Source organism: Panicum hallii, chromosome 3, assembly GCF_002211085.1.
Source record: "Panicum hallii strain FIL2 chromosome 3, PHallii_v3.1, whole genome shotgun sequence".
In the NCBI taxonomy this organism is placed as follows: domain Eukaryota; kingdom Viridiplantae; phylum Streptophyta; class Magnoliopsida; order Poales; family Poaceae; genus Panicum; species Panicum hallii.
Window position 1 is genome coordinate 17,833,607 of NC_038044.1, and position 66,592 is coordinate 17,900,198.

Consider the following 66,592-nt stretch of genomic DNA (forward strand, 5'->3'; position numbering starts at 1 on the left):
ACTCGGAGCAGCTCGCGAGCCTAGAACGAGCCGAGCCGAGCCTCTTTTCTCGGCTCGCTAAAACGCCGAGCCGAGCCGAGCCGGCTCGCTCCGGCTTGCGAGCCGGCTCGCGAGCTGAGGCCAAACCAATGAAAGCCTGTGTGTAGCTGTTTATGATGCCCTTTATGCATTTTTTTTTCTTGCTGTTAAACACTTAAGAGTCAGAAGTAAGTTAAACTAAGAGAACCTTGCTGTGGTCCTGTTAAAACCTTGCTGAGTTGCTGTTATGAATGCTTCTTATTGAAACCTTGCTGTTTTCTCCAAAACTTGATCTGTGATGCAATAACTAGTTGTGGCTCGCGAGCTGGCTCGAGCCGGCTCACGAGCCAATAACGAGCCGAGCCGAGCCTCTTCCACCAGCTCGTGAAATTACCGAGCCGAGCCAGGCTCGGCTCGCTAGATGACCGAGCCAAGGCGAGCCGAGCCGAGCCTGGCTCGGCTCGGCTCGTTTCCAGCCCTAGCGGGCATGACCAAATAAAGAGGATCTTGTCGAGGGTGGGTCTTTACTTGCCCCGGGCATTCGGGATTACCCGAAACTTCGGGTCGGGTAATTCGGGATTTCCAAATTGCTACCCGAAAGTGTATCTAAAATTTTAATACCCGACATTTTGGGTACCCGAAAATTCGGGTTCGGGTTCGGGATTACCCATATTACCCGAAATCTGTACAAAGTACACATTCCAGCAGCAAAAAAACAACAAAAAGCAGCAGCATAAACAATATTCCAGATTTCCAGCAGCATAATCACACGTAACATGATAACAGTACCACACAATCACACAAGTTCTAGATTTCCAGCAGCATAAACATCAATACATTCTAGATTTCCAGCAACAACATTGGACTCACGAGTTGGTTCCACACAATCACACATAACATGATAACACATAACAGTACCACACAATGACACAAGTTAATGGAATAACAGCAAGTCAGCAAGATATATTGTTTCCCGTTGTGAACAAAATAACACACAATTTAAGATGTCCCACTCCCAGGAATGGAGTTGCTGCCCATCGTTGTTGCATGTGTCCTTGAAGTGGAAGCTTGTTGTTTGGGTTTTCCTTTTACACTAAATTCCTCAATTAATTCTCCAACAAACCAATGTCATGTCAATAGTGGAATAAAAAGGAGTGACCAATTTAATAATATTGCAGCAACTAATTGAAGGATTGTTGTTGTACCTTGTTCCATCATGGTTAATTCCTCGATATTTTCTTTAATGTCAACAGGTACTGACCTTCTCAGCCAATCTTGTGTACATACTAGTGCTTCAAGCATGAATGGAGTAAGGGAGCTTCGGAAGTCATCTAGAATGCGTCCACTTATGCTAAATGCCGATTCTGAAGCTACCGATGAGATAGGTATAGCAAGCACATCGCGGACCAAGCGAGATAAAATTGGAAACCTCTGCTCAGATGCTTTCCACCACACTAAAAGGTCAATTTTCATTTCAGTGTCTTCAGTTTCTTCAGCAAGATATTTGTCAAGTTCAGACTTGGTATTGTTGCCTGAAGCATTGTCTAGCTTCATCCTCTTAGCGATGACTTCTTTCAGCTTGCCACCTCTACCTCCCTTTGATGCTACCGTATCACTTAGATCAGATATGTCCTCAGCTGGACCATACATTTTCTTGTATTCTTCAAATAACTCATGAACACAAGTGTTAATTGCTTCCCAAACTAGCTGTCCCCTTTTCTCACCAAATATCTCTTCCACAGTTATCTTTGTGTATATAGATAACTTGTATCTTGAATCAAGACAACCACCAACAAAAATCATTAGATTTAGGTTCTCCTTTCCCTTTACCCTCCCCTTGTCATTCACAATCGTATTGCTGGTGTGCCAAAGTCCCCAATATTTGTCAAATTTATCTTTCATTCTCCTGCCTATTGCTGATTGCACAACATCTGTACTATTCAGCCAAGATTGAATCAATAAATGCACTTCTCCAATCTCATGAAAGAATGTATGTGAAGTGATATTGAGTGTAGCAGAGACACGAACAGTAAGATCATAGAAATGTTCTAGAAAATCAGCCATCTTCCTCACATTTTGCCAATCAATTTCATCTGGATGACCAATTCCATCCCTTGCTTCAGATAGGTCAATAATATAACTCACATCTTCATCAACTAACCTAGTGAACACTTTCTCATAAACAATTGCAGCTTTAAGCATGAGATAAGTGGAGTTCCATCTTGTTGGGACATCAAGCTTCAGAAATGGCTTATTGGTCAACTTCTCTTCCTCTATAAGTTCCTTAAATTTCACTATTCTTGAACCTCCATTTCTAATATATCTAACAGTAGCTCTAACACGCTTCACAGAGAGGTCCACTTCTTTTAGGCCATCTTGCATGATGAGGTTAATAATGTGTGCTGCACACCTCATGTGCAAGTACTTGCCATTAGCAATATTTGTTTTACATAGTTGCCTCCTCAAATAACCAATACCAGTGTCATTGGCACTTGCATTGTCAACTGTTATAGTCATTACTCTCTCTAAACCCCATTCAGTCATGCATCTGATCGCATTTTTACCAATGTCATCACCTTTGTGACCCTTCACCATGAAGAAACCAATCACTTTCTTATGCATTCTCCAATTATCATCAATAAAACTAGCAGTAACAGTCATGTAGCCATCTTGCTGCTGAGAAGTCCAGCAATCTGTTGTTAAGCAAACCCTTTGACAAGAATCTTTGAAGAATTTCTTCACCTTGGCTTTCTCTTGGAAGTAATATCGCACTGTATCTCTAGTACATGTTCTTCTAGATGGAAGCTGGAAACGTGGGCATGCTTTGGCCATAAACTTTCTCAATCCTGGTTTCTTACCAAAGCAAAATGGCTGCTCATCTTCTACGACCATCTCAGCAAATGCAGCCCTAAGTTCATCTTGATCAAATCTCCAAGTGCCAATAACTTCACCTTGAGTTGTTTGTAGAATAGCTTGCGCTGGATCTTTGTTAAACTTATGTGGATTGCGCTTGCAAACATTGAAATGTCTCTTCAAAGAAGATGTACCATTTGCCTTTGAGTCTGCCTTCATGGTACGACTGCAATATTTACACCTAGCACTTCTAACAATACCCTTATCATATGTAATCTTAACAAAGTGCTGCCACATCTCTGATCTTGATGCCATCGGCTTCCTTCCATCCCCATCTCTATCCTGTGACTGCGATGTGTGAGTTACTACTGCCATTGACTCAACTTGCGATGCCTGAGTACCTACTGCCACTGACTCAACCTCCATATCTCTATGCTGACCAGGTTCTAGGTCTGACATCTAGATGACAAAAATGAACAGGACAATCCATATCAAATTTACAGTAGCTAGCGGCTACAACTACAATGAGCAAGCATGAGAAAGAGAAGAGAATAGGGAAGAAGATGCTTGCCTGGTCCTGGACCCTGGTCGGCGGTCGTCCCTTGCCCGTTGACTGTGAATCTGTGCAGGGTGAGGCGGTGCCTCCGTAGTGCTTGCCACTAGGGTGGGATGGGGTGGCGGCGTAGGGTGGGGTGGCGCGGTGGCGCCTCCGTGGTGCTTGCCGCTGGGGTGGGATGGGGTGGCGGGTTGGCGCCTTGGCAGCGCAGGGTGGGGCGGCGGCGTGGCGGGTTGGGGCGGCGCCTCCGCTCCTGCGCCTGCGCGGGTTGGGGGCTTGGGGCAGCTGCGGCGTGGCGGGTTAGGGCGGCACCTCCGTGGCTGCGCGCTGCGCCTGCGCGGGTTGGGGGCTTGGGGCGGCGGCGGCGTGGCGGGTTGGGGCGGCGCAAGCGTAGGGTTGAGGTCGCAACTCGCGAGTCGCGAGTTAGGCTGAGGCAGAGGCCGGCGCTTGACCGTTGCTCCTCTACTGGGCCTTTCGGCAGGCCTGAGGCAGAGAGGCAGGCCTACGGTGTTCGGGTATTACGGGTACCGCGGGTTAGAACCCGAAATATCTGAAATTAATTCGGGATTTCGCATTTGGTACCCGAAAATGTTGTTCGGGATTCGGGATTTTCGGTTTCGATTTTGGGTTTTCTCGGGTTCGGTCTTCGGGTTCGGTTTTTATGCCCGGAGCGAGTCTTTACTCCACCAGCACCGCATCCGACCCATTATCATCCTTAGTGGCAATAGCATGAAAAATTTAGGTGATTTGCTCTTTGTTTAATTAATTTGCTTCCAAGTATCAAGGGAAACTAAAATGCCATTTTTCATTATTTTCTTTGTATTTATTTATTTATTTGTTACTTGCATGAACCTTTTTTATTTCATCCCAAATTCATCTAGAATAGTACAATTTTTTTATTGATTTAATTTCAAATTAAATACATATTAACTATATTTACCAAAAAATTTAATTAACCAAAACCATTAGATTATTATAAAAATCCAAAATTTTATTATTTTAGTTTCAAGATAAATTATATATCAATCGTATTCACGTGTCCATGTGCGTGTGTATAGCTCACTTATCATCAAGCTCATGGCCGAGCTAGTGGTAGACGGCACTTGAGAGGTTGCCTTGTCCCAAAGGTGGTAGACGGCACTTGAGAGGCTGACTTATCCTAAAAGTTCAGCGTATCCCTATCTCCTTCCTCAGGCTCGTGGTTGTTTCATGCTGTACATGTACATGAGTTTTGAACGAATGTGATTATACATTGTTGCATATTTATTTATGAAGGAGAATTTATTTGCAACCGATGGTAGCAGTAGTTGGAGATGGACTATTCTATATTTAGGTGGACTCCAAAGTTAGTAATGACTCATACTTGGTAGTCCGTAATTCATCTATCTATGGACAATTATGATAATAGATAGAGGCACACAATAATGCAAGTTTTTTTTGCTTTTGTTTAATTTAATTCTGAAATGTATATTTACTAATAGTATTCAACATGGACTTTCGAGTCTTTTTAATCGTTAGATCTTCATAAAATCTAACGGTGCAAATTCTTCTCTTTTTTAGATTAACGTGAGAATTTCTAGACCCTTTCGGTGAAAATTTAATTTTAAAATTGTATATCTATTAATCATATTCAACATTCACTCTTGAGTTTTTTAAGACGGTTAGATCTTTATAAAATTCAACGGTGCAAATCCTTCTCTCTTTTAGATTAATATGGAAATTTTAAAATTCTCTCAGCGAACTTGGTGACTTCTTTTAATAATATTGTATTAAGATAATAGATGCCCAATTTTCGGCATGATCAATGATGTTGGCTGGCCACGGGGTGCTGCAAGCTACATTATGCAACTTGAATTCTTCTTTGGAAAACATGAACCAAAAGCATTGGGTCACAAAACATTATCCAATAATATACTCCATATAAAGATACACAGGTAGATACATCATGTTACGAACACAACCAAAATACACAGCTTGACGTTACAAGGGCTTTGACTTCACGCCCAGCGATTACTTCGATTGAACACTGAAGGATGACCAGCCAATTCATGGACTATACCAACATAACATGGAAAATCATCAAGTTACATAGACAGCAGAATCCCCACAATCCTTAGCTCCAACATCAGCTCCGGTAGGATCCGTCACCATGGATAGAAGGATATCTCCAGCTGTTGTGGTCGGAGTAGCGGTTAATTGTTAGAAAAGAGGGCATGCTCCGCTGCCCTCCCAGCCAATCTAATCGTTGCCCTAGCTAATCGTTGCGAATAACCGTTGGCAGTCCGTTGCCACTGCTAGGAATCCTAGCACTAATACCGGGCGGGAACCCTCCACCCGATACAGGCTGGTCGGATCTAAATGAGTACCAGCTGGTAACACTACGAACCCCTAGGAGGACTGCACCACGCGCAACATCATAAGTCACGCGAATTTTTCACATATAAATACGCGTGCGCGAGGATTCAAACCCACGATCTCCGACCTCACACGTAGCTTCCTTACCATCCCACCTATGCATCACATGCGACTAGGTGGGAGATGCTTTTCTTATGAAGTAACACGTAGAGGACCATTTAGTACCAGACTAAGTACCGGGTGGTGTCATCAACCGGTACTAAATGCCCGCGCCATTTTAATACCGGGTCAAAACACCAGCCGGTACTAAAATGCGACATTTAGTACCAGCCGATGTCTTGGTCCGGTATTAAAATAGTTCCGGGACTTTCAAATTTGGATCCGGTAATAAAATAGCTCCGGAGCAGACCAAAGTTAACCGGTAACTGAATGGACGAAAGCTTATTTTTTAGCAGCGTGCCCTGTTAAGGCGCAGCAGGAGGGACTGTTGATAGTCCGTTCCCTAGCGGAGGACACGCAGGAAGAGGGACGACGGGAACGGGAATCCCCACACCTACTTCCTGAGGCGCCTTAACAGGGTACTGCAGCGTGTGATTCGGTGCCTGCGGTTGGACGTGTGCTTGTGCTGGCCGGAACTGCGGTTGCCCCATCGGAACCCCGGCGTCGCGGCGGCTCGGCCGTGCCCCCTTCAGGAGAGGACTGCTGGATCGGCGCGTGGGATCCATTGGCTTGAGCAGGAGGAGAGGGCATCAGTAGGAGGGGGCTGATCTTGCCTGTGGTTATCAGCAGGTTGCAGAGACTCGGCCGTGGAGTAGTACCGCGGGCAATTCGGCTGTGGGACTTGTGGATGGCCCAGTTGTACTGGGATCCCGTGGACCGGCTGCTGGAAACCAGAACCGGTTTGTCGGGCACATCTGGCGCCCGGCGCCGCGTCTGCTGGGTGACTACGAAGCATGGCAAAGGAGGTGATGCCGAGCGCCGCGGTGGCGAGGGCAAGCATGCCCGCGCCGGCGTAGACGCCGCCCTTGACATAGTAGCCCTGGCGTTCACCGCCGCGCCATCCACGAACAGCACGAACGCGACCACCGCCGCTATATATCCTGCATCCACCCACGCAAACGTACGTTTGGTCACGACTAAGTTAGCTACTTGACTACTTCATATATAGTTCGTGGCGATCAGCTGGGAATGGCCACTCACCACGAGCCTAGCTACGGCGCAGACGATGCCGACGACCCGCTTGGTCTCGGACGGAATGGCGCGGGACTTGCAGCAACCACAGCCGCTGACCGCCGAGACGGTGACCTGGGCTAGCTGCCAGCAGGAAGATGTCGGCGCAGATCCCCTAGCCCAGGCGAGGGGTACTGCATGCAGGTAGATGCACTCGTAATAACACACGTATATACACACGGACAGCACACCGAGATATATTTATCGCAGCTCAACAGAGGTCGATCATGCACACAAGAGGAAGCAAATGATTCTCTGCCTAGAATCATGCAATAATGCAATGAGTATGCATAATTACAAATTAATTAGCTAGGTGGATCAGTAATTCTTACAGTAGAGTTCGCCCCCTCTGCCGAGAATATATCCCAAGATGGCAGCCAACAAACCTAGAGACCCGACCACCGAAGAGACGATGGTCGTCGTCTTGTCATTTTTATTTTTATTTCCATTCTTCTCCCCCTCCCTTCTTGCGGCAGAAACACTGAAACAGAACTAGTCAGATCAATCTATGTGTGTTTTATATAGATGCTGCTGTAGACTTGCGACCCTGCACAGAGCTCAGCTCAGGAGCATTTCTTAACGTATAATGTAGGTCCATCGGCCCAATAATGTTAGGTCGCCACAAATGGTAATAATACTAAAGAAAACAGTCATTATGTTCTGGCCATGTTCTTGGTAGTTCTTTGAATGATTGGTTCTTTCGGGGAGCTGATGACATGATGAATGTAATCATGCGTATTTCTTTTACCAGCAAAATCAGTTTCCATGTGCTGCCAGCGCGTCAACGGCAACCATGAATCCGTCTAGTGTACTTGCATATGGATATGGTACTTTCTTGTTTTTCTCTGAGATGACAGTTGAGTAAGATCTTACGGAGATTGGCAGTGGATTGGTCTCGCATTTCTAGTCTCAACCTATAAACTTCTCAGTTGCAAAGTTATATATCTCGTTGAGAGTTACAACTTTTATATAAAAAGCTTTCTTCATTTTATTTTGTATGAATAATTTATATATTTTTAAAATCTCACGGCAGACTCGTAGGTAAACACTTCACTGCTCCAGCGTACCATCACCACCGGTTCAAAAAGGCTATCACCATCGGTTTGGAGGGTATTGGATTTAAGTAGACGGAGCAGGCCATCACCGCCGGTAGGATGGATATTGAGCTGGTTCGACTCGGCTCGGCTCAGCTCGTTATCTAAACAAGTAGCTCGGCTCGGCTCGTTAATGAAACGAGCATAAAAGCCAGCTCGGCTCGGGTCGGCTCAGCTCACGAGCTGGCTCGTTTAGCTCGTGAGCCAAGAGCAGTAAACATGTGCATAGATCAGAAAGGCAAAAGTAAAAATGCAAAAGAATCAGTATAGAGAAGAAAGCGTGGATCTTGTGTTGACATGTCCCTACATGTGCTTTCCTGCTAGTAATGCACGAGTTCGTTGTCTCTATCTTTCTTGCATGTCTACCTTGTGTTGTCATCAATCACTAAAAAGAAGGGGATTGAAGCGCATCTAGGCCAATAGATGCACATGGTTAGTTTCGGTGATCAATGACAACTGTATGTGACTAACATGTGTTTTGAAGGCAACATGAAATAGTTCTGTCACACATGGAATATGAAAGGAGACCCCTTAATTTGCATTGAAATACGTGTCAAGGACTCGGACATGAAGATTAAGGACCTTTCTAGTATCAAGTGTCACAAGGAGATGAAGGACACTTGATGTAGTTTGGGTTTTATAGTTTTTAGTCGTTGAGCGTACTATTAAGGGGGCTCTTAAGTTAGTAGCTTGACCTAGTGAAAGTTGGCCTAGAAATTATGCACACTTGCTCAAGATCAGTACTAGACAACTCAAAGAAGTCAGAGCAACAATTGAAAGAAGAAGAAACTTGAAGAAAAACTCAATTCCAAGCCCATTCCACAAATGGTAGAAAGTAACATTTGACGGGTTAAACCGACACCCCACAAACATAACGGGTCAGTGCATTGGTCTGTGCTTTGAAAGAACAAGTGAAGAAAACCCTATAGCACTGGTTAAACCGACGCTAGGATCAGAGGCGTCGGTGCATTGGTACTGCTATTACTCAGTAACTCTTTTTAAGGTGCAGTAGCCTAACCCAACAAACCCTTAAAGGACCGGTTAAACCCACACTCAATTTTAATGCGTCGATGCATTAGTGTTGGTGTTATGCGGTACCTATGATTGAGTGGCAAAAGCCTTGGGGTGGAAGTTCCTTCAGCACCGGTTAAACCGACGCCCTGTCAGTTCAACCGTTGGTGCAACTACGTCAGCTGCAGAAGGCTACCAGAAGTCCAACGGCTACTATGTGAGCTCAGCGTGACCAGTTAAACCGACACAGGCGACCGGTTTAACCGATGCTTTGTACTTTTCGGGGAAAGGACAGCTAACGGCTATGGCTTGATCTCTAGCCTATATATACCCCTTCCCCATGTCACTTGAGCTGCATTTGACACCCTGAATATCTGAAGCCACTCCAGAGCTGAAGAGAAACACTTGAAGCCATGAGGCCACTTCAGAGCTGAAGAGAAACACTCGAAGCCATGAGAAGAAGAGTTTGAGCTTGAGAGTTGATCCCAAATCAAAGAAAAACATTCCTTGTTGAGTAGCAAGTGTGCTTGAACTTAGAGCTAGCTTAGTGTAGGTCAAGTGGAGGCTTAGAAGCTTATTACTCTTGGTGTTCGACGGTATCTAGATGGTCTTGGTGATCCGGAGGCTCTTGGTGAGCTCTTAAGTTTGTGGGGAGCCCCCAAAAGAAGAAATTGTGCGCAGTTTGAAGCTCGCCGCTCCGGAGACGGAGAAGGAGCATTCTTAGTGAGCACTTACTTCTTGGTGATGCAAGAGAGGGTAACCCTTAGTGGGTGCTCCAACATGGATTATGGGGGAGCGTCAATTCCTCGATACCACGGGAAAAAATCCGGTTGTCTCGTGTCTCTCTCTTACATTTAAGCATTTACTTTGATTTACTTATTGCAAACGTTGCTTGCTTGCTTGTTTGTTTGAGTAGGTTTCTCACATTCTAGTTTGCTTTCTTGACTAGGATATATACTTGTTAGTGTGATCTTTTCTAGAAATTATGAGCATGTTAGAGTGTTTACCTACCTAGGTTGCTTATCTTAATATGCTCTAGTTGATAGGTTCAAAATTTATAGACTGGGCAACACTAGTTGTAGGTTAAGGACTTGATAGAATTTAAAAAAGACCCAATTCAACCCCCTTCTTGTGCCACAATTCTTTCAGAATGATGACAGATGGCGATGACCAGATCAAACTGAAAACTCTGCTCAGCTGGCAACGTTCGGACGACAACTAGGATAGATGAAAGTAGGCACAAGGTAAAGGGCACTCTATGTGGTCTGTATAAATATCTGGATCTCATTAGGGTGAACATAGTGCATAATAAGTTGATCAAGGAGTAAAATACACAAACGGTCCTCAAATTTATATTGTAGTATCATCTAGGTTTCTAAACTCCTAAAGTGCACATCTAGATCCCTAAACCTGCTAAGTGTGTTATATGAGATCCAAATCACATTATTCAGCAAGTAATTACGTACATGACTCTAGTCTGCAGCTTGAGATAGTCCATACTCAACTAAGTGTTTAATTTATTGTTAATATCATCTGCATTACGTGTTAATGTGCTTTGTTATTGTGTAACATAACCAAAAATTTATGCTAATTAGGGTGTTTTATATTTGAACCTTCAGTGGTATGCTTAACAAGTTTAGGGAGTTAAACTTATATTTTAAAATTTTAGGGATCTAGATAAGTTTAGGGAGTTAATTTATATTTTAAGAGTTTAGGGATCTAGATGACACCACGGATAAGTTGAAGGACCTCTAACATATTTTACTCATGATCAGGTCATCTTCTTTTAATTATGAAATAAAACAATCACATGACATATGTGACCGATACTTATCAAGAGTTTGTCCTTGTTTGATTAGCATCTTTTACAAATAGCCACTAAAGAAACTATTTCTAAATCTCTACCGGTCCACCCATATTAAGCGAATATACCCAATTTGCAGCTCATATGATCTTGTACTCATTGACCTGGCTTTATTGTTAAAAAATGATTTTTCCATGCACTTTCCTACCTTTTCCACAAGCAGCTCATATTGCCAGTCACCTAAGAAGTTGGTAGAAGCCTTCTGTAATGGAATGATTTTCAAAGTTAATTATCAGGGAACCACCGGTGGAAATAGCATTTTCACATGTGATTATTTAAATGGACCGCCTTTTGAAATTATTACAGTTCCTCTATTTTTTGTCCTTTTTTAACAACGAAATTTTATAAAATATGTACAAATTTTTTGGTGTATCGAGAATATTGTGTACATCATTATGGCATCTTCACTTATACTTCACTGACGAAGATGTCTTTTTCTTTGATATAGTCTCGTAAGCGAGTACAATTTGTAGTATCTGAACTTACACACACCGCACACACACCGAACACCACACTCATACACCTATGTGCAAGCTAAATCCTACCCCTACACTCACACTCACATGCCTGCCTTGAAGTGATGGTCTTGGACACCAGTTTCCAGCACATGTGGAGGCTACAGCGGTCTAGGAAAATTTCTAGAAAATCCCCCTGAAATCCGCTTACGAAGAGGTTCGAACCTGGAACTTTATACGGAGGTAGTAGCCTCCTAGTGCTACTGAGACTTCTGGTGACCAACTGGTCCTAGACCCATTCGCACTGGTGAAGATGTCTTGATCGTATAGATTCCATTTTTACTTATCTAAATAGTTTGCAAACATTTACTACTCTTATGTGCAAACTCTCGTATGAAGGAGATGCTCGAAATTAAGGAGAGTCTATTTGAGGTTAAACTATAAAACCCGACCGAGCAGACCACCTAATATTGCTCATGTGAGTGGATTGGTTGTCTCCTTCCTCTTCTACCCTTCTTTGTGGCTCTATCCATACACTTTCCTTGCTTTCTTTTCCGATGGGAGCGGTCCAACATAACACAAAAGAAAAGATAAAAAAAATATGTAACGCATTCATATTAGTTAACTATTTGAATAAAAATAACTTTCAACTCAAATTATGTAACATTTGATTTGGTAAAAAAAACATTCAGCTGAATTCCTGAAATTTTCACCCCGAATTGAAGAGAAATAAAAAATTCGTTGACTTACTATCAAATTACTGGTGAGTGTGGGTGCATGTACGTAAGCTTCTACATTTGTACTATGTTTCACAAGAAAAAGGAGAAAAAATAATCATTTTAATGTCAACAGTTCAACTTAATTCTAGTAAACTCCAACTCAGTTGAAAGAAAATCTAATTGAACGTGGTGAGTGGAGCACGTAGCTGCGGTTCTAGGAAGAGAGGCAAGAGTGGGAGGTGGTATGAAGAAGGGGTCAAACAAAATACTCAGGAGATGCTACTTCGAAGTACATTATTTGAGTCTTTGATGTAGGTCCCGTAGTGTCACGAGTTCATCGTACACATACCGCAGTTTGCAAACATGACTCAAATGAAAACTGAAGGTATGAAGCAGAACTTGACCAAAAAAAAAAAGCAGAAGAAAAATCAACTAATTCATTCTCCGAACAGTACAGAAGAATATTCTTTTGGAAAATAAAATAGTGGACAGAACCATCCGTGCGCGGATAGATACGTGTAAAAAACAACCAAATAGAGGGGTTATTAGTCCGTTTCAACTGAAAACCATGCATATGATTGTCTAGGCATCTCTCAGTATCAGTACTGTATATGACAACGTGAGATGCTGCGCGATCGGAGTCGGAGCTACACCTGCGCCCGGCCTTGAGGAGGGGGCTGCATGTTTTGCGCGCCTGCAGCCGCTGCCGGAGGGAACTGTGGCTGGCCCATTGCGATCCCGGGCGGCGCCGGCTGCTCCCCTGGCGTTTTGGGTGCGGCGCCGTCCGCCGGCTGAGCCCGCATCAGGATGAACGAGGCGATGGCGAGTGCCGTGGCGGCGAGGGCAAGCACGCCCCCGCCGGCGTAGATGCCGGCCATGTAGTAGCCCCTCAAGTTGAGCCCCGCGTTTTGCTCGAACATCACGCACGCGGCCACCGTCGCTATCCTGCATCAACGCAACACGCGCTTGCTCATCTTGTCAATCCGTTCATCACAATTCACAGGGTATATCTGAATCATCAGCAGCAGCAGCGGTAGATTATCGCTCGGTCCCTCACCACGAGGTCACTGCGCAAACAATGCCGACGACGCGCTTGGTCTCGGAAGGAATCTCACGGGACTTGCAGCTGCCGCAGCAGCCGCCGACCGCGGAGACGATGATCTGCCCCATCAGCAGGAAGACGAAGGCGCAGATCCCCAGCGCGGCCGAGGGGCTCTGCAGGTTGATGCAGCATGTTCGTGTATGCGCACACATGCAACATGTTCAGTCACGCCACGCATACAAGAAGCTAGATCACAGCTCGACAAGATCTATCATGAATGCATAGGCAGATCAGTAATGCTTGCCCCCTCTGCCGCGAATCCCATGATCGCACTCAACAGCCCCAGAGACCCGACAATGGCGGACACGATGATCGCCGTCTTATCCATTTTTATTTTTATTTCCATTTTCTCCGCTCCCTCTGCTTCACGAACAAGTAAGTGGTAGAAGCTGCTGGGGAAGCGTGGCTATTCCGTCCAAGACCAATCGGCGCGTGCTGTTTATATAGGCGCACCACACTTGCCGCCAATCGCCATACATATGCAGCAGCATATAGCTCAGCTGATCGGCCAAAAATGCTGACGTAGATGGCTAGGCTCAAGCAAAGGTTATGTCGTGACCGGCGACGAATAATGGAAAGACCAAGTAAACAAACACTACGTTTTGGCCATGTTCTTCCATGATATCACTCCATTACATATATAAGACAGAAATAATGCAACTTTCTTTACAAGTACAACCAACTGTTGGACACTGAAACAAATTAAGCTGCCGTTATTCTTTTGACGGTTCAATAAGGTGATTGATTAAATTAAAAATAGGATATTTGTTGCTAGCTAGGTTGGTGCCAGCCGCGTACCACACATCGGCTGGCTCTGCTGCATGCTTGACGTTGTTAAAGAAAATATTTGCTGCACGATTGTCCGAGCTGATGAGTTGACATTGGCACATTGATGATAGATGTTAATGACCAGATCAAACTGAAACAGTGCATGTGGGCAAGTAGCCTGCAGTTTATGTAGGCAGGGCTGCTGTGGCTTGCATGCTAGAACGACGTGCCCCGCAGTAACTGCAAACTAAAGCAAAACGTTCTTAACCATAAATTAGTATAAACAAGATGGTCGAAGAGTCTAAATGCATACCAGACGTAATTTACAGAACATACGCATTGCACTTTTATGTACTACTAGTTGACTTGACTTTTACTTCCCTATTGCACAACCGCTAAAACTTGCTTTACGTTCGACCGCAACTTCCCTCGCTCAAGGTCCATTCCACCGGCGTCCTTCCTTTTCTCCCAGCATATGGTGGGCCCCGCTGCAAGGAAAACAACCTTATCACTTTCACCCATTTTCTTTGCTCCTCTCTGCTTTCTCTCTCGGCGCGATGTCGGCTGCTTTCCGAACCCCGAGCAACAGCGCCACAACGGGCAACAGCGGCTCCACGTACACGAGAGCATGGAGAGAGGGGGAGCGCGGCAGGCGGCGGCGGAACGGGTCCCGGCGGAACAGCGGAAGATGGGGCCCGCGGGAGGCCCTCGCGGCGGGGCCGGCTGGAGCGCGGAGGGAGGGCCGTCAGGCACGGTGAGCTCCCTCGCGGGAGCGACGGTGGGGGTGGCCGCGGCGTGCTTCCCCGCGGGAGCGGCGGCAGGCTGCCCGGTGGCGGCGCCGCCCGCAGCGCCATATGTTTTCCTTTTCTTATTTTTTTTAGTTTTCACTGCTACAAAATGATACGCAGCAACGTGCTAGGGGCAGGTTTGACCCGCCTCTAGAGCAGGTTACCGATTGATCCCGTCTCTGAAAATGTACTTTTAATCCGTGTTTGGAAATGTATTTTTAAGTGCGGCTGGATGGCGCCACCCGCTGTTACAAATACTCTTACAAAAGTTTTATAACTTTTTAATATAATCTCGGATGAAGTCAAATTTTATACTGAAAATTATAGAGATTGATAAGACCTGCAATTTTGCAGTTGATAATTTTTTTATTTAAAGTTATTTGATAGTCCAAAAAATTATTATAAATTATCTAATAGCTATGAGTATACAGTATCTCATGCGACTTAAGTTTCCACAATCTTAACTTTATATACATTGAAATATATTTGAAATATTTTTTATATCTACAGTTCATAATAATCATAGTGTAGAAGTTTCACTTTTTTTATTTATTTTGCTATACGTAAAGATTTAAATAAACTTTCAGAATAAAGTAGAAAAATATTTTTAGGAATGAGCAGTGGCATCACCTGCCCCTACAAATATATTTCTATGGATGGGTGATGGCGTCACCCGCCCCTACAAATCAATTTTAGAGTTAATATAAAAAATAGCATACCCTATAGAGTCACAAATGACTGTGTAGCGTGGTGGAGAGGAAGGTATACGCGAGGCTTGAGTTATGCGGTTTGAACCCCAGATGATGCAAGTGTGTATATTTTATCAAAAAATTGTACCTCAATAGTACATGGGCTTGTGGTGGGCTGGTTGGGTGTAATATTTTTTTTCTTTTTTCTTTTGTTGTCTTTTAATTTTTTTAAATTTTTTTATTTTTTAAAAATTGATTTGTAGGGGCGGGTCATGGCATGACCGGCCCTTAGAAATCATTTTCAAGGACGGACGCATTACTCGTCCTTAAAAATAGCATTTCTATCTGCGAGAAGTAGGGGTAAATACCGCACCTCTCCTATAAATATATTTTTTACCCGGTCCTAAAAATCCTTTTTTTATAGTGTTTCTTCCAAAAAAAGTTTTGCGCCAACTTTTTTCCCAATTTTTTGTTCATCATTTTTCTTTCAAAACTTTGTTTCTGATCTTCCAAATTTTTTCATATAATTTTATTCTCATTTTTCTGGCAAACTTTTTTCCTACAACGTTTTATTTTAAAATTTTCGTCCATAATTTTTCTTGTAAATCTTTTGCTTAATTTTGTGTCCGGGAACATTTTTCCCAATCTTTGTTGCAGATTTTATCAGAAAGATTTGTTTCTAATTTTTCTTGAAATTTGGTGTACAATTTTTTTGGGTTTATTGTGTGGGAGATCGAGATGTTTCTACGAGCAAGTTAGAGGGCTATGTTGTGCAAGCGCATGGTATAAAAGGAACGGAATGGAGCACGCTTGTGGAGTTTCTTTCACGCATGTCTGAGATCGATCATACTCCTTATGATCGACCGTAAATTAGCGTCCCCCTTGCACAACCATGTTCCCACAAGTTCATTGCATCTAATGCTATCGGTTAGCACAACTAATGGGTCCTTTTGAGATTAGGTTGGAAATATCAGAGTTGAACGAAATATATCCCTGTATTATGGTAGCTAATAAGAATGAAGAAATTACATAAAGATAACACAGCCAACTTCGATTCTAAATTTGGTGATAGAGAACAAAAAGAAGAGTACATCCAATACAGGGGTTCTTGCTAGACTTCCCGATGAGGAAAACTAAGGCTAGTCCGATCCATACCATGATTATGCCCTAACAATGGATCAAACAAGGGAATCAAGGATTAACAACATTAACCTTTCTCTATCTTTTCTCACCGCAGCATCTTGTTTCACTCACCCCCCACCCCACCCAGTGGCGGAAGACGCGACAAAATCAAGGTATTGCCAAGACAACGAGCTAAGAAAATGCATGCCGCAATTTAAACGTTTTTTACAACAAGCAAATGTAAAATGAGACTAAAATGAGAGTGAAAAAATACCTTATCAAGAGGTCATCGTGATGACGTGATCATGATAAATTAATAGCCAAATATCAATTACAATATAGCAATTAAAAATCTGCAAAAAAGATAAAAATGAGTTAATAATGATATATTTAAGTGAAGAATGTTTAAAAAGAGGAATAAAGTATATCTCTAGTTGCGCCTAGGTCTAGGAGACCTAGGCAATTGCATTTGCCTATTTTTCTTATTTTGAAATGCCTTTTTTATTTGTTGAAGATCAAGTCCTTTGTATATTTCTCTTTCGATGTAGCACAACATCAAGTCATTTAGCCAACCATCGATCATCTTATTGCGCAATTCTGTCTTAATAATCTTCATAGCCGAGAAGGCTCTTTCAACTGTTGCGGTCGCCACTGGTAATAACAATGCCAACTCAATAAGCCGATACACCAATGGAAACACAATATGTCTCTCTAAATGAACCATTGTCTTTGATAGGCTCGTAAGATCATAACAAGCTTTGAACTCTTCAACTCTTCGCACATGAATAATGAAAGTTTTTAGTTGATCTTTTATAGTCTTACAGTCATCAAAAGAAAAGTCTTCATAATAGATATTCGTAATCTGAGTAAGCTTATCCACATCAAACTTAGAGAATGAATTTCTTGGGTCAAGACAAGAAAAACATACAAGCAACTCTGAGGATAGCTCATTAAAACGATGATCCAACTCAGTGGTAATAGAATCTATACCAGCATAGAAGGTATCAACACGATAATAATACTCTTGAGTGATATTGTTTCTCCCACCTTTCCTTGACCGACCATATCGTGGTAAAGCATCACTCATATTTGGTATTGGGATATCATTTGTAAGGCAAAATACTTTAGTTTCTTCAAACAATGGCTCCCAACCTTCACTTCTCAAATTAAGCAAACGTGTTCTCACATCAACAACCAAAGACATAGTTTGAACAACATTTTGATCCTTCCTTTACAAGAGAAGAGAGAGCTCATTTGTGATGCGGAAAATTTGCATCATCATCTTCATGTTAAATACAAAGCTGAAACACTCCATTTTTTCCACCAAACCTCCTGCACCCGATGGATTGTGCTCATCCTGATGCACAATTTCTAAAACTTCAATTACTGAATCCCACATAGACTCAATACGAAGTAAAGTCTTGTAATGAGATCCCCATCTTGTATCTCCGTGTCTTGCCAATGATGTTTCTTGTTGTTTACCTCTTCCTGATGAAATTTCTCCGCTCTCCAACTTAGACAAGAGAGTTAAGCGATGCTTATGAAGCAGTAAATCCTTCCTTTTGCAAGAAACACTAGTGCTACTCACAATCAATGTCACGTAGTTGAAGAAATCCTCAAGAGATGAGCAACATTTTTAGACAGCAATAACTACCAATTGCAACTGATGAGCAAAGCAATGTATATAGAAAGCAAATGGGTTCTCATCATGAATCAATTTCTGAAGACCATTAAACTCTCCTCTCATATTAGAAGCACCATCATACCCCTGCCCTCGAAGCCTTGCAACAACTAATCCATGATCACTTAACATCTCAACCAATGCTTTCTTCAATGATTCTGATGTTGTGTCCTTGACATGCTTGATACCCAAAAATCTTTCTATTACTTCTCCTTTTTTGTTGACAAATCTCACAACTATAGCCATTTGTTCCTTAACCGATATATCACGGGATTCATCAACAAGAATAGAGAATAGACAGTCCCCCATTTCTTCCTTTATTGCCTTTGTGACTGCTTCTGCATAACAGTTTGCAAGTTCTTTTTGAATTATTCCAGAAGTTATTTTAGTATTTTTCGGACACAACTCATCAAAAGCTCGTCTGACCCCCTCATTACTTTGTTTGTACCAATCAAGAAATTCTAAAAAAAAATTTCCTTATTCAAAGAAGTAGCAGACTCATCATATGTTCCCGAAATGGCTCACCTTACAATGCTAGATAACTTACAATAGTTAAGGAAGCTTCCAGTCGAGTCTCATGTTTAACCAATGCATCTCTACTATAACTTGAAACCTTATGTCTTAGACTTGACCTTTGGTTATCAAAATCATGAAATGCTATTGTTGCAACATTGTGTATGCTACTAGGCCCACAAACATGTTTGGAAAATGCCAAGGAAGCGTTCCTCCACTGTGAGAAGCCAAGTTTTGTGAATGCATCATAACAAAACTTATCATCCATTCGATCATGTTTAAAAAAGTAGCAATAGAAGCAATAAGCCCTATTCTTCTCCAAACTATATTCCAACCAACTATGTTGCCTAAACCAATATTTTTGAAAGCTCCTTTTATCATTTGATTTGGGAAAATTATGACCAATTGGTTGAGTCAGACCTTTAACTATGAAAGCCCTCCTAACTTCATCTCTAATATTAGAAACAAAGCGATCAATTGGAATACGAAAACCCGGATCAGAATTAATGTGGTCCGGGTTGAACTCAGTTATAACTTCCACTTCTTGACCATTAATTTCTTCACTATTGTTTTCTTGAACATGTGCATTTTCTTCCTCAATATCCTCTTGAACATGTGCATCTTCTTCCACTTCACCGTTGTCATCTTGAACATCCGGATGAGCAATGTTTTCTGCTTCCACTTCTACTTCAGGTTCATGATGAAGATGAACTCCACTAGCATGAGTGCTACTCTATCCACAAGTAAAATATCTATAGATTCCTGAAATTAAATATGGCCACTGGTCATCCGGATGTTCAAGACTTCAAGATATACCTATAAATTACTAGACATTGCTAGAGCCTAGACACCGGACAATGAGTAAAAATATACCGTTTTGGTTAATTTTTTTTCTTGCCCTTGCTATTTCCAACCATGGTCAGGGGCTCTGGGCGTCTCGGAAGAAGAAGAACGGAGGCAGGATGGCGGCGGGGTGCTGGCACTCGACAAGATGGCAAGGACGGCGGCCGGGGCACCGGGATGCGGGCGGACGGCGGCTGGGGCGCTGGGATGCGGCAGGAGGGCGGCTGGGCGTCGGGTCGGGATGCGGCAGGACGGCAGCCGGGCATCGGGCTGGAGCCGCTGGAGGCAGGCTGGCGTGGGGAGGCGGAGCAGCGCCAGCGTGCGAGGCGCCGAGGCGGGCTGGAGCCACTGGAGGCTGGAGCTGGAGGCGGGGGGATCCGGAGCAGCGCCGATGTGCGGAGGCGGTCTGGAGCCGGACTTGCAGGCGAAGGCGCGGACACTCCTGGCCTTGGGCAGCGGCACGCGCAGCCGCCGGTCGTGCGAGAGCCCCACCTCGCTCACCAGCTCCTCCAGCGACAGGTTCTGCCGGTGCGGCAGCGGGCCCTCCGCCGCCATAGTCCCGCAGACGAGGCCGCGTGGACCGGGGACCGCAGCTCCTGCTGCAGCCACCGCCGCCTCTGCTCCGGGTCCTTGAGGTCCACGGGCGCGGGCGTGCCACCGGGCACCGGCGGTGTCGTAGGCCCGGCCTCCGCCGGCGGCGTTGCTCCGCGCCTCCGCCGCTCCTTGATCTGTCGCCTTGTAGACAGCGCCGGCGGCGGCGTGCGAGCCTGCGAGGTCGGGACTCGGGAGCACTGGAGCAGGGAGTCACGGTGGGGACTGGGGAGTTGGATAGGGTTAGTTTTTTTTAAATTGGGCTGGGCCGAGGTATTGCCCGAGCAATACCCAGCAATACCGGGCCCTCCGCCACTGACCCCACCCCACCCCAACCATCACCACCCCCGTTATATTGCAAACCTCAAGTCATCTCTAGTGGATCTACGAAGAAAATCAAATTTGCACCCACATGATCTTGTCGCCCTGCTAACCACTCCGTTTCTGTTGCCCCGACAATGACTCCATCTACGCTGCTATCCTACCACTCTATTGCCCGTAGTGCTGATGCCACCGGTGCGTGGTTCCTCATTGCACCGCCATGACCATGCATCTTCCCAACCATGAAAATCCCCTCTCCAATAAAAGGTGGTAAGAGATGACAAATACTATTGACATTGAGCGACTTAGAAGAAGATAAGTTTCATATCATGGAAGCATCAATTGCTTCTCTCAAGAGATAATTTTGTTGGATAGACTATAACATTTCGTGCTTTTGTCTAAAATAATTAAAGGGTATACATAAAAAAATCTAATCAAATTTCATGTATAAAAGGAAGTTACTGTTCCTTAGTAATGTATATGAGGAAGGGTTCATCTTTTTTAGGGACTGGAAAATCACGGGTACTTGTGGCTCTAAATTATAGCTCACTGCTAGGTAATAATCATTTTCAAAATTTCCACAACAGTCCTATACTTCGCTGAGAAAATCTCGCAACAAAAAACAAAGCTGAGACTCTATAAACCACCATGACCAGAAAAACTGTAAATAAATCATAAGCAGAAAGACTGGAGGACGACCAATTCCTTTGAGGACCAGCATAACGAGAAGAGGGCGTCAGATCAGGCTGCAGCTCCTCAATTTATAGCTTGAACGACAGCGCCCACAGGAGGATCGGTCATCACGGAAAGAAGGGTATCCCCAGCCCCAGACAGTGTGGTAGAAGCTGTGGTACTGCCAGAAAAGAGGGAATTCCCCACCACCTGCGCGATCATTTTGGCTCCTGCTTTAGCTATTTCTTGGCCGATAACTTGCCCATAGCCGCCGGTCCCTTGCTGAGGAGCAGTAGAAGGGACTGGGACCGTGTTGGGGTCGCACTCTGGATGACGAACTGCACGGCGACGAGATGAACACACGATGAACACGAACACACGCGAGGTGGAGAGAGTAGTTTTGGTCCAGCTGCAGAATGTAGCAGCTTTCTCGGTTTTTCGTTATGCATTTATATGAAAGGGAACATGCATACATGGGCATTGGATGCCCGGACTCCACGCCACGATGCGCAAGGTGCGCGACGCGCCGTTTTTCCAGCGCGTGCGCTACGTGCCGCCCTGCACGCCGTGGCGCTCAAACAAGAACGCGAATGACTCGGGCCACGCTGTGAACAAGCACGCCTCTGGCCACCCATGACCCGATAACAACCTATGACTCAATCTACATGCAGTTTATGCAACGGTAAGTAGCTAGATTAACTAACATATCTCCCCCTAATCTAGTACTACCTGAGCCGTGCCCAGACGCTGGCGTAGCTCGACGAACTTGACCTTGCATAAAGCCTTTGTCGAATATCCGCCAGCTGACCTTTTGTTCCAACGTGATCTATTTCCAGACGATCTTCCTCAACGCACTCACGAACATAGTGGAAACGAGTGTCAGGGTATGTTTGGTTCTGCTTTTGCAGCCTGCTTCTGCTGTGAAAAAGTAGAAGCCGAACCAAACGACGTCCTTGCGTCGCTACTTTTGCCAACGCAACCTGCTTCCCCAAGTGCAAATCGCGAAGCAGACGGGGAGCTACTTCTGCTGCGTTGGGGGCGATCCAAAGTCGATAAAATTACCCACTGCCACTCGTTACACAGGTACCGATTCGTTTCTTTTTCGTTATCCCTTCGTTCTTCCCCTTCTCCACCCCGACGCCGCCACTGCCCTGGTGCTGCCCTTCCCCCCGCGCTGCCCCGCCCCCGCCGCCGCCCTCCCCCCCGCGCTGCCCCGCCCCCGGCGCCGCCCTCCCCACGGCTTGGCCCTGCCCCAGGCGCCGCCCTCTCCCCCACGCGGCCCCCCGGCGCGGCCCCCCCGCTCCCCCCGGCGCTGCCCCTCCGCCCCTCCCCCCCGGCGCCGCCCTCCCCCCTGCGCTGCCCCGCCCAGCGCCGCCCTCCCCACGGCGCGGCCCCGCCCCAGGCGCCGCCCTCTCCCCCGCGCGGCCCCCCGGCGCGGCCCCCCCGGCTTCCCCCCGGCGCCGCCCCTCCCCCCCCCCCCCGGCGCGTTCCCGGCCCCCGCGCTGCCCTGCCCCCGGTAAGCAACTTACTGAATGATTGAGTACATGATGCTATGGGAAAGCAGCACGTTTGCAATGATTAGCACTAGCTTTAGCACATTTGTAGTTAAGCTTGGGTAGAATATCCCCACAGGCACCAGTTTGTGAAAGTTTTTACTTCCAATTACATGTTAGTACCACACAAAAGACAAATAAATCTACCTAGTGATATATCTTTCAACTAATTTGCAACAGACTATTAAAGCAGTTTTACAAGAACTATTAAAATCGACACTTGTGGTAGCAATATAAACCATTCTATTTGTTAGTGGATACTAGCAGAGACATCTCCTACAGTTTAAAGTACCAAATTGAAATTACAGGCTGGTAAAGATTGAACCTTCGATCTAAATAAAAACTATAGAAACCAAAGGAAAATAAATTCTTAATCGGAAAAGATGTCCACACACTAGGCTGACTTGCGGTCATCAATGCTTATCCATCCCCACAACATTTTCTGCGCATTTGCTTAAAAAAAAGTAGGAGCGGTAAAAATTAGAGCCAGACCAGTCAGTAGACACATCTGAGGTTGCATACTTATATATAAAGTGAACTGAAGTAATTTTGATTTGACCGAGACCCTAGAGTATTTCTTCACATTGATTATTCATGCCTTTAGACTCATTTGGAAGGATCACGAAATGTACCAGAGTAACGATGTCTGACAACTGGATCAGTATAAACACATGAGACAGACCTTTCAAATTATCTATTACTCACATTGATTATTCATGCCTTTAGACTCATATGGAGGACAAGTTTTTGGCAAGGTGTGGGGTGAAATTAGTAAAGACACAATTGAAGAATAAATTGGACAATTTGAAAAAAGATTACACACAGTTAATGGAATTGAAGAATGCTGCGACTGGTCTTGGATGGAATGAGGCAAATCAAATGGTTGACTGCTCGGACATATGGTGGAATGAACACCTTGAGGTAAGATACGATGTTATTTCAATTTAATACAAAATGCACTCCTAATATAATATGTTTGACTGAATCTTGCATTTTTTTCAGAGATGCAACAACAGTGAGAGAGGTGTGAAGTACAATCATGTGAGATTCCGGAAACGTGGTCCAAAATACCTTGATGATTTGCATTTCTTGTTTGATAAGGTGCATGTCACTGGAGCTACTGCATTCTGTCCGGGAGATATTTCCTCTGGTGAATCCTCAAGTGACGATGTGTTAGAGGTTGCACAGAAAGGGGATGACAGTTCTGCAATCAAGCTTTCAGCTTTGAAGAAACCAAAAGCACCCGGGAAGAAGCGCAAACAAACATGCGGAGCAGCTGAAGACAAGGAGGAGAAAAGTCCTTTCTTCAGAATGTATAAGAACACGTGCCTGAAAATTGATAGTGTAGCTGACAAGATTGGATCAAGTGTTGAAGCATCATCAGTTCAGCCATCCAGCAATGTCCCTTCTCTTCCAGATGCTATGAAGTTGGTCAAGGAGTGTGGTGTGCAGGAAAAAACTGCTATGATGCACACAGCTGCGTTGTTGATCATGAAGCCGGAATTTAGGCACATCCTTTTCTTACTTGACACGAAAGAAGGCAGATATGACTTTATTGAGAGAGAGCATGAGAAGGAGATGAAGAAGGCTGCGTGAAGGCATCTGAACTATTATTTTCTTATAATAATTATGTTATCAGCTATTCTTTGCTTTGAACCATTAGTTGATTTGAACCATTATGTTTTGTACCACTATTTGCTTTGAACTACTGTTTTCTTTAAACCATCACTATCATGTGAAACAATATATGTCTCTTATGTGTTTTTCAATTTCTGTTTAGATGGATGAAAGCATGGAAGATTTAGCAAAAAAAGAGCAGCAGTCTCTACTACTTGTATCTCAACTATCTGAACTATCACATCATGCTGCAGTTCTTGGAAATTTGGGCAGTCTGTACCATGAGCGATATTTGCACAAAGGTGAATACAGAGATAAAGATGCTCCAGAAAGTGGATATCAATGGGTTATGAGGTGCTTCAACCGCCCAAGATATTTTTATAAGATGTTTCGGATGAGTCCTGATATTTTTATGGCACTTCATGATTTATTGGTCTCTGGGTATGATCTGAAATCCACTCATAATGTTACATCAGTAGAGTCATTGGCAATGTTTCTATGGATTGTTGGAGGTCCCCAATCATTTTCACAGGCTGAGAACAGGTTTGTACGATTAACATGGACCGTTCATATGAAGTTCAGTGAGGTTCTCAAATGTTTGTGTAAGTTGGGGAAAGAAAACATCAAACCTAGGGATCCAACATTTAGCACGGAACATGAAAAGCTCAGAGATGATCGTTTTTGGCCTCATTTCAAAGGTGCTATTGGTGCTATAGATGGTTCTCATGTCCAGGTCGTAGTTCCCAATGATGAGGTTGTTAACCACACATGTCGACATGGATATACATCACAGAATATACTTGCAATATGTGACTTTGATATGAGATTCACATTTGCGGTTGCCAGATGGCCGGGTTCAGCACATGACACAAGAATCCTTAATCATGCATTGTCAAATTTTGATTCCTTTCCAGTCCCACCAAAAGGTACAAATATGAGAAAATTTTCTTCTGTACATAACACTTTCTATATGCAACTAATTTTTTTTTTTACAGATAAGTATTATCTTGTGGACTCTGGCTATCCCAACAAAATTGGATATCTTGCTCCGTTCAAGGGGAGCACGTACCATCTACCGGAATTTCATCATCGTCGTGGTCGTCCACCGCAAGGAAAGTACGAGATTTTCAACTACTTGCACTCGTCCCTTCGTAATGTAATTGAGCGATCATTTGGAGTTCTAAAGCAAAAATGGCGTATATTAAAAGCTATGCCACGTTTCTCAACTCGAAAACAAGCAAAAATCATCATAGCTTGTATTGCATTGCACAATTTCATTCGTGATAGCCATTTGAGCGATAAAGAGTTTGATAGATGTGATGCAAATGAGGAGTACATGCCTCGAGCGGCACATGAAACAGCAGCAGCAGCAGCACAACAAGGTGACGAGGTAGAGGGGCATAACGAGGTTACCATGAACAGTATCCGTGAGATGATAGCTGATGGTTTGGTTAGTCAATAAGTAGCATAGAGGTATGTCTCATGTTTTAGTTATTTTATTTGAACTTTAAATTAGTCACTGACAAGTCATATAAACCGAACAATCTATGTACTGCGATTATTTTGATTATAAATATAGTATATCAGGGTTTCACAGCTATTACAGTAGCTTTCTCAAAGCAGGGTGAACCAAACGACTTTCAGCTTTTTCACAGCTATCAGCTCACAGCAGCTTTTATACAGCAAAAAGTTCACAGCAGCTTTGTCACAGCGAGCAGCTAAACCAAACACACCCTCAATGTGTTTGCTGCGGTCGTGATGCACCGGATTCTTACTAAGCTCGATTGCAGATTGGTTGTCAACGAATAGCTTGAACTTTTCTGCAGTGCCATCACCCACTAGTTCAGCCAAGAGTCTGCTCAACCACACACCTTGACAAGCTGCTGCTGCTGCTGCAATATACTCCGCCTCACATGAAGACAATGCCACCACCTTTTGCTTTTGAGAATCCCAAGTGATCAAGTTTCCTCCCAGGAAGAATACTATCCCCGTGGTGCTCTTGCGATCATTCCTATCACCAGCATGGTCACTGTCACTGAAACCAGTTTCAACCAGGCTCTGAAGCCGTCCTGCACCTGCTCCATACACACAGCCATGACCAGCCGTCCCTGCTAGGTACCTGAGAATTTGTTTCACTGCCTGCCAGTGCTCATCACGCGGTGCTTCCATGAATCGGCTCACCATCCCCACAGCAAAAGCAATATCAGGCCGAGTGTTTACAAGATACCTCAGACTGCCAATTATGCTTCTGTATCTGGATGGATCAACAGGTGCTCCTGCAGTTTCCTTGGTCAGCTGCAGACGTGGATCCATTGGTATAGTACAGGGGTTGCAGCCTGTCATGCGAGCCATCTCGAGGATCCTCCCAGTGTAGGCACTTTGGCTTATAGTAATCTCCCCATTCTTCTGCTTTACCTCAATGCCGAGATAGTAACTGAGTAGACCGAGATCACTCATTTTGAAGCTCTTCATCATCTGTTGCTTGAACTTGTTGATTTCACCAACATTTGGCCCACAGATAATAAGATCATCCACATACACGACTACTAGCAGAAAAGAATCCTTCTCACCTCGCCTGTACACTGCATGCTCCAATACACTGCACCTGAATCCCAGCTCCATCAGCTCCTGATCAAGGGGTGCATTCCACGCCGGTGGTGCCTGACGAAGCCCATACAGAGCCTCGTTCAGTTTGAGCACCTTGCCTGCCTCTCCGCTGTTGACGAACCCAGGTGGTTGATGGACATATACCTGCTCACGTAGATCACCATTCAGAAATGCGGATTTAACATCCATGTGATGTACCTCCCAGCCACTGTGCGCGGCAAGCGCTAGCAGCATCCGCACTGTCTCCATCCTGGCCACTGGTGCGAAAACTTCATCAAAATCCACCCCTTGGTGCTGGGCATACCCTTTTGCAACGAGACGCGCCTTGTACTTGACCATATTGCCATCTGGATCCTTCTTCACCTTAAACACCCATTTGAGCCTGATAGCTCACTGCCCACTTGGTAGTTCAGCTAGTGTCTAGGTCTTGTTCTCACGGATTGATTCCAACTCTGCCTCCATTGCTTCTCGCCAACAGGGCTCCTCCAATGCACGCTCCACACTAGTGGCTCATCTGCAGCTAGCAGGCACAACCCACTGTACTCGAAATCAAGTACCTCCTCACTAGCATTGTATATGTCAGTCAGTGCATGAAAACGGGGCTGCACATCTTCAGAGTCAGCAGCCGCAGCGGTGAGTGGTGTCGCCCATGGTATTGTTGCGGGTGTCGATGGAGAGGTTGGTGCAGGGTGGCTTGGAGTTGGCGTCGCCGGTGACACCGGGCTCGATGCAGCCGGCCTAGACGATGTTGCCGGCGATCCAGGTTCAGTTACCTCTACTATTGGATTTTCATCAGCACCGCCTGACATTGTACGTTCTTTAGAGATGATGAACTCCACACTGGTTCCGTCCGTCCCCGAACGCTCTGCACTGTTGCTGCTCCAATCCCACGCCCGCCCGCTGCTCCTCGAACACAACATCCCGACTGATATGTAGCTGGCCAGTTGTTGGATCAAATGCATGGTAACCTTTCGTTCCCGGCTCATAGCCAAGAAACACCATTGGTTTAGACCTGTCAGAGAGCTTGCTCACTCCAGGCCCTATGTTCTTCACATGTACCACACATCCAAACGAGCGCAGATGATGCACACTGGGCTTCTTCTTGTACCACGCTTCATATGGTGTTTTGCCTTGGCGACTTTTGGTAGGCGCTTTGTTCAGGACGTACACAGCTGTCGCCACTGCTTCTCCCCAGAACCTGCCCGGCACGCCCTTGCTCTTCAACATACAACGCGCCATCTAAATGACAGTTTGGTTCCTCCGTTCCACCACACCATTCTGCTGAGGTGAATACGGCGTGGTGGTGTGATGCTTGATGCCAAACTCGGTGCTGAACACAGTGAACTCGTTGGAGTTGAACTCGCCACCACGGTCCGTCCTCAGTGCCCGAAGCTTCCTGCCAAGCTCCGTCTCGGCACTGGCCTTGATCTTCTTGATGTAGTAGAGAGCCTGATCTTTGGATGCCAGGAACTCCACCCACATGTGCCTGGAGTAGTCATCAACCACCAGGAGGAAATAACTCCCCCCCCCCCCGGCGTTGGTGGCGTGATCTGTCCGCACAGATCGGCGTGGAGCACGTCGAGCCCTTGATCAACTCGGTATGTCGACAAGCGCGGGAACGGCACTCGATGCTGCTTGCCGAGGGTGCAGCCGTCGCAGACCTGCTCGATCCGATTGGTCACCGGAATGCCCTCCACCATCTCCTTCACACCAAGATCACGGAGCGCCCTGAAATTCAGGTGCCCATAGCGAGCGTGCCAGAGCCACGCGACGTCGTCGGCCTTGGAGAGCAAACACACCGGCGCTGCCACGTCCAGCTTGACCATGTACAGTCGGTTGGTGGTTCGTGGCGCCTTCACAAGCAGTGCGTGATCTCGATCATACACACACAGCTTGCCGTTCCCAAGAACGATCTCGCACCCAGCTTCCTCCAATTGGCCTACACTCACAATATTGCTCTTCAATTTTGGGATGAAATAAACCGAAGTTAGTACCTTGTGCTCCCCTTGACGCCCTTTCATCACCACGGCGCCCAGGCCATGGATCTCCACGACGGATCCATCTCCAAAGCGCACCGTCCCGCCCACAGACTCGTCCAGGCGCGCCAGGAGTGTGCGCTGCCTAGTCATATGGTTGCTGGCCCCCGTGTCCAGGTACCACACGTCATCATTGCCGTAGTCCGAGGGATCAACGTTGCGCTCCTGAAGGTGCACGACATGCGACGTCGTTCGCCCTCCAGTGCTCGCCGCAGCCAGCAGCAGCGCCGGCTGCTCGACGTCGGCCTTGGCTAGATGTGCCGCCTCATACTTGCGGGCTTTCTCCTTCTTCGGCTTCCTGCACCGCCCCTTGCGACGCAGCGTGCCCTCCAGCGTCAGCTTGCTGGTGCCTTCGCGCTCGTCAGTGCGTGCACCGCCTTTGGCCTTCCCTTGCGGTTGCCCACCCAAGCTGCTCGACGTCGCATCGGGCTGCAGCTTGTGCTTCCACTTCGCGAACCAATCTTCCTCCGCCATCATCAGCCGCCCGAACTTGTCACGTACTTCATCGCCGCCGCTTCCCACGTTGGGCTCGTCGAAGCGATCTTGCGACGCGCGCAACCAGCCGACCAGCTCCTCCACCGTGACCTTGTCTAGATCGAGCAAGATCTCGATTGAGACGGCGATCTGCGAGTACCGGCTTGGCACGACGCGCAGAAACTTCTTCACGATGCGCGGCTCGTCCAGGGACTCTCCCAGTGTGCGGATGGTGCTGGCGAGGCTGTTGATCCGCATGGCGAACTCGTCGACGGTCTCGCCCGGCTTGAACTTGATGGCCTCGAACTCTGCCAGTAGCTTTTGGCCGCCTTAACGCAATCCATGCCGAGCTGCATCGTTCGCACCGCCTCCCACGCCTCCTTGGCACTCTTCTTGACGGCGAGCGTCGACCGCATCTCAGCGGGCACGGCACGCAGCATCACGGCCAGCGCCTGCCGATCATCGCGCCGATCGACGTCGTCGTCCACGGTGGCCTCCCATAGCCCTTGTGCCTCGAAGTTCACCTGCATCACAAGAGCCCACTCGTTGAAGTTGGTACGAGTCAGCTCCGGGTACGCCGCCGCCATGCCGACCTCCTTGATCATGCGCTCCACGACAACGGGTTTCGATCCGCCGGCACCATGATCGTCGCCAGCCTTCTTGTCGCCTGAAGATGGCTTCTTCCCGCTGTCTAGCACTCGCGCCTTGGGAGGAGATGGGCTGCTGCTGGAGGATATCGTCGCCGGTGCAGATCCTCAAACTGGCTCTGATGCCACTTGTTGGGGCCGCATTTGATCACAGCTCGGGATCACGAACTGCATGGCGATGAGATAAACACACGATGAACATGAACACACACGAGGTGGAGAGAGTAGTTTTGGTCCAGCTGCAGAACGTAGCAGCCTTCTCGGTTTTTCGTTATGCATTTATATGAAAGGGAACATGCATACATGGGCATTGGATGCCCGGACTCCACGCCACGATGCGCAAGGTGCACGACGCGCCGTTTTTCCAACGCGTGCGCTACGTGCCGCCCTGCACGCCGTGGCGCTCAAACAAGAACGCGAATGACTCGGGCCACGCCGTGAACAAGCACGCCTCTGGCCACCCATGACCCGATAACAACCTATGACTCAATCTACATGCAGTTTATGCAACGGTAAGTAGTAGATTAACTAACAGACCCGAATCTCCACGCCGACCTGAGGCGCTGGAATAACATTCGGCACGTGTAGTTGATGCAGCGGGAGCTGGGCCACCGGTTGGCCCACCGCGACCCCGAGCGGTGGCGGTGGCGGCAGCTCTCCTGGACGGCCTGCTTCTGGAGGTGCGGATGCCACCGCCGGCGGTGCCGCTGCCGCATCAGCTGGGCGCTCTTGAGCAGGGAACTCCTGGTTCGATGCGTGGGAGGTGGGGCCATTGTCTCGAGCAGCAGCAGGAGGAGGGGACTGTGGGTTCTGTGGTGCTTCTCCGTATTCTCGCGGATGGGCAGCATTAGGAGGAACCTGATGAGACTCCGAAGGCTGCTGTGGCTCAGGAGTACTCGCTTGTGGAAACAGAGGCTGGCCCATAACAACAATGGCAGGCGGCGGCGATTGCTCGCCTGGCTTGTTTGGTGCCCCGGCCCCGACGACGGCCGCTGCCGGCGCCACCGGCTGGCGACGCAGCATGGAGAATGAGGTGATGCCGAGCGCTGTGGCGGCGAGGGCGAGCACTCCCGCGCAGGCGTAGATGCCGTTCTTGACGTAGGGGCACAACGACGCGGGATCCCGCACCACGTTGGACAACGCTGCAGCTATGAGCAGCGCCCACGCGATCACCGCCGCTATCCTGCTCGCAACACGTACTAGAGCTTTCTCAAAAAACAAACACGTACTAGAGCTCGATCATTTCCTCAGCTTTTTACGAGTTAAGACGACCAACTGCAGTCACTCACCAAGAGAAGACGGCGCACACGATGCCGACGATCCGCTTGGTCTCCGAAGGGATGGAGCGGGACTTGCAGCAGCCGCAGCAGCCACCGGCCGCCGAGAAGGTGATCTGGGCCACCAGCAGGAAGGTGGCGGCGCGGACCCCCAGCCCGAGCGCCGGGTTCAGCGGGCAGATGCAGACGTCTCCACACTCCAGTACACGCTGCGTGCATGAAGAAGCATGACTCTGAGTTCAGTAAAGCAAGCAGGTGCGTACACAAGTTCACAGCTCAACACAAGATCTCTTGTTCCCATTAAACGAAGGAACATAAGTAATTGATGGTTCATGCTGATCAAAGGCCATGACAATTCAATTGCTAGGTTGGTTTCAACTTTCAGTAGCTCTTGAAAAGTAGCAAAATAAACTGAAAGAAAAGGCAGGTTCAAAAAGATCGGTACGTGTTGCTTACAGGGAGCTTTGTCCTCTCTGCAAAGAACCACAAGATGGCACTCAACACACCTAGAGACCCTACCACTGAGCACACGATGATCGTCGTCTTATCCATTTTTATCGCCATTTTAGCCTCTTCTCTGCTTCCGGCAGAGACGAGGATGTCTGGGAGGCTAGCTTTCACCGCTAGATAAGTCGACCAATGTTTATATAGACGTTGCACACACTTGCGGTACTCCAAAAGAGGTCCCAGCTCGATCGGCCACATATACTGACGAGCGACGACCTAGGTCAACCGGGACGACCTCAAGTCAAATGGAAGCAATAATGGGGAAAGTAATTAAACAGACTAGTACATCAACCTGTGTCTCGCAATGATGTTAGTAACTTTAAGAGACATAAGTATTAGAAATTCATAAAAAGTTATAACCCATAGCTGATGGTAAAAATTAATGACCTTTCTCTCTTTTAGTAAATATTCTAATACATACATTTATAGATACATACTTATCATTACCCGATTACGATAGACTTCCGTTAGCAATTACTACTCTACACAGTTTTTCATACATATTCCTTGTTTTTTTCCTTTCCATCGTACATACATCCATAAGTTCATATGTGTTTGGCATGTGTTTAACTGAATCCTTAGATTAAGCAAGGTATTTTCTGTGGGAACAGGTGTTATCATCTGTCGGTACATACAGACAGGGGTACCTCCTACTAGGCGGACCAGGCCCTTGGCGTCTCGCTATCCGTAATCTCCCCCTTGCCTTCTAGGGGACGTGGCGTACGGCCCGAGCCTGACAGCTGGGGACCGTGGTCTCCGGACCCTCCCCGTGCTATTCCGGGACCGGGGCCCCCACGTCCCCAGGAAAGCTGGAGAGCTCTCGGGTAGCCCCTGCGGACCCGGTCTCCCCAGGGAGGTCCGGGGCCACCACATGTGATGGCCGGACCATCACAGGCCAGACCGCTCCGACCGGCCTCGGGGGCCCGGACCCCCTCCCCCCGGGAAGGGGTCCGGCGCCGCCACGCGCCGTCCTGCGGTGGGAACGGGGCTGGCCCTGCCACGTGCCTGCGGCTGGAGGCCCTTCGCGGGTCTCCAGCCCACCTACCAGCATTTAAAGCGGTAGCTGGGCCGTGCGTGCCCAAGTCAAAAAGAACGGCCTGCCACTGACACACGGGGCAGGTAGGCTGACACCACGGTAAGCCCGCCTGTTTCCAAGGCGGCGCGTCGTATCACCATGCACAGTGCGCGGACTGTGTACAGTCCTGTCACGGCGCTGCGCGCGTGATGATGGCCTGTAATAGGCGAGCCAAGGCGTGCGCTGTAACAGTACGCACGCAACGGGTCAGCGCTGTTTCACCGCCTGGCAGGAGGTTCCATCCCAACAGTGACAGCACGACTTCACTGTTGGGCAACGCTGACACCGGACACTGTGCAAGACAAGGCTGTACACGGCCATATCCTGGCTGTGGATACGTACATCAACTTCTCGGTCGAAGAGGACTACGGAGAGGAGCTCAAGGAGATGACCTCCATATCTCTTGTAGAACAGGCTCCTGTTGGCCAGGCCCACCTGTCGGGGTCCGGCTCAATGTAAGCACTCCCCTTGGGCTATAAAAGGGAGAGTGCACTCGTTAGAAGATAAGGATTCAGACGCACACGAGCACAAACTAAGGTGCATCCGTGCTCACACAATCAATACGACACCAAAGTGGATGTAGGGTATTACGCTCCGGCGGCCCGAACCACTCTATAATCCTCGCGTCCTTCCTATGTTCATCGGCACATTGATCCAGCGCTTGTAAGTCTCCTCCAAACCCATCCTAACTAGGATTAGGCGGGTGCATTCCGCCACCCGGCTGGAGATTTCCTCCGACATCATCATTTCTAGCTTTCATGCATGTGTATGCAGTGATCGACACAGTGATGCACATATACCTTGGGTTTGTATTTTCTATATTAACGATGACAGAAATAGGTAATTCGACATATTTAGGTAATTTAGATGCGGATAAGGGATCATTTAGGTTATTTTAATAATTGCATATGTGGGCTTAGGGATCGTAAGTATTAACATGGAAATATCAAAAGGAGCCTCCAGTTACCAATTAGTAATAGTAACCTATCGTGTTATAGGAATGCTGCTGGTAGCTCTTCGAAACATATAAAATGTGGTTTTGGTTTACCTTCTACGAACGAAGTGTGGGTTCTATTTCAAAATGTAAGTTGTTTAAATCCTCTCTTAAATCAATTTTCTCTAGTTTTGACCAAACTTATTAAAAATTGCATCAATATCTACAACATCAAATAACTTTTTGTAAAATTCACCATAAATATATCTTATAGATGTATTTATTTGGCATTGTAAGGATATTAATTTATTTCAGAAATTTAATCAAATTTGAAAAAGTTTAACTAACAACAATACTAAACTGATTTATATTTTGTCACGGAAGGAGTAGCTATAGGCTCCATATGTCAAATTCATTGGACAAGAAACAAAAAGCTAGCTCAGATCATGAGCTGGCTAGACTGCGACCCAGTTGACATACAGAGGCCAACATGCCTAGCATTTGGATGTTAGGCCGTTCATATCCTTTCTTTGCCACATATCCTAGTTTAGTTTCTTTTCTGTTATATTCTTTTTGTGAGGGAGAGTACTCAGATTGAAATTGCGCGGTACGTTACTCGATCCTCTGCCCCGTGCTGAAGGGGCAACAAGAACGCTACTAGGACATCGTTGCTTATAGGAGTAATTGATTAGCGGAGTTGAGTTGACACTTGAGATTGATGAAGGATGATTGTAATGGCCAAATACGGCTCATGACATTCTTAATCTTCAGGGTCGACATCGGGATGCACGCGCACAGGCACAGCTAAAGCTGCTGTAGATGACGGCTACGAAATAAGATGCAGGCACATGGAGCTGCTATAGATGACCCCAGGCCCCCAACGTTTCTTTTGTCTTAGAATATACAGTGGACAATGATGTGTCTGTCGAAGTATATCATGGTAAAAAAACAAGATCCAACAGGGATGTACACAACCAAACCTCACACCATACCTCACACCATAACCCTCGCAAAAAAAAACTCACACCATAACCATTTGAGTATCATATATAGGAGTAGTACATACAAAATGGGAAGTGCATCGCATTTGCCTGTAAGGGTCTAATGTTTACACCTGTCACATCAAAGAGAATCTTATCATTTAGAAGTATTAAATAAAGTCTAATTACAAAACTAATTGCAGAACCTCAGGGTTAATTCGCGAGACGAATCTAATGAGGTATATTAGTCCATAATTAGCTGATGATTACTGTAGCATCACTGTGGCAAATTATGGATTAATTAGGCTCATTAAATTTGTCTCGTGAATTAGCACCCATCTGTGCAAAAAATTTCATAAACATATTTTATTTAATATTTCTAAATAGCAAGATTCTCGTTTGATATGACGGGGCTAAACTTTAGAGGGTAGAAAACGAACACACCCTAATTGATGTGAGTTGACTTGACTTGACTTGACTTGACTTTACCCCTACTGCCGCGTCAAGTGTACACGAGTGAATGGCACTATCACAATAGCGCGTATGGTCGTTCTTTCGGAGAACAAGGACATCCACGGGCGGTACAGGAGGCGGGAGAACGGACAAGAATTGACAGCTAGAGCATATAGCCGAGCAGAGACGTCAACAGTGGGTGCTCGCCCTGCCCCACCTTCTCCATCTCTGAAGATAATCTTCAAAGACCATTCATTCGGAGTCCACTACTCTAGACTAGACCCTGTTCATCATTGCACCGGCTAATTAATTGGCTAGTGCACAGGGATCGTACACCATTTGTTCCAATCTTGGAATGAATTGTGTTGAAGATAATTAATATCACTTGGTTCCACACAGGTCGTAACTACTTGAACGACCTAGCTAGCAGACTTGGCTTCGCCATTCGTGCTCGTCAACCGCTCGTATAGAGGAATGAGTAATGGCAATGGAGCGTAGAGTACGCACGCGCGGTCGAACGACGCTGCGGCCATTAGAGCGTGGTTAATAATAGAGTCAAGTGCTTGGCTATAAGCCAAGACATAAGAGTCAAGTTATACAATAATAGTTTTCTTGTTTACAAGATATTATTTAATTCATACCTTACATTCTCTTCTCTATTTACTCTCACATCTACTTCTACTTGAACTCACCTCTATTTAGGAGCTCGTGCTCAGCTTGTTGCTTGCATGAGAGCCGAGATATCATCTCTCTCCTTCCTTCTCCACTCCAGGTTAGAAAAATGATGATTGGCTTGGCTATAAACCTATTATTATATCTCTGCTCGCCAGCCGAATAATCGAATCAGGCGCATGCAAAAACCAAAAGTTGGGCCTACGATGTATCGGTCCTAGGAAAGACTTGTGTAGCCAACGATTGCGGCTAGGCCTACTAGTGGGGCGGGTGGAAATGGGTATTTCGGATCGGGTTCTCAGGTGATGTTTGTTGGAGCGGGTGGAAATAGGCTCCAGAGGGTAGCGGGTTGGATTATTGCAAGTGTGGGTTAGGGTGGGTTCGATTATTTTTTTCTCACGGTGGGTTTCCAATCAGACTGTACTCTCACAAGTTAGGACCCAATAATGTAAAGGTCCACCATATAAATCCAAATAATTCCAATAAAATCTCAAAGGCCCATTAGTGTAAAGGTGTATGGCAACAAGTTAGTCCCACCTTGCTAGTGGAGGTGGAGAAAATCCAACTTAAATAGTGTGGGTGAGAGGAAGAAGGAAGAACACGCGCGCGCTCGCTCGCCTCGCCGGGCCTGGCTCGGGCTTCGGGCGAAGGGCGCGCGCACGCGACATGCGCGTGAATGGTTCGCCAAAATCCGGTCCAATCCTTGGGGAACGCGGCTTCCTTTTGCAGATTTATTTTGCCACTATGAATCTGTTACGGATTTCACGCGCGGAATTTTTGAGACTCGTAACCGACTTGGTTTTTGGGATGCCAAAAACCCTAGCGGTTCCTTCCAATAAATACGCACGGGTGCCGGCTAGAAAAAGAACACAACAGAAGACGCACAACACGCCTCGACCTGCCTGCTGCGCCGCCGCGTACGCGACTTCATCCCGTCCGTCGGCGTGCACCGGCGATTGGGAGAGCAGGTCTCTGGAACCTCGTCCTCAGCGATCCTGCACTGGGAGAGGGCGAATCAAGTTTTTGGGAAGCGCTCTGCGCGACTGCTCGAACGCTTCCACATCGCCGTCCTCTACGTCCTCGTCGCCACGGCTCGTCTTCCTCCTCGTCAGTGGGGCGCGACTCGGCGTCGTCAAGCGCGCGGAGGTGCTGATCGTCGCCGTCATCTTCTCTACCCGGTTATTCCGGTCAGCCTAGAGATGTACGGTTTTCTGTCTCTAACTATATCTTTCATACCTAGTATGATCTGGTTAGGGTTGATCTTAATGCTGCAATATTTTATCTTAAATCACTTGTTTAGTATGTTTACATATGTTCGTTTTCTGTATGTAATTTTCGCCATGATCATAATTTATCTTTGGATTAATTTAAAACTGAAACTTTTATTTTTTCCATCAAGGATTGGGAGCGGTAGCTCATGCAGCTGCCAGAATTGGTTCAGGTGGGGTTAATTTATCCCGCGGGGCGGGTTGGGTTAGATCCTAGAAGATGCGCAGTGAGGTGGGGCGGGTTGTCGAGATGGAATCAGCTGCTATGGGGTGGGATGGATACGGAGTGGGTTTTCATCCATTAGGGCATGTACAGCCCGTTGATTTAGGTGTCTCTACAGCCGCCTTCAAGGTCTCTTTTGCAAAAATTCCTAGCACCGAGCTCTTCATGGAGAGACGGGCTCTGGCTCGCGCGTCGAGGCAAGAGACGGAGGAAAGACTCTACGCTGTACACCGTTGCCCAGCTCTTCCCGATCCCGTGCGGAGGGCGGGAGTTTCCACTCGATCCGCCCCCAAATCCCGCGCACGCCCTTCTTCCTCGCGCTCCAAATCCCACGCGCGCCCTTCTTCCTCGCGCTCCAAATCCCGGGCGCGCCCTTCTTCCTCCAGGTGACTGGGCGAACGGGGAGCTCGTGCGGCGCGGCGAAGAGGAGGGCGGCCGGCCCTAGCACACCGACGGAGCTGCGGCGCGCGGATACGGCGGCTCAGCTCGCTCGCGGCGGCGCGTGGAGGCTCGTGGAGGAGCGCGCGTCTTCCTCGCCGGAGATCCAGTGCTCACCGGAGATGCCGCCGAGCCTGCTACCGCCGAGATCCAGTGCTCACCGAAGACGCCGCGCAGATGCATCGGAGGAGAGGTGCCGCGGCAGGCATCGGGTTGCGCCGCCCGAGCTCCGCTGCCGCCGGTCGCGGGTGGGTGCCCCCATCCACTGCGGCCGTCCCTTCCACAGCGGCTGCCTCGTCCGCCGCTGGTCGCCCTCCTCGGCGGGTGGATGCCCCGTCACCCGAGGCAGCCCCGTCCACTGTGGCCGCCCCGTTTGTCGGCCAGTACTCATCTCCGGCCGGCACCCCGTCACCCGGCGCACGGTTCTGCTCCAGTTCAACCTCCTTCGGTGATCTGCTTCAAAGGTATCCTCTGAAGCTATGTTGAGTTCTGCTTGATTGTCAATGTCCCTCTGCTGGAGAGGATTGATTGCGAATGTCCCTCTGATGTTTAGTCCTTGATTACCAATGTATAGCAATGTACAACTCAGGTAGTAGAGAGCAGGTGTATCCGATTAAGCTATATTGTTGAGTCCTTCGTTACATTCTTGGTAGTGATGGAGTGCAGATGTTCTATATATTTGATAGCAGTAGTACTCTGATGTTCACAATCAATTCATACTGTTTAGTGACAGATAGCAGTATTACATTTTGAAATACTCATATGCTGACCTATGTTCAGTCCATACGCATCTATGTTCAGTCCATACTCACCTATGTTCAGTCGAGATTGGGTTTTTATTTTAGTAGTTGTATACTTTTGCAGCTCCGAAGGATTCATGAGTTACATGATGGATCAGCCACAAAACGTACCCGAAAATGCTCATTTTGTTGGACATGTTGGACATACACACAGCAGCCCTATTGACATTGAGGGCGAAGAGGGTGATGATGAAGATGGGGATGGAGTTAGGACCATGTCACGTCTAATTTGGAAGCAAGAAGAAGATGAGAGAGTGGTAAGCATGCAATCTAGTGTTTTAAATCAATAGCACATGTTTTGTCTACAATTCTGAATGGCACTCTCTTTGTAGATGAGTGCTTGGCTAAAACACTCTATTGACTCAATCAAGGGAAACAACAAAAAGGGTGAACAGTACTGGTCAGATGTGGCAGAAGAATACAACCTAACTACGCCAAAGAATAGACATAGGACAAAAAAACAGGTTAAGGAGAGGTGGTACAAGATAAACAAGTGGGCAAATATGTTCAATGATTGCTATCTGAAGGTTAGGAGGATCTATACTAGTGGTTATTCTGAAGACATGTGGTTAGAGAAAGCACACAAGATGTATGTGGAAGATAGTCAGGGATCACATTTTGTTTTAATGACTGTGTGGAACATGGCTCGTAATCAGGCCAAATGGATTTGTTACAACAGTCCTGTTAAGGATACGGAGATGGGTAACATTGTAGAGGGAGGTGGAGTTGAAGATTTTGATCTCCCTAGGCCGATGGGACAGAAGAAGGCTAAAAAGGCTGCAGCTGCAAACAAGGGCAAATCAAAAGAGAGTGCTATAGATGTTGATGAGCTTGATAGATTTGAGAATGTTCAAAATGGTGTCCATTCAAAATGGTTGAAGCTTCTTGGAATGCAAGAAAAGTTAAATAATGACAAGATGGAGGTATCAAAAATTGGTCTAGAAAGAGCCAAGGAAGAGAAAGCTGCAAAATTGATCGAAAAGGAAACTAAGACGATGGAAACTTACTCTAGGCTCCTCACACAAGATACTTCGGGAATGTCGGATGATATGAAAGCCGAGCATGTCATAGCTATTAGATGTTTGAGGATGAAGTTGTTCCTAGGCTCATCTTGAATTTTTGTAATCTGACTTGGACTGTTATGGACTGTAATCAAACATATTTCTATTGTGGACTGTTATTTATATGAACCTGTGCGTGTGAAAGTGCCTATGTGATTGTGCGTGTGAAAGTGCATGTACTTGTGAATGCGGTCGTGTGAAAGTGCTAGTGTGATAATGCTAGTGTGATAGTGCTAGTGTGTGTGATTGTGCCTGTACGTGTGCCTGTATGTGTGATAGTGCTAGTGTGTGTGAGTGTGCACATACGTGTACGCGTGATAGTGCTAGTGTGTGTGAGTGTGCATATACGTGTGACTGTGCTTGTACGTGGGCGTGTGAAAGTGTGAATGTGCGTGTGAAAGTGTGACAGTAGTAGTGGTACTATTATTTAAATGGATCAAAGGTTGCACTTTTCCTCATCCACACCACTTCTCGAACATGAGTGAAAATTCAGAACCTTCTGATATGGAGGTTGACATGGAGGGTGGGCTTGATGATCCAGAAGACATGGAGATTGATGTGCTCACAGAAGATGACATCATCGCTGAAGACCAGTTCATGGAAAACTACCTCAATCGGATTGGAGATAACATCTTAGCGAAACAGCAAGAACAACCAAAAAAGCGAGCGTTCTACGGTAGAAGGTACATTCCAAGACCCCGTCAAGCTACACATGAGGATCTAGTTGCTTGCTATTTTGCTGAGAAACCCATCTACACTGATGAGATGTTCCGTCGAAGGTTTAGGATGAATCGTCCTTTATTTCTCCAAATTGTTGAAGCACTAGGAAAGTGGGATGATTATTTTACTACTAAGTACGATGCCATGGGAAGAGAGGGACTGTCACCCCTTCAAAAATGTACTGCTGCCATTCGTATGCTAGCGTATGGCACTCCGACAGATGAACTTGATGAGAATCTGAAGACCACACAAAGCACAGCACTTGAGACCCTTGGTAAATTTGTTGAAGGAATTATTGCGGTTTTTGGAGAAGAGTACTTAAGGCCTCCAACTCAAGAAGAAGTGGAACACCTTCTACAAATTGGAGAATCTTGTGGCTTTCCTGGTATGCTTGGAAGCATAGATTGTATGCATTAGCAATGGAAGAATTGTCCGGTAGGGTGGAGAGGATCCTTTACTTGTGGAGATAAAGGGGTACCAACCATGATCCTAGAGGCGGTAGCATCGCAAGATCTAAGGATATGGTATGCTTTTTTTGGAACTGCAGGATCGAACAATGATATCAACGTGTTAAATAAGTCACCATTATTCATTCAAAAATTGAGGGGGGAAGCTCCAAGAGTTCAATTCGATGTAAATGGAAATCGCTACTACACGGGATATTATCTTGCCGATGGAATATATCCCGAGTGGGCTGCGAACATGAAAACAATACCAAGACCTCAAAATGAGAAGGATCAATATTTTCCCACTCGTCAAGAAAGTGTAAGAAAGTGTGTGGAGTGCGCATTCGGCGTCCTGCAATCCCGATTCAATATCATACATTGTCCGGCACGTTTGTGGTGGAGAAAATACGTCGTGAACATAATGATATGTTGTATTATATTGCACAACATGATTATTGAAGATGAAAAAGAGGAGGCCAAAATCCATATCGATTTGAACACAAACCTAGGAGCATCCATCCATCGCATTGCCACCCGAAGTGAGCACTCAAGTTAACCTATGCTTTGAGGACGTGCTACGAAGAAATTTAGAAATTCAAGACAATTCAAAGCATACCGCCCTCAAGAAGGATTTGGTGGAACATATATATGAGCGATATGGAAAAAAGTAATATTAATCTTATAATTTACTATATTGTATTCGATTGAATATTATGAATTTTTATATATCTATATTGTATCCAATTAAGTACAAGATATTATTATTTATATATAATTGATATTATAAATTGAATGTTTAAAACTTATTTTATGTGTACGGGTTCAAAACTAAATATGCATGAGTCAACAATATTCTCTCATGCACAAAGGATCCAACCATATTAATTTCATATAAACTTGATGTATTTATTAAGAGACAGATTATAGAGACCTTGAACTGTACTTAGGTGTCTCTTATGCCTCGAAAACCGCACAAGGGGTCTCTAGGCTGTACATGCCCTTAGCAGGGCTAATTGCGGCCAACCCTGCAAGTGGTGGCGAGCGTCGCGACGCGTGATAGGGAAGCATCGACCGCCAGAGCACGGCCATCCGTACTCGTGCCGACAGCCCGAGGAGGCTAGCATTTTTGCATTGCAGTGGGACGGCGCGTTCCTTGATGGCTGCCACTTGATCGGTCTCCGTCACCCACAGACGATTGCTATTAGATGTCCCTCCGTTCTAAATTATAGTTTATTTTAACAAATTAAGATATATAAATTTTGCTATGTAAAACAATACATGATAAAATATATATATATATCTAGATTTGTCAAAACGATCTATAATTCGGAACGAAGGGAGTAAAAGATAAAGCTCGGCGCTTGTGAGCCACTCGTATTCAGCTCTTCTATGACTTATTTGCAGATCAATTCAAAATATAAAGGTGAAACATAGTCGTTTTCATTCTCTAACTTTTGCTTCAGAATCAATTTCATCTCTTAACTATCAAGTTGATCAATCTAATACTAAACTTTCTATTCAAGCTCAGTTTCATCCTTTGGTCCTATGTAACGTGCCATATTGGTATGCCTAGTCAACATCGGGTGATGTAAAAGTGAGTTAATAGACATAATAAATTTTGTTTACCGTTGATTTCTTCCTCGCATTCGATATCTCATCAAAAATGGTTCGATATTATGGTCAAGGACAATGCACAAATAAATAAAATTGTAAACCTTTTATTTATAGACATAAGATCACAAATAATTCATTTCTCTATACTCTGATTCAGTATAGCATGCCAGAAAGCATACATACACTCATGCATAACTTGGCATGCTGGGTAAACATGCCACGTCACACACCAGAGGTGAAATAGAGTCTACATAAAAAGTTTGAGGTTTAAATTATCCTATTTGATAGTTGAGAGAAGAATTTGAATCTTGGAAGAAAGTTGAGGGATGAAAGTGGCTATTTTGCCAAATATAAATGAGCCAATTTTAAGCTTCTATTTTGAAAAAGATTTTTCCTATTTTCATAGAAAGCGAATAAAGGTTTGGTACAAGCTTCGGATTCGTCGGGGGTACCAACTTACATCACGTCTACACACAGTCAAAGGAGTTAGAAGAAGCTTGTTTTCCACAGAAGTAAAAGATCATGTGCTTTCTTAGGGATACTCCTGCTCGTCGTCAGGACCCTACAAGAAGTCTTCCGCGGACGGGTGATCTCTGACTTTCTTCAAAAACTCCTCGAACCACCCTTTCACTTGGCTTCTCCACGTGTCGAGGGTGCAGCGATCAACGTCCCGTGTAACAGCACTCCCCATCTCTGCAAAAAGGATTCAATTTTCTATAGAACATCAGATGGTGTTCTGATGAAAACCCCTTCAATAGCCATTTTATTGCGCACGTTCCATAGAGCCCACATCACCCAAGCTAGGAGAAAGATTTTCAAGCTGCCAACTTTAAGCTTGAGCCGAATTTTGTGAGCTGCTTAGAGAGAGCGCTCAATCTCGAATAGCCTGGGTAATACCAATCATGACTCCATAAAGTGTATATGCATATATTTCAACTTTGTATTGTCCAAGTCCCTTATAGCCAATGATTACAAAACTAAGGTTTAAGTCCAATTGAAACATATTTATGCCGCTGAATGTAGTTTTGTTGGTGCAAAATTCCACTTATCCGTAGTTTTACCCCATGGATTCTTAAAATAAAAGGAATCTATCTATTCGAACCAATAGGATGGTAATCCAACCTATGGGTGTACCTGCTGGTATCACATTCTGGGTGTGAGCGGGGTGTGGATGCAAAATTTCACGAATGAGTGTGAGCACATGTGTAGCATTTCATCTGCGGGTTTTTACTCCACCCGCCATGCAGCCCAACCTATTGCTGTTCCTAGAAGCCCCTTTGGCACAGCTCTTCCAACAACTCCATCACCGGCTTTAGGAGGTGCTCTACCAAATGCCCAAAATCAAAACTGCTCCAAGACCTAAGCATATGGAAGCTATTTTTCTCTCTCATCTCCCTCTCCCTTACAAGAATGTAGGAGCCGGTGGAGTCATAAATTGTGGCTTCTCCAGCCCCGGCTCCTGTCTGTTAGGCCGGAGCCGCACCAAACGGGCCCCTAGGTTGAAGATAAGTTTGTTGACGGTCTTGGTCCAATTCCCCTCCTTTGCCTACCGTGTTATTCACAAATTCTTAAAAAAAGAAGTTTCCATATTTATAGTTACTCATTTCTTATGGATTTAGAAAAATTATCACTATATTTTTTTGTTTTCCTAGTTCTATGAAGTAGGAGCACAGTATAACCCTAAGAGGTTGCGGTTTTTCTCTACCAATTGGGCTTTCCTTTCACCGCCTAGGGGTTGTCTACGAGGTCCATATATATATATATATATATATATATATATATATATATATATATATATATATATATATATAACTGAGGCCTAGACAATTTCTATTTTCCAACCCTTGTTTTGAGGCCTCCAAACCAGAAATGGGCCGATTTTCTCTTTTGAAGCTCGCAACTGACCTTAAATTTTTGCCATCCTAAGATGCTACACTTAACTGAAAGATATTATAAATGTGTATGACACTAGTACAATATGGCTCTACACAAGCGGTAGCCTTTTTCCATCACAAGCGGCTAGGTTGGAAAACCGCTTGAGATGTGCCAGGCCATTCAAACCGCTTGTGATATTTAAGTATCACAAGCGGTCCGAAATTAAAAAGCGCATGTGATATCCGCGTCAACATCACAGACGGTTTATAAGACAACCCGCTTGTGAGTTTATTACCATCACAGGCGGTTTTTAACCTGACCGGCTGTGATATAATTTTGAAATCATAAATGGTCAGTAATACGAAACGCTTGTAATGCGGGACATGTGTCACAAGCGGTTTTAGAATCTTAACCGCTTGTGATGGATTCATATCTCAAGCGGTCTGTAACAGGGAACGCTTGTGATGCTGGATACGTATCACAAGCGGTCAAGCTAAATAGAACCGCTTGTATGTGAATACCAAACCGAGTAAAATTGCATAGATAGAGGCCCTTCGTCCAGAATCACAGAATGAAATATACTCAAGTCCAATATAGATCAATACAGAATCACAGAATCGATATTCTTTCAAGTCCAATATAGATAAATACAGAATCACAGAAGGGAAATTTCTATAATCTACAAGTAACAAATTAATATGTAACACTATAATAAGCTCCAACAAATGAAGTTTCTAGCTGAGACCTCTCCTGGGCATTGCTGAACATATAGGCAAAACAAATCAGTTAACCGTGACCTTTAGCATCAACATGAGCATTTATATTGTTAGTAGAAAACCACCATATATATATGTGAATGAATTTAAATAGCACACATAGAGAACTTGAGAGATTTTAAATTCATTGGTAACCACAATACATAGTCGATCGGACACATGACAAATACAATTTGATTCATACAATTTTTCATGAACTACCATTTTTCCGCATGTATGGCTTCAAGTTCTTATCAATTTTCTTTTCCACACGCTTGATTCTCTCAGGACCATTAAAGTCGGACATCTCTTCATACTTATTGTATTCCTCATCTCCGTCTCCCACATTCTGAACTCCAACAATTTTTTGCTTTCCAGAAATAACTACATGGCACTTCTCATTTGATGGATCGAGTACATAGAACACTTGTGCAACACATTCGGCGAGAACCCACGGGTCATCTTTATATCCTACTTTCTTTAAGTCTACCAGTGTGAGTCCGTAGTTGTCCACTGTCACCCCCCCCCCCCCGGGATGTTGTACCCATTGGCACCTAAATAAGGGTATTTCAAGCTCGGACCATAATCAAGTTCCCATATTTCCTCTATGACTCCAAAATATGTGGTCTTCTGTCCCTGTAGGTCAAAAGCATCAATACGAACACCGCTATTTTGCACAACACTTTTCATGTCTTTTGATTTAGTGTGGAATGTGTACCCATTGATGTCATATGCTTGCCATGATGTCACTAAACACGATGGTCCAGAAGCCAAATTCCTCATTGTTTTCTCTTCCAAAGAGTCTCCGGATGGGATGTTTTTGTCCATTAACCATTCGCTAAAACGATGTTTGTGCTCCCTCATGATCCAGTCCTCTGTACGGTTCTGATTTTCTTTATGAAGCTCATCTAGGTGTTCCTCAATGTAAGGCTCGGCTATCGCGAGATGTTGTAGTACACTACCATGAGCACAATGTACTATCTTGTAATCCTCGACGCGGAAAGTTTTCCTGCCCATTCTCCCTCTCCCACATAGTTTACCCTCATGTTTAGGTACAGGCACACCTATCATTTCGCACATAACCTTTTAACACTGCCAAGTACCGCTCCAACTGAAACATATGATGTAAATATAGTGGCCCTAATATTTTTATCTGATCCACGAGATGTATGATAAGGTGTACTTGCATATCAAAAAATGATGGAGGAAAACACATTTCAAGCTTGCACATAGTCTCGATGATGTATGCCTTCAGATAGTCCAAGTCTTCTAAAGCTATTACTTTTTGTGACACTGCATTGAAAAAGTAACACAAACGTGTGATGACAACTTTGACATGCTCTGTTTCGAGGGCTCTTACCGCAATTGGGAGGAACACCGTCATCATCATATGGCAGTCATGAGAGTTGTAACCAAATAGAGACAAGTCCTTCATCCTAACTAGTTTGCTGATATTGGATGAGAAACCTGTGGGCACTTTGATCCCACGCAAACATTTGCAAATTTTTGTTTTCTCCTCAACTGTCAAGTTGTAGCTAGCTGGGGGAAGGTAAGGCTTCCCTTTGCCACTATCCACTGGATGAAGTTCCGATCTGATTTGAAGATCTACTAGGTCCTGGCGTGACTTAAGTCCATCCTTTGTCTTACTCGGCATGCCCAGTAAGGTTCCAATGATGCTATCAAAAACATTCTTTGTTACATGCATCAAATCAATGCTGTGGCAAATTTCCATATCCTTCCAGTATGGGAGGTACTTGAAAAAAATCGATTGCTTCTTGAAAGTTGTGTCAGTTGAAGGGTCAGTTCTCTTTCTCTTTTCTCCTTTGTTTTTTTTTCCCCTTTCTGAATACAACCTGAATGTTTTTTACAATTTCAAAAACGAGTTTCCCACTATAAGGCTTTGGTGCACCTTCACTTTCCAGTTCATTGTTAAATTCCTCTTTCATCTTTCGGTACTTATGCTGCTTCATCAAGAACCGTCTGTGTCCCATGAACACCAACTTCTTGGATGATTTAAGGTATAAGGAAGCAGTTCCATCCACGCACACTACACAACCATTCTTTCCTTTGGTCTTTTGCCCTGAAAGTGTGGCGCCCCCGGGAGAATCATGGATGGTAACAAATATAATTGCTCTTAGGTTGAAATACTCCTGGCGATACTCATCCCATATTCGAACTCCTTCATTCCAGAGCTTCGCCATATCTTCCATAAGAGGTTCCAGGAACACATCAATATCAACACCAGCTGCTTTCGGACCTTGAATAAGAATAGTCAACATAATGTACTTTCTTTTGTGACACAACCATGACGGAAGGTTGTACATCGTCAGAGTCACGGGCCAGGTGCTATATATACTTCTTTTTTCACCAAATGGATTCATTCCGTCTGTACCCAAAGCAAATCTTACATTTCTGATTTCTTTGGCAAACTCAGGATACATATGATCAAAAGTTTTCCACTGTGATGCATCAGCAGGGTGTCGAATCTGTTTGTTATTCTGCTTGCGACTTTCAGCATGCCAGCGCATAAGCTCAGCCTCCCTAGGGTTTGAGAACAAACGCTTCAAGCGATCAATTACTGGAAGATACCACATCACCAAAGCTGGGATCTTTGACCTCCTTTTGCCATCCATGTCATCAAAAGTGTCATCATCAATTTCAGGTCCGATAGCGGCTTTCTTGTTTCTATTTATCTTCGCGATTTTGTTCACACACTCTTGATTGTAGCTCTTCTTGTATTGACTGACATTGCAAACTGGGCATCTTATTGCGTTCTCAAACTCGCCACAATACAGAATACAATGGTTCGGACATGCATGAATTTTTGCACACCCAGAGCTACGGGAGATATAAGCTTTTTCGCTTTATAAGTGCTGGTTGGTAGTTTGTTGGGTTTTGGTAGGAGTTGGGACAAAAAATTTAAAAGATCTGTGAAGCTAGTATCAGACCATCCGGCGCTAGCCTTCAACTTAAGAAGTTCAAGAACTGTACGCAGTGTAGTAAACTCTTTGTTACAGCCCTTTGATTCATCATATAAAGGTTCTTTTGAGGCACTTTCCAGACCCTCCAATTTAGGTAGATCTTTCTTCTGTGATCCTATAGAACTCAACATTTCTGGATCCATATGGCGCAACATGTCTTCGCAATCAAATTCTACAAAATCTTGGTTGGCATCCACAGAATCCACTTTACCATCCTTTTTAGCTAACATTCCCACAGCACTTTCGTCATTACCAAGCACTTCACACGGATCCAGTTCACTGTGTTCTGTCCATATCGTGTAATTGTTTTTGAACCCTCTTTTAAGCAGATGTGATTGGATTGCTCCTGTATCTCTCCAAGCTACCTTATTAACACAATCGATGCATGGGCACAATATCTCCTTACTTTTTCGCATATTTGCGTGCTTGTTGGCCGCTTCAATAAAGCTTCTGACATTTCGAATGTACGACGGATGTGGTCTTGGCACATTGTACATCCAACCTTGGTCCATTGCCTATCCCTATATTGATTAACGTAAATTGAATTCAAGACCATATGGCGATAGGTACATGACAGTGAAACAAGATCATATCGATAGGTACATGACAGAAGTCTGAATCTTCAAAATTCTATGCCATGAACTACAAAAACCCCTAATTAATTGAATTCGATCACTAAATCATGAACGAATGTGCATAAACAAAAGCAACAGACAAATTTGATTAGGATACCTTGGCGGTTGGGGTCGGTTCATCAGCTCGTGGACGCGCGGCGCTCTGCTCGGGGACAGCAGCTCGTACACGGCGCGACGCTCGGGGACGGTGGCAGCTCTTGGACGGCGCGACGCTCTGGGACGGCGGCAGCTCGTGGACGTACGGCGTGGTGCTCTGGGCCGGCGGCGGCAGCTTGTGGACGCGAATCGGCGCTCGGGGCCCGCGGCGCCAGCCCGTGGACGGCGCGGCGCTCGGGGCGCTCGTGGACGGCGGCGGCAGCTCGTCCCACGTCGCGGCGCTCGGGGCAGGGACGGCGGCAGCTCGCCAACGGCAGCCTTGGCGGCGCTGTTAGGCAACGGTAGAAACTCGAAAGGGTTCCTCTGCAACTTGATTCCAACCAGTTTATAATGTACACACACCACAAGCGGATATAAACCAAAATCCGCTTGAGATACACGGAAACCGCTTGTGATGTAGAACTTCACAAGCGCTTTCTCCTTGACGACCGCCTGTGATGTAGAACATCACAAACGCTTCTTCCTTCACGACCGCTTGTGACGTGGAACATCACAAGCGCTTTTTCCTTCCCGACCGCTTGTGAAACCGCTTGCGATACGCTTTTCCTTCCCAACCGCTTTTCCTTCCAGTCCGCTTGGGATAACTTTTTTCAAATTTTGGTCTTATGAAATTTCATTTCAGAATAATCTGTGTGTGAACGTTGGATAAATCTTTTGGTACAATTTCTACATATCATATAGTGCATGAGTGTCGCTGCATAGAATTTCATGAATTTTTGAGTTCGGTAACTATTTAATTGTATTTAAATGAATTCTACATGCTTCTTGAGAGTAATTCGAACTTGAACTAAGACTACAAACAATATGTCTCAAAAAAATTCCTGAAAAATATATATTATTTGATGTGTTATATTATTGACTAATTTCCAGAAAATGATCCAAAATTTAATTGTTTATTTACTAAAAAGGTACCTTTGCTCTGTGTGATGGCAACAAATAAATCTAATAATATGGATTTTTTGTCCAAAAAATCTATAACTTGACATGGCATCATACTTTAGGTTAATGAACTCCTAGAAAAAAAATCACTTGATTTAGACAAACTGGAAACACAGTTGTTCATAGGATCACAAGTAAGAGTCACATGGTAGTATAAAGTCAACTAAATCAATGATCCTATGAACAAGTGTGTTCCAAAGTTGTCGAAATCAAGTGATTTTTTTTCTAGGAGTTCAGTAACCTAAAGTATGATGCCATGTCAAGTTATAGATTTTTGGACAAAAAATCCATATTATTAGATTTATTTGTTGCCATCATACAGAGCAAAGGTACCTTTTTTAGTAAATAAACAATTAAATTTGGATCATTTTCTGGAAATTAGTCAATAATATAACACATCAAACAATATATATTTTTCAGGAATTTTTTGAGACATATTGTTTGTAGTCTTAGTTCAAGTTCGAATTACTCTCAAGAAGCATGTAGAAATTCATTAAATACAATTAAATAGTTACCGAACTCAAAAATCATGAAAATCTATGCAGCAACACTCATGCACTATATGATATATAGAAATTGTACCAAAGATTTATCCAACGTTCCACACACAGATTATTCTGAAACGAAATTTCATAAGACCAAAATTGACAAAAGTTATCCCAAGCGGACTGGAAGGAAAAAACGGTTGGGAAGGAAAAGCGCATCGCAAGCGGTTCACAAGCGGTCGGGAAGGAAAAAGCGCTTGTGATGTTCCACGTCACAAGCGGTCATGAAGGAAGAAGCGCTTGTGATGTTCTACATCACAGGCGGTCGTCAAGGAAAAAGCGCTTGTGAACAGATGGATGCCTATGTGTCCCACGCAGGCGCGCCCCAAACAAAATTTTCATCTCCCTCCTGGAGGCGCGCCGCCAGACAAAATTTCATCGACCGCCTCCCGCGCCAGCCGTGTCCATCCCCGCCGCCATCCCCTTACCGCCGGAGGGCCGCGCCATCCTCGAGCCGAGCGGAGCGCCGCCGTCCCCGAGTGGAGCGCCGCCGTGCCCTAGCGGAGGGCCGCCGTCCCCGAGCGGAGGGGCGCCGTCCCCGAGCGGAGTGCCGCCATGCCCGAGCGGAGGGCCGCCATCCCCGAGCGGAGTGCCGCCGTCCCCGAGCCCAGTGCAGCCACGGTTGTACCTGTTCCTGTTGGCCTTCTCGTAGTTGATTCTCTGCCTCACAGTTTACATATACGTACATCAATTGTTCTTCCTAGATGCTACTCTAGTGCACTGCCCTTTATAGAATACAGTTGTTCTTCCTAGATGATAACAATACATGAACTGCCTCTTATGTTAACCTCTATTTGTTAGCATGAACTGCCTCTTATGTTCTAAGATAGCATGTATTCTTGATCTGAATTGCATTGATTCATCATTTTCAGTTACATAGAATTAGCTTAAATTTTTCTACTGATGTGCAGTGCTTATATTTGTTACTAGGATGGATGATATGGACTTGACCGGTGTCTGTAACAAATCTAATGAAGACGCGACCAGACTCCATTGGCAGACATCAAGCAGTTCCAGTGCAGGCAGCGGGGAGGAGGATAGTTCTAGTGATGACAATCCTTCAACACCCATACCTCCGAGACAGAGAAAAACTTCAGATGAGCTTGATGCTGACTATATTCCCAACGAAGAGGAGGTAAATAGAAATCAGCCTGATAACTTAAATTATGTAGCATCTAAAATATGTCCATATATTAAAGGCCATCAATTGTTTGAATATATAGGTCTCAAATGAAGAGAAGAAAGAGGAGGCATGCTCTACAGGAAACACAGAGGAAGCTCCGGTGGCTGAATCATCTGTTTCACAGAAGCGGAAACGAGGGCCACGAGGTCCCAATCAGCTGAAGGCCGGTGCAGTCATGTACATAACAAAGCTCAATGCAGAGGGGTTTCCTGAAGAACCACTTGATGTGGTTACAAAGTTCCGAAATGCCTGTGGGGCTATTGTCAGAGATATAGTGCCAATCACACTTCAGAAGTGGAAGGATTTGGATGAGGACACCCGCAATAGGCTATGGGCTAAGTTGTCAGAGTCATTCAGGGTCCCGAAAGGCACGGAGGATGCAGTAAGGAAGTCGATGCTCTCTGCTATGGCCAGGAGGTTTCGTGGGTGGAAGGTTGAGATGAATAGGGATTTTGTTAAGAAGAACAGGGTTCCTCCGCCGAAGAAAATGGGGAAAATCACACAAGCTCAGTGGGAGGAATTTGTTCGTCAGAAGACCGAACCGAAGGCCAAAGAGCTGAGCGAAACTAATTCTCAGAGAGCAAAGAAGAACAAACACCCCCATCGCCTCGGGTCAACCGGATATCTCCCTAAAGCAATGGAGTGGAACAGGATAATTGAGGAAGCTATGGCCAATGGCACTTTGGACCCATTATTAAAAGATATCGATGAGCGAGCTCTTCGTTGGATCTTAGCTCGTGCAGGTTTGACTAATGAGGGCAAACTGTTGCATCCAGAATTGGTTGGTGAAGTTGCAGAAAAAGTTCAAGAATATGCAGAAAAGAGAAACAAGGGCGAGTTTAAGCCTCGGAGGGAGAATGACATACTAACTGCAGCACTTGGCACTCCTGAACACACTGGACGGGCTCGGGGAATCTCTTCTAAGATTTCCTGGAGAGAGGCATTTCCAGAGTATGCAGCGTCATACAGGAAACATGAGAAGGCGAAAAGGACCCTTGAAGAGGCTATTGATGAAAGGGTACAGAAGGCTATTAATGAAGCAATGAAGAGAATGAAGGAAACAGGATGTGTACCGAGTGAACAGTATCCAGGCCCCATGAGTCCACCTCTAGTCCCTAGCAGTGTAGGATCTGTGCAAAGCTTGGGATCGGGCACCAAGTTCCCTGTAGACTTCATTGTTGAGGACACGCCTTGCCGTCTTCATATTCCAATCAATCGATCTGGGACAAAAACAAAACAGGCTGCTATTGGTGTGGTAAAACCAGGACTGCTTTGCTGCAATGATAGTCCTGTTCCGCCATTCTATGCTGTGGTCCAAGTTCTAGAGATCACAGATAGTGGTTGTGAAGATTGGGAGATAGACTATCCAGTTGAGGGGATCATGACTTTGCAGCAAGCAGTGAATAAATTGGTCCTTTGGCATCGACGCGACATTAAGTTGGGTGATGAGCCGATCTCAAGCCCCCTGTCGCGTCATAAGTCACCAACACCAACTTCAACACCCATGCAACAGAAAGATAGTTCAATCCCCATGGTGCAGGAAAGTATAGCACCGGCCTCCCACAAAACTAGTGAAACAGTCATATCACCTCTGAAGAAGGCAGTTGAGGAGGGGGATGTGGACAGAATTATTCCTCAGAATGTTGATGCTGACATTAGAAAGGAAGCAAAGGTTGACACCAATGTTGCAGGGCCAAGTACTTCAAAGAAAATTCATCAACAAATAGCCACTGACAATGTCAAGAAACCGGCAGAAGTTGTGACACGCTACTTGGAAAGGTTGAAGAGAGTTATGACAGATCAGTCAAAAGCAGAATCAGCATCTTGTGGAGTACGCACACGGTCCCAATTAAAAGACAAGCTCGAGGTATGGGAAGAAGATGGAATGATTCATACTCGAGATTCATTACGTCTTAAAGTCGATATCCCGATATACAAGAAGGAGGATGTTCCTCCTAAATTTGTGAATGGGAGGCCGTTCTTGACAACGGTGCAACTTTCTAAGTTGTCGGCTGCAGAGATTACAATGCATGAGTGGTACATGGTGGCTAGCAACGAACACAAACTCGAGGGCTTCTCATATGTTGTGCCAGATGATGCATTTTGGAGCAAAGATAATGTAGATGCTGTGCGGCATTTATTCTTTGACGATCTGTGGTCGTTGTACCATCAAAAAAGGATGGAAACCAACTACTTAACCCTCTTTTGCTTGTAAGTACCTCTAAACTTTAATGTCTGTTAGTTTTATACAGCACAGATTCTAACAATTATTGCTTCTTACATGTAGGATGCAGTACATAGATGGTAAGAAGAAACAACTTCAGACAGGGTTTCTTGATCCATTGATGATATCCCAAGCTCGCTACAAAGAAGTTGTTCGGAGACATGGAGAAGAATACAAAGACCTTGATGATGATGAATTTGAGAGAGCAGTAAAAAAGAATCAAAGAAAAAAATGAGGCTAATGGCAGCATACATCGGTCGAGCCATGTACAATCATGTACAACATGGCAAGGAGTTAATAATAGCTCCGCACCACTTTAAGTAAGTTCTCCACATGGTTTTGAACTACAAATTATGGCAATCGTGATCTTAACATGTGTTTTCGTATATGTATATGTAGTGACCACTACATTTGTATCAAGATCTTTCCAAAGAGTGGTACAGCCATGGTCTTCGACTCGCTGAGAATGGAAAAGGATGCATATAATGACTTCTTGAGGATTTTAGAGAAGTATGACTATTTTACACTTGTACTTACAACTTAGCAAATGTATTCTCTTAATCTCACAATGGTATTCTTATATGCAGCGCATACCATTTTTATTGCAAAGATCTTGGCGGCGAGCATCCAGAGGACAAGCCTAATTTGTCAATATCATTATGTTCAACCAGTCAGAAACAACCTCCTGGTACTGTCCTGTGCGGTTATTATGTATGTGAATGGAGTCGTGTCAACCGTGAGGATGTAAGTTCCCTATCATTGTCTATGTTTCAATTTTTTTTATTGCAGCCCATGACATTACTATTACAAAGCACCTTTTGCTTTCATTCCAGGTTTCTAAATCTAACATCAAGGATGAATCGCAAGGAAGAGATATGGCTACTGTCAGCGTGGCTAAGGTTGTAAGAGACTTGCTTTCCTTTTTGCACCGTGAAGTTCTTCCCCCAAATAGACTACTCTTCAATGAAAAGGGAAAGTTGTCTGATCTCCCAGAATTGTACAATCTAGCTCACAGTGTTTAGACCTTGAATTTGTTTAGCTTATGTCATGTGTGGGCTGTTCTTCAATGTTGATGTATGGACTTGAACTTGAGCTGCTGTAAATTATGGTTTGGTGCTAATACTATTGTTGTCGTTCTGTGAATGTGATATGTGATTTGTATGAATCTGTATATCTATTTGTTGTATGAATCTGGATATGATTTATGAATGCAAATTGAATTTGGATATGAATCTGGACATATTAAACCGCTTGTGATGTGTTAGATCACAAGCGTCTGGGCTTGCAACCCGCTTGTGATATGTATTTATCACAAGCGGCTGGGCTTAAAACCGCTTGTGATATGTTCCTATCACAAGCGGATTGGCTTACAAACAGCCTGTGATATGAATTTATCACAAGCGGCTCGGCTTAAAACCGCTTGTGATATGTTCCTATCACAAGCGGATTGGCTTATAAACAGCCTGTGATATGTTCCTACCACAAGCGGCTTTTCTTTCAACCCGCCTGTGATGTCTCTGAAACACAAGCGCAGTGTTTGTTTCTCGCAAGCGGTCCGTTTAGACCAAACCGCCTGTGATGTTTGTCTATCACAAGCAGTGCGTTTGGACCAAACCGCCTGTGATGTTGGTCTATCACAAGCGGTTTGTTTGGACAAAACCGTCTGTGATGTGTGTCTATCTCAAGCGGTTTTTGATCGACCGCCTGAGATGTTGTTTTACATCACAAGCGGAGCGTCTCAAGCGGTTCCTGAAAGCGCTTGTGTAGAGGCTAACCGGACCGCTTGCGTAGAGGTTTATTGTAGTAGTGTGATTGCGGAAAGACAGTTGAACTGACAAACTGGCTATATTAATATCTCTATATATCGACCTTGTTTTAGTTTGCAACTTAGCTCCTGAAGAGATCAAAGCAGAACTATTAATTTTCCAAACAGTACGTATACAAGGCTCGTTCGGACGAAAACAAAATATACTCCATCGTACACAGGGCTCGCGATCATTATTCCCCTTCGGCTCCAAACCATATGCAGACGCATGGCATGCTTTCTGTTATGAGGGGAAACCATACATGACGCTGGGTGCTACACATGCTCGTGTCCTTGAGGCGGAGCGAACTGCTGACTCGGTGCTTGCGTCGTCGTTCCATTGCCTTGAGCGGGCGGAGGGGGCTGCTGATGCGGTGCTTGCGATCCATATACGCCTGCAACTCCTGCCTGCTGGCCCGTCGCGATCCCGGCAGGCGGCGGCTGCTCACCTGCTGGCTTGTTGGGTGCGTCCTCCGCCGGCTGCCTCCTCAGCATGATAAAGGAGGTGATCCCGAGCGCCGTGGCGGCGACGGTGAGCACGGCTGCGCCGGCGTACATGCCGCCGCTGCTACGCCCGTTGGCGTTCTGCGACGCCCCGAACAAGAACAGCACCGACGCGATCACGGTCCCTATCCTACACACACGGCAACTTATCAGTTCACTCGTAACTTCGATTCATGTATGTATATATAGTGTGTGGACTGTGGAGATAAGAGATTCAGAGGTGGTCGCGCACTCACCACGAGACGACGCCGGAGACGAGGATGATGGTCTGCTTGGTCTCGGAGAGAACGGGGCGGAACTTGCAGTAGCCGACGGCTGCCACTGCCGAGACGGTGGTCTGCGCCACGAGCAGGAAGAGGGCGGCGCAGATCCCCAGTCCGGGTGACGGGTTCGGGTTCTGCAGGTATTTCGTAGATGCACTGGGTAAGCAAGCGGCGGGCGCCGGCAATGTCACATATCGACACGAAGCAGGGTAATCTAGCGGTCAACTGAGTAATCCCTCCTCCGAACTTCGAAGCCCCCTATCTTGGCATTACTCCCTAGCTACCTAGCTCATCTTCAGTGGCTCCTGCCGTCAGATACAGAACCGATGGCCGCGACTTTGCTATGCTAATCATCTCTGAGCTCCCTATTAATGAAAAAACGTGCTCAGGTACGAACGCACGATCGCGGAAAAAAATCCACCACTGAGTGACACGATGCAGTAAGTCGCCTGGGCTGTAAACCCACTAGCCTCCAACGAACCACAACCCAAATCCTAATCTCGAACTCTTACCTCATCAAAATCGATGAGGACGCATCCAAGCGCACATGCTAATCAACCAAGTGCGTTTTAGCAGATCCGGAAAGGAGAAGAAATGCTAAACAAGATCATGATAATGCATATTATGCACAAAACGAGATAGTATAGGTAGATCAGGAGCTAGCGCTTACAATAGCGTTCTCCCCCTCGGCGGCGAATCCCAAGATGGCACTCAACGCCCCTAGAGACCCGACCACGGCGGACACGATGATCACCATCTTGTCCATCTTTATTTCCATGGTTCTCCTTTGCACGATCGACTTGCTTCTGGTAGACACAACTGATGCTGGGACAGGCCTTTAGATCAACAGATCTATGGTTTATATAGGCGTTGCGCACATGCATGCAGTCTTGCGGATACCTCGGCTCGAGGACATAATAGTATACACGGTGGCGTAGATGGACGAACACTCCGCTGTCGTAATGTGATCACCCTTCTAACTTCTAAGGTCGACAAAGCACCAGGGGTACGTTCAAGTCAACTGCTTCTGCACATGAACATAACGTTGCAGGCCGAGCAGAGTTTCAGTTTGATTTGGTCATTACCATCTGGCATGTGGCATCAATGTCAAATATCTCAAATGTCAGCTTAGTACCTGGGATAACTAATCATCGATGTCAGATGTCATTAGAGTATCTGCTCACTGAATCGATCTGCTGATTTATTTATGGCAACATGTTTTGTGTGCTACTGAGTAGGTACGGCCAGTCGAGTGCACATGTTTATGCAGCTTCTTGTTATTATTCTGAAAGTGAACTTTATCCTTTCTTCTCTTTCTTTTTGTGAGGGAGAGCGCAGGGTGGAAATGCACGCCAAGTCCCTACCTTACTCCCGGCCCTGTTATGCTTCACCGGTCACGTACAGAAGAGAAAACAAGAACACTACTAGGACATTACTTCTTCTTAAAAGAATACTTTTTTATTAAGGAGAAAAGATCCAGCCTGGACCATTTACAAATGAATGTCTATAGCCAAAGAGATACAAAGACGCATTACTTAGACTACCGGCATAGCAAAAGGCATTACAAGGTTGAGCTAAAAGCAAAATGAGGGTGCGTTTAGATTGCAAAAAATTTGCAACAGTGACACTGTAGCACTTTCGTTTGTATTTGACAAATTTTATCTAATTATGGACTAATTAGGCTCAAAAGATTCGTCTCGTGATGTACAATTAAACTGTGCAATTAGTTACTTTTTTTACATACATTTACTGCTCCATGCATGTGTTTCCAAAATTGATGTGATGGAGAGAGAGTGTAAAGTTTATAACATTTGGATGCATCTAAACAGGCCCTGAAGAGAGAGTGTAAAGTTTATAACATGTGTTTCCAAAATTGATGTGATGGAGAGAGAGTGTAAAGTTTATAAAATTGATGTGTTTATAACGAGTGAATGGCGTTGTCACAATTCACAATGGCGCGCGTAGTCGGTCTTTCGGAGATCAAGGAGACCCACCTAGGCCCCTAGACCCACCTTGTCGTGGTCGACAGCCAGAGCCTATGGCCGAGCAGAGACGTCACGCCACGCCGCAATGGCCAATGGGTGCTTCCCTGCCCTACCACGGCTTCCATCTCTAAGATAATCTACTCGGAGACCATTCGTTCGGAGTCCGCCCATTCCAGATTCTGTTCATAACACTAACAAACTGGCTAGTGCACAGGGATTATTGTAAACCATCTGTGTCAGTCTTGGACTGAATCTACTATTACTTGCATCGGTTGCACTTGCACACAGGTTGCTGTCTGCAGCATGTGTGTACGCTCAGTGCCACTGTACTCTGTATTTGCGCCTAGCAGGCCAGTAGCCTTGACTTTGACTATGCCATTCCTGCGCTGCGTCGTGAACCGTAGAGGAACGAGTGGCAATGGATCGGAGCGTGGAGCAGTAGAGCGCACACACCGTCCATCGATGATGCTGCGGCGATAGATTAGGCCGGTCGAATCAGCCGCGTGCGAAAACGCCGAGCCTACCGAGGATCCCAGGAGAGACTTGGGTAGCCATAGCCAACGGTTGCGGCCTCCTGGCAAGTCGGGGAACGTCGTCGCGACGCGTGACAAGGAGGCATCGACCGCCACCGCCAGACGGCCAGAGCACGGCCATCCGTACCCATGCCGACAGGCCGAGCAGGCGAGCATTTTGGCAGCGGTGGCGCTCGCCTGCCTTGCTGGCTGCCTGACTAGGTCTCCGTCAACACCTGAGCGACGACACGATTGTGTCTGACTGGGTTGGGAAAACACTCGACGCTCGCGAGCTGCTCATATTCGATTCGTCTTGAACGCATTCAAGACCAGCTCGGATTCATGAGCCAAAGCTTTGTGATGGACCTGATTCTGATGTACTCGAGGGCCACACAGCCCATGATGGTGTTTAGAGTGTACGGAGTATTTAGGTCCAAACAAAGCCGAGTGACCTCCGATTTACTTGGGCCCTTGGACGAGCTGGACCTTGAACGAAGAATCTGATCGGGCCGCTTCGTCCCTACCTTCCTTCTTCCGGCCTGCCCGCTGTCCCGTCCCAGCAGTGCAAAACTCCGTAGTCCCCTTTTCCTCCGCAGGTTGGCCCATTTTGACCCACGGTCCATTTCCAGGTACCAAAACAATTCTCACATCGAAAACAAATTGTTCCATGAGGGCAGTAGGGCACCTAATTGTATTCGCGAATTGTTGACCAGTGAGAAGCTGGTCGTTGAAGTTACTCAAACCTTACTTCCCTTTAGAAACAATGAAAAGAAATTGTTCCAAAAGCAAAAAAAAATATTGTATTATATGACGGTGTGCTAACTAGGGCTATACATTTCAACCTCAACTAGTCTACATAACAAGTTTAGGAACTTTTAGGGATTTGGATGATTCCATTGGATACGTTTAGGAATGAATATTGTATTTTACTCTTAAAAAATTGTCTCACGAAAATACAATTGCTTTAGGATTACAAACAGGTGTACCCAAAACTCTGCCATCACAATGATACTGACAGAATATCAACTACTTCGATCTTACCTCTTATTTTTAGATATTTGAAAACGAGTTCCAGCCTTTTGCATCGTTTCATAATGCGTAAGGCCTGAAAAGAGTATAACAAGGCTATTATCACGAATGATAAAGCGAATAAACAAATGTGACAAACAGTAAGAATTAGCCACGTAGCTTATGACATCATCCGTTCTTAACGAAAACTTTCAACCATTTTTTCCAAGATTCACATGATACAAGCAAGAATACATGCCTTGATTTCGAGCTCACACAATATAGCAGTGGATGATTCAAAAAAAAAGGAAGAATTACAGGATACATGCATGCTTCGATTTCGAGGCCCCTGAAAGAAAAATCTAGGAAGAATGAACAACAAACCGACATTAAAACACCAGCGACGAGACAGCAGACGAACAACCATGCATACAACTCGATCACTGAGCACAGAAACACAAACACTTGGAGCTATAGCAACTGACGACCAACGATGAGAGAACGATGTTCAGGTCAGGTAGCGACCCCATTATCCGTGGCTTGAACACCATCTCCTGTAGTCGAGGTAGCCGTATCATCAGAAGCGAGCGATTTCTCCACCACCCGCATAAGCAGTTTCGCTCCTGCTTTGACCAGATCTCCTCCGCCAACAGCCGTTAGTGCCTCCGCTTGCTGTCCTTAGTCTTGCGGAGGGGGAGCGGTGGGAGGAAGGACGGGGATCTGCATGTATACCTGAGGAGGCTGGACAGGGTACTGTGGTGGGTAACTCGCCGGCTGCGGTTGTGCGTACGCTTGAGGCGGCGAGAACTGCGGGTGGCCCGTCGGCACCCAGGTGGGCGGCGGCTGAACGTCTGGCTTGTTTGGAGATGCGCCTGCAGCCGCCGCAGCCTGCGGGAACTGCTGGTGGACGACCTGGCCCATCGTGTTCCCAGCGGGCAGCGGCGGTTGCGCCGCTGCGGGCCAGAACTGCGGTTGGCCCATCGCCACCACGGCGTGCGGCGGGTGCTCGATTGGCTTGTTCGCAGCCAGCGCCGGCGGGAACTGCGGCTGGCCCGTGGCGTGAACCGCCGGCGCCGCCGTTGGGTTGTTCGCCGTCTGCCTCCGCAGCATGACGAAGGAGGTGAGGCCGAGCGCCGTGGCGGCGAGGGTGAGCACGGCCCCGCCCGCGAAGATGCCGTCCTTGAGGTAGAAGCAGTCGGGCGCGGTCACCCGCGCCACGTTCGCGTTCCACGCGGCTCCTTGGATGAGCAGCGCCCACGCGATCACCGCCGCAATCCTGCACGCGCGCAGCATGTAAGTCTCGATCGTTTGCACATCCTGCGTGGTGTTAGTGTCACTACTCTGCTCCTACTACGCACCATGAGACAACGGCGCAGACGATGGCGATGATTCGCTTGGTCTTGGAGGGGATGGCTCGGGACTTGCAGCAGCCGCAGCAGCCGCCGACGGCCGTGACGGTGATCTGGGCCGCCAGAAGGAAGATGGTGGCGCAGATCCCCAGCCCGAGCGCTGGGTTCTGCGGATAGATGCACTCGTCGTCCAACACCAGGATGTCATTTGGCTGCATGCATGCAAGATCCAAGTTCAGTAACTTCAGTTAGCCAAGCAGTACAAAAACTAAGAGATCGATCATTCACATTGCAACAAGACAATGTCTAAAAATAATGGAAAGACAAAAAAGAAACACTGAACGTGATCCTGTGTGATATTGTGAACAAAGTAGCTAGCTGGTAGCGCGCTTACGGTGAGCTTTGTCCCTTCAGCGGAGAACCCCAAGATGGAACTCAACACCCCTAGAGAGCCGACCACTGAGCACACGATGATCGTCGTCTTGTCCATTGTCATTCTTCGGCAGAGATGAAGAGAAGATACGGTGGCGTCGACGCTGCTCGCTAGCTATTCCGCCACTGCACTAGGCGACGTGTATGCTTATATGGACGTTTCGCACATGCAGCCTTGAAGAAAGCTTAGCTCGGCTCGGACACGATTGCTGACGTGGATATAGGTAGAGAATGCCATTTTTATACAGGAATCATGGATGGGGAGACAAAATGAAGAGGCATCATGTTCGCTGTAATTATTCTCTCATCATTGTACTTAAAGACGGTACTGTATTCTTCTTTTCTCTGTGATAACAGTTGACATTTGACAGAGATGTGGTTTTGCGTTAATTTGTTAGTGGAAGGCTAAAGTTTAGCGCTAAACTTTGACATCTATTAGCACTAATATTCTTCCTAAAGTTTAGCTAATTTTAGTAAAAATATAAGTGCTAATAGATACTAAAATTTAGCATTCAAATTTAGCACATCCAAACAGGCTCTTACCCAGCCTATTACCGTCTCGTGAAGGGGCAATGCCTTAGTCGGGCTGTTCCTTATTACTACCATTGTAGGATCATCAAAGCTTTGACATTTGACTTTGATGACAGATGGCAACGACCAAATCAAAGCTGAAATATCTGCTCGGCTGGCAATTAAGTTCATATATACTGTATACAGTCAACCAGATACATGCATATGCATGTGAGCACACGTAAGCAATGCACGTAATGTAAAGTCGCTATGCATTTCTTAATTATTCTCAGGCTGAACAGTAAAGGACGTGTTGATCAAATTATTGTCCTACATAAATTAAAAAATGTAGTTTGCAGCGCATGTATGCTCTGTATACTTTTACCTAGTTGACTTTGACTTTGCCATTTCTGTCGGGTCGTCGTCAGCCGTCGTGGAGTGAATGCCATTAACGACAACGTAACGTATAGACTGTTGAGTCAATACATCATGCATGGCAATTCGAGTCCAATAATCGGAGGCACGTGCAGCTAATCCTAACAAGTTACTATACACGACGTCTTCAGTGAAGATGTGGTTCGTGTATGCATCTGGGGACCTAGCTAGCTACACCTTGTTATTAACAGCACACTGCTAGGCTAGTTCACAACAATTTTAAACCATTTGTCGATCGAATAATTAGAGTTAAATTAAAGATACTAGTTTGATTGCATACAGGGTGTAATCTGCAGGACGTATATATAATGCTCATCATTGCAGCTCCTCTACTTCTATATATCCAGTTGACTTGACTTCCCATGCCATTTCCACAGCGTCCTAACTGTAAACGTCCCAACGGCATTGAAGTGCAGAGTACAGAGTCTTCCGGAGGGCCGGAGATCAAGGCCGGACGAATAAGAAGCATGTGAAAACAACTCCCAGCCCAGCAACTCCCCCAGTTAATACGTACTCTTGGTTTGGGGCTAAATGATAATCAACGATGGCCTAATCGCACAAGTTGCACGCAGCGTAGTGTTCTCGGAGCACCATCCGGCGGCTGGGACGAATCGCGTCGAGTGGGAGAGGTATGCAGCGACTGCCCGAACCATCTCCATGCATGTTCCATAGCCGTGTGGTGCTCCGCGTTAGAATGCAGAAACACTACGTACAGGCACCGGTCCGGGCAGGCAAATTTTTTTGACCGTGGATGCTGCTTCAAGAAGCCTGCAGCTGACGGGGAGAAATGAAGTTGTGTGCTCACCATCTTGTTGGCTGAGGCATGCCCATGGTGCCTGCCTCCACTTCCCCAAGTCTGGTGGATCAACTCCCTATCGAACTGATTCTTTAGTTGGGGATCTAGTATTCTTGGTCTCTATCTTTGGTGTTGTTGCCATCGATTAAGATTCAGGTATCAACTCCCTATCGAACTGATTCTTGGTCTCCACTTCCGAAAATGGCATGCAGGACATGAGGCCAGACTTGGGGAATGTCCCAAGCAAACCATTGACAATTAGTTCAACTGGCCTAGCGCAACAATGGAAGATAAGTTTCCTGCCCCGGCGGGTGCCAGCAAGATACAATTAGACACCATTTGTATTCTCTTCACACCATGGACATCGCTGATCCACTAATGAGACTCAGTTCCCCGAGCAAGTTACAATAAGCAACCTTTTGTACACTCATGAGCACGTTTTGAAAAATCATAAGCAAATTAGAGCAAAGACAAAAACATTTTCTACCATAAAGAAATGACCAACTAAAACATACACAAGTAGTGTCTTGTTTTGAAGTTCTCAAGGAATGCAGTGGTGTAATTGAGTTTTAATTTGGATGCTTAGTTTTGAATTTATAACAATTTAAGTTGTGGAATCACTTTGCTTGTGATGGTTTTATCTACTTGTTTTATTTTTTAAAAAAAATAAAGGCAGGAACACTGCCATATCATTTAAGAAGAGGAAGCAGGCTGGTTCTTACAAAGTTGTATTACATGAAACAAATAAGAACTCTAGAACAATATCTGAACTTAACGTAATAACTAAGAGAAGTCCAGGCCTCCACAGTTCCATTTCCTCCTCGATGAAGCCAAAACACTCGAGTTGGCTGTCACACTTTGTCTACTTGTAATTTTATCTTTGCACGTAGGGGTACATCAGCGTTGGAGAGAATTGAAAGGTGAAACTACAAGGTTCACCCCACATGATGCTGGAACCAGGTCGGCTGCAGTACTGTAGCCTGCAGTGCGCAACTCAGATGGGCTTGTACACTTAGCTGGTTATGTTTTGCACCTACGGCCCACGTTCTGGCCCAATATTTTTCTCATCGAGAGCTCCGTTATAAGAGCCACCACCAGTGCCGATGGAGGGAAAAAGCAGCGGGAAAGCATTAGATTGGAGGGAAAACACACTCCAACACAGTATCGTTTGCGGTTGAGACGGCAAGAAGAACGGATTTTGAAGGCAAAGAGCGATTCATCTGCTTCAAGGGAAGATGGGTGAGGATGTGAGTGGAGACACTTACAGACCTTACCTATTTTCTTTGTGTACTACACAAGATGATTGTGCTACTTGCTTTATTTATTTAGCCGTGCTAGACGCCTGGACCTGCTAGCTTACTGCATGTTTCTTGTATTTGGTTGAGCAGAGCAGCTTACTTTGAACTTGTCATCTACTATTTCAAAAATTCAAGTTATAATTGGTACTATTTTTCTATATTTACTGGTTAGTAAAGCGTCGCTTCGCGTTACGCCTTTACGCTTAAAAGTTAAAAAGGGGGTCGCTCGCCTTAACTCGACTTATCACCTTAATAAGTATGATTTTCTTGTATAAGCATTGATAAAAGTACTAATGAATTTCAGGGAGAAAGTATTACCCTCTTTAGTTCCTCATGTTGGCATGAAATTTACAAATCCAGAAGAGGGTTGGAAGTTTTGGCTAGACTACAGTGGGCAGAGTGGTTTTGAAGTTAGGAAGCAATATGCAAACAAAAGTAAGATTGATGGAAAGGTAACATCATGTAGATTTGTTTGTGCCAAGGAAGGTCATAGAGGGAAGGACAAGAGGAGTGATCAGGTGAAATGTCCCCGAGCTGAAACAAGAACAGACTGTGAAGTGCGTATGGGTCTTGTAAATGACAAAGAGACAGATGGATAGAAAGTTTATGATCTGAAGTTGGAACACAACCATGAACTTCATTCACCAGAAACTTTTCACTTGATGGTGTCACAAAGAAAAATTTCAGAATTGCAAGCTTTTGAAATAGAAACAGCTGATGATTTAGAAATAGGTCCTAAAGCATCACATGAATTAGCGTGTCGCCAAGTGGATGGACAATGCAATAGACCTCCTCAGCCACAGCTTGAAGACAAAATTAGTTTGTGCCCAAGTATTTCTAATGCTGGTGAAAGTACAGCTCATGTTAATGTTGCTGCACAGAATGACACATTGAGTAATGCACAGTTAAAGAAAAAAGAGGTCCGCACAAGAAGTTCAAAGAGGTCCGCACAAGAAGTTCAAAGAGACAAAAACTTGGCTGGGAAGAAAAGTAAAAAGGGAGGAAAAAAGGACAAAGAAAAACTCTTGTGTCTGTACAAATACCAATGGTATGTCAAATTTCTTTAACAAGTGCATTACATCATTATTATACATTTTCGTGCGCTGATGCTCTCTCTTTCGACTTTCTATTCTCGCAAGGCACAAGATATTGGGAAAGAAGCAAGCAGTGACAAACACAAGGACTCTCGAGAATATGGGACCATCAGCTCCTTCACTCAACTATTGAACGGGGCAAGCAGTGATGATCTGAAATTTAAGGAATTCTTTTAGTTCTTGAGCAAATCGGGAGAGCTATTTTGTTGTTGACCCCTGTATTTTGTTCCTGGCAATTGTGAGGTTTAAGTTACACTGCAATTGTGGGGTATTTTGTTAAAAAGACACACTGAAAATGCATTCATTCTGGATTGAACGTTCAGCGTGAACCAGAAAATATTGTTCCATCAGCACAAGCACCTTGATGGCTTGATGTAGTTCCGTCCAGACTCGCAGCGACCGCGAGAGGGCCAGGCGCCCCGGCGAGGTGTGATAAGCGGAGAGCCCCCGGACTCTGCAGCGAGCTTGCCAGCCTTGGGGTCGAGCTTCGGCTCCATTTTGACAGCAGCATCGCGCGGACGTGATTCAGCGGCGGCGGCCAGGTGGCGGCGGCAGCGGCGTCGATTTGCCTGAAGCTGCAAGGACAGAGAGAAAGGGGAACAACCATCCCAGCTCCCAAGAGACGAAAGGAAAGAAGCTGGGCCTTATCTTGGGCCCGTATG

General features: G+C 45.7%; 7 protein-coding genes and 1 pseudogene across 7 annotated transcripts; 2 read left to right on the plus strand and 6 right to left on the minus strand.

Moving 5' to 3' along the window:
• Window positions 1–1,453: 1,453 nt before the first annotated feature.
• LOC112885300 (zinc finger BED domain-containing protein RICESLEEPER 2-like) lies at window positions 1,454–3,090 on the minus strand. The gene is made up of 2 exons (XM_025950949.1): window positions 1,538–3,090; window positions 1,454–1,472 (listed from the first exon to the last, which is right to left on the minus strand). The coding sequence occupies exons 1-2, from the start codon at window positions 3,088–3,090 to the stop codon at window positions 1,454–1,456; spliced, it is 1,572 nt and encodes a 523-aa protein (XP_025806734.1).
• Window positions 3,091–12,802: 9,712 nt separating this feature from the next.
• Window positions 12,803–13,603, minus strand: LOC112885301. The gene is made up of 3 exons (XM_025950950.1): window positions 13,491–13,603; window positions 13,213–13,392; window positions 12,803–13,100 (listed from the first exon to the last, which is right to left on the minus strand). The coding sequence occupies exons 1-3, from the start codon at window positions 13,601–13,603 to the stop codon at window positions 12,803–12,805; spliced, it is 591 nt and encodes a 196-aa protein (XP_025806735.1).
• An 8,147-nt stretch (window positions 13,604–21,750) lies between these two features.
• On the plus strand, window positions 21,751–24,394 carry LOC112885302. Its single transcript, XM_025950951.1, has 3 exons — window positions 21,751–21,852; window positions 23,525–23,719; window positions 23,801–24,394. Exons 1-3 carry the CDS (start codon window positions 21,751–21,753, stop codon window positions 24,392–24,394), a joined length of 891 nt encoding a protein of 296 aa, XP_025806736.1.
• Window positions 24,395–28,261: 3,867 nt separating this feature from the next.
• LOC112885303 lies at window positions 28,262–30,119 on the minus strand. Its single transcript, XM_025950952.1, has 3 exons — window positions 29,898–30,119; window positions 28,583–29,850; window positions 28,262–28,508 (listed from the first exon to the last, which is right to left on the minus strand). Exons 1-3 carry the CDS (start codon window positions 30,117–30,119, stop codon window positions 28,262–28,264), a joined length of 1,737 nt encoding a protein of 578 aa, XP_025806737.1.
• Window positions 30,120–30,430: 311 nt separating this feature from the next.
• LOC112887736 (vegetative cell wall protein gp1-like) lies at window positions 30,431–32,089 on the minus strand. The gene is made up of 3 exons (XM_025953997.1): window positions 31,913–32,089; window positions 31,469–31,665; window positions 30,431–31,362 (listed from the first exon to the last, which is right to left on the minus strand). The coding sequence occupies exons 1-3, from the start codon at window positions 32,018–32,020 to the stop codon at window positions 30,708–30,710; spliced, it is 960 nt and encodes a 319-aa protein (XP_025809782.1). The 5' UTR covers window positions 32,021–32,089; the 3' UTR covers window positions 30,431–30,707.
• An 8,516-nt stretch (window positions 32,090–40,605) lies between these two features.
• On the plus strand, window positions 40,606–41,704 carry LOC112887740 (annotated as a pseudogene).
• Window positions 41,705–55,835: 14,131 nt separating this feature from the next.
• Window positions 55,836–57,416, minus strand: LOC112887739. The gene is made up of 3 exons (XM_025953999.1): window positions 57,182–57,416; window positions 56,485–56,645; window positions 55,836–56,378 (listed from the first exon to the last, which is right to left on the minus strand). The coding sequence occupies exons 1-3, from the start codon at window positions 57,287–57,289 to the stop codon at window positions 56,021–56,023; spliced, it is 627 nt and encodes a 208-aa protein (XP_025809784.1). The 5' UTR covers window positions 57,290–57,416; the 3' UTR covers window positions 55,836–56,020.
• Window positions 57,417–60,256: 2,840 nt separating this feature from the next.
• LOC112887738 lies at window positions 60,257–62,006 on the minus strand. The gene is made up of 3 exons (XM_025953998.1): window positions 61,760–62,006; window positions 61,375–61,577; window positions 60,257–61,292 (listed from the first exon to the last, which is right to left on the minus strand). Exons 1-3 carry the CDS (start codon window positions 61,859–61,861, stop codon window positions 60,695–60,697), a joined length of 903 nt encoding a protein of 300 aa, XP_025809783.1. The 5' UTR covers window positions 61,862–62,006; the 3' UTR covers window positions 60,257–60,694.
• Window positions 62,007–66,592: the final 4,586 nt, after the last annotated feature.

Bases quoted from the DNA above. Each gene is read 5' to 3' on its own strand.
- LOC112885300 (XM_025950949.1), bottom strand. From the start codon at position 3,090: ATGAAGGCAGACTCAAAGGCAAATGGTACATCTTCTTTGAAGAGACAT.
- LOC112885301 (XM_025950950.1), bottom strand. From the start codon at position 13,603: ATGGAAATAAAAATAAAAATGGATAAGACGGCGATCATCGTGTCCGCC. The intron at 13,393-13,490 runs TGATCTGCCTAT...TGCGCATACACG, and splicing joins GCAGAGGGGGCAAGCATTAC to AACATGCTGCATCAACCTGC. The intron at 13,101-13,212 runs GTGAGGGACCGA...GCGTTGATGCAG, and splicing joins GTTTGCGCAGTGACCTCGTG to GATAGCGACGGTGGCCGCGT.
- LOC112885302 (XM_025950951.1), top strand. From the start codon at position 21,751: ATGCGCAAGGTGCGCGACGCGCCGTTTTTCCAGCGCGTGCGCTACGTG. The intron at 21,853-23,524 runs GTGAACAAGCAC...TCATGCCTTTAG, and splicing joins CGAATGACTCGGGCCACGCT to ACTCATATGGAGGACAAGTT. The intron at 23,720-23,800 runs GTAAGATACGAT...CATTTTTTTCAG, and splicing joins GGTGGAATGAACACCTTGAG to AGATGCAACAACAGTGAGAG.
- LOC112885303 (XM_025950952.1), bottom strand. From the start codon at position 30,119: ATGGCGGCGGCGTACCCGGAGCTGACTCGTACCAACTTCAACGAGTGG. The intron at 29,851-29,897 runs GTGCGAACGATG...GGCGGCCAAAAG, and splicing joins CCAAGGAGGCGTGGGAGGCG to CTACTGGCAGAGTTCGAGGC. The intron at 28,509-28,582 runs GTGCGGACAGAT...TGACTACTCCAG, and splicing joins GACGTGCTCCACGCCGATCT to GCACATGTGGGTGGAGTTCC.
- LOC112887736 (XM_025953997.1), bottom strand. From the start codon at position 32,020: ATGGCGATAAAAATGGATAAGACGACGATCATCGTGTGCTCAGTGGTA. The intron at 31,666-31,912 runs GTAAGCAACACG...TCATGCACGCAG, and splicing joins CAGAGAGGACAAAGCTCCCT to CGTGTACTGGAGTGTGGAGA. The intron at 31,363-31,468 runs GTGAGTGACTGC...TGTTGCGAGCAG, and splicing joins GTGTGCGCCGTCTTCTCTTG to GATAGCGGCGGTGATCGCGT.
- LOC112887739 (XM_025953999.1), bottom strand. From the start codon at position 57,289: ATGGAAATAAAGATGGACAAGATGGTGATCATCGTGTCCGCCGTGGTC. The intron at 56,646-57,181 runs GTAAGCGCTAGC...AAATACCTGCAG, and splicing joins CCGAGGGGGAGAACGCTATT to AACCCGAACCCGTCACCCGG. The intron at 56,379-56,484 runs GTGAGTGCGCGA...CCGTGTGTGTAG, and splicing joins GTCTCCGGCGTCGTCTCGTG to GATAGGGACCGTGATCGCGT.
- LOC112887738 (XM_025953998.1), bottom strand. From the start codon at position 61,861: ATGACAATGGACAAGACGACGATCATCGTGTGCTCAGTGGTCGGCTCT. The intron at 61,578-61,759 runs GTAAGCGCGCTA...GCATGCATGCAG, and splicing joins CTGAAGGGACAAAGCTCACC to CCAAATGACATCCTGGTGTT. The intron at 61,293-61,374 runs GTGCGTAGTAGG...GCGCGCGTGCAG, and splicing joins GTCTGCGCCGTTGTCTCATG to GATTGCGGCGGTGATCGCGT.